Genomic DNA, 71316 nt, shown 5'->3' with positions numbered 1-71316 from the left:
GAAATAATTTCCATTCAACTATGTGCTTTGCTTTTTCCCCCCTTGGCATATTCTATAAGATTGCTCATGTTTTCAGTCTTATTTTAGAGAGACACAGTATTTCCCTTAGGTCATCAATATATACACTCATTATTAGAAGACCAGAATTGGAGTTGAGATTATTACCACTATCGACAAGAAAACATAAAAGAATAAAGAATGAAATTAGTGATGTGTAGATATAAAACAATGAGGTGAGCATTCGACTGGTAGCTCAGACACTTAGTGATTCACTGGAGTGCCTGGGTTGGAATCCCAGCTTCCTGCTGCTGATTGCAGCTTCCTGGCCGTGTGCATCCTAGGAGGCACAGTGTGTGCTCAAGGGTCTGGGTTCCAGCCTCCCAGCGGCCTGAATTCCCAGCGTTAGCCCTAGTGGGAACTGTTACAACTGAAAAGTCAACTGGGTGTGTGTGACACACCCACACACTCTGTCTCTGGCAGCCAGACAAGAAAGACTGTATTACAGGTCACAATTCTGTTGTCCCAAACAAGCCCTCCCCCAAGCTGACTGGTACCCTTTATGTAATTCAGTAAGAAATAACACTTTATACCCGTGATTATAAAAAGAAAATCCCTGGGAATCTGAAGAGGCAGGCGGACACTTGGTAGTCTGGCCACTAGTTTCAGAATCTTTAGTTTATCCCTATATTCTTCCCTAAATCCATCTGCTGATGGAGGAATGCTGTCAAGGTACCTTGCTAGTTCATTTCCCAACTCTTGACAACAGCTGTACGTCTCCCAGTTTGGGAAGAGAAAGGCTTACCTCTTAGTCTTACAGTGCTGGGATGCTCTACGATGGCAATTAAGTGTCCATTTGAAATACTGGCCTTCACTAAGGAAGTGTATTCTCCCAAGGACTGGTTAACAATTCCTGTAGCAAATGAGATGATTCACAAAAAAAACGCTTCAAGTAAAATGTGATACAGAGATCACCATGGGAATCTATTCACTGGAAGGCGTTCAAGGAATTGACGACGATGTAATGATAAAGCTTAGACATTTTTCCTGCCGTCTACCATGAGCTGTTAGGTAGCGGTGTGACTCCCAGTTCTTCAGGAACCAAGGGTCCACGAGAGGTTTGCAGGTGGAGCCGAGCAGCCCGCACTGAATGCATCCACAGCGGTGTGTGTGCGCTGGCTCGGGGATCCAGGCTGACAATGAGTGGCTTCAGGTTACTTACCTCCATGTAACATTGCCTCCTGAGGTTCCAAGGGTTGGACTATGGGAAGCGTTTCCACCTTCTCCTGTTAGCCCACTGTGTCTTCTGGAAGTGTTACAACCTACCGCACTACCAGTAAGGGAGTGCGACTTCACCAAAACCTGTCTCCACTCCTGTCAAGAAATGTCTCACTTCTTCTCAGCCTGCTGTGTGCAAAACATTATGCACACGTTTCTCAGATTTGCCTGGCCATGTGGCAGCATTTTAGCCCGTGGACTCTCCCACAGTTGGGAGAGGACTCCTTCACAGCATTCCTCCTGGGATTCTTGGAGTTGAGCTCCTGCCAGGCTGTGATGTCGAAACCCCAGTGGGTCTGACAGTGTCAACTTGTCTGATTTGGAGAAAGCCTGGGATGAGTTTTAAAATACTGCTGGTTTTTTAGTAATGAACTGGGCCGCAGTTCAATTTAGAAAAGTCTGAAAGGCTCCTGCTGTAATTAATGTAAACTTTACATAAAAATAGTTGAACAATGTTTATGCTCCTCGTGGTACTTAGAAATGGTTTTCATAGAACAAAAGTCCGTTTTTTTTTTTTAACACCAAAGATTTGTTTTTCCCATGTGAGGTATGTTAATGGTCACAAATTCATTCATTGAGTCAACAGTTATTCTATCCTGTTGTGTACTGTGTTAGATACTAAATGAATATGAGAGAACAACAAGATTTGGAGGAAACAGACGCCATAAACAGATGACAGCAGATATGTACATAAAAAACAGTGAGAGCCCAAAGGACAGAGCTGCTAACTCCACCTGGGCAACTCTGGGAAGGAGGTGATGACTGAACTGCATTGTAACAGGAATCCCCGCCAGAAGGCAGTGGGAGGAGGGGGCGCGATCCAGCAGCTGGGAGCTGCCTCTCCTGTGTTCCCCCATCCCCTCCAACAGGTCCCACAGCAGTACCCTTAGCTACCTGCTGGGTCTACAAAAATCTCCATGCTTGTCCCTCAAAGTATGTCTTTCTATGCCACTTGCAGCTCAACCAGAATTCAAATCCTCCAAGTGCAGCTGCTCATTGACAGCTGTTAGGAGGGAAGCAGTCTGACCACAGCTGCTTATAGCAAAAGAAAAAGAAATCCTACATGGGTTACTAGCATTTAACTTGTGGAGCCTGGCACAATAGCGTAGTGGTCAAAATCCTCGCCTTGAACGTACCAAGATCCCATATGGGCGCCAGTTCTACTCCAAGCAGCTCCACTTCCCATCCAGCTCTCTGCTTGTGGCATGGGAAAGCAGTAGAAGACAGTCCAAAGCCTTGGGACCCTGCACCCCCTAGGGAGACCTGGAAGAAGCCCTGGCTCCTGGACTTACATCAGCTCAGCTCTGGTAACTATGGCCTTTAGGGAATGAACCAGCAGGTGAAAGATCCTTCTGCAAATCTGCCCTTCGGATAAAAAATAAATAAATCTTTTGAAAAATGTAGAAATAGGGCCCGGCACGATAGCATAGCAGTTAAAATCCTCACCTTGAACGCGCCGGGATCCCATGTGGGCACTGGTTCTAATCACCACGACCCTGCTTCCCATCCAGCTCCCTGCCTGTGGCTTGGGTAAGCAGTTGAGGACGGCCCAAAGCCTTGGGACCCTGCACCTGCGTGGGAGACCCAGAAGAAGCTCCTGGCTCCTGCTTTGGATTGGCTCAGCTCCAGCCATTGTGGCCGCTTGGGGAGTAAACCAGCGGACAGAAGATCTTGCTCTCTGTCTCTCCTCCTCTCTGTATATATACCTTTCCAATAAAAATAATAAATAAATCTTTTTAAAAAGGAGGAAATAGGCAGGGTAGAATTCTTTTAGCAAGGAAATTTCTAGGTTTCCTTGTGTTTGAGGGTGTTTCATTAAGTTCTTGAAAACTGGAATTAAAAAATAAATTGATTTTGGTGCAAATAACAGTGTGGAATGCACGCGTAGGTTTCTTTCATAGCACGCACAGTCCTCTCATGCTTTGGTCTAATCCTCATCCACTTTCCTGAGAGATACAAAAGAAGGGGGCAGCGACTGATTCACCAAATCCTGATAAAGTTCTGGCACAGTCTCCTTCTGGGTCTGGTGCCCTCACTCCACTCAGCACAGTACCACAAGCAACAAGTCCCACATCGCCGAAAAACGACCCGAGTCTTCCCTTTCCTTTCTTTCCTGAGGTTGTCCAGACCCTGACTCTGTCTGGGAGTAATGGATGAAAAAGAGCCCAAACATTCTTAAGAATCAACTTTGACCCACTGGTACCTTCCACCTGTTCCAGCCCAGCCCAGTCCAGCACACCCAGAGTGTCCAGGTTTCTGGTACAGAAGCCCAAAGGGGGCTGTATTTGTTTGAGATAATGAAGTAACCAGTTATGTGGGAGCAGAGGATCTGTTCTGAGGACTGTTTCTTGTTTAAGAGTCTCCAGGTCGGGAGGACACCATCAGCAGCCTCTGGCGGTGACGGCCAAACCTCGGCTTCCTCTGCCCGTGACCCTCCAGTGTCTGTGCCAACAAGCAGGAAGAGTTCCCACCACCCCAGCAATTCCTAGGGCTCAGCAGCTGCCTGCCTGGCAGAAACTGTCCAGCCTTAGAGCCTCCTTGGAATCTCCCTAGGCCTTCAGGGATGAGCCTGCTGGGGGCAGAGCTTATCCGTTGCCTGGAAGCCGAAACTCCACCTGCCCTAACTGCACCAGAACAGGCTCCATGCTGTTGTGTCTAAGAATACGGTGCCTGGTGGTAGCCTAGTGGCTAAAATCCTCGCCTTGCATGTGCTGGGATCTCATATGGGCGCTGATTCTGATCCTGGCGGCCCCACTTCCCATCCAGCTCCCTGCTTGTGACCTCGGAAGGCAGTCAAGGGCAGCTCAAGGCCTTGAGACCCTGTGCCTGCATGGGAGACCCGGAAGAAGCTTCTGGCTCCTGGCTTCAGATCAGCTCAGCTCTGGCCATTGTGACCACTTGGGGAGTGAATCAATGGACGGAATATTTTCCTCTCTGTCTCTCCTTCTCACTGCATATCTGACTTTTCAATCAAAATAAATCTGTATATAAAAAAAAAAGAATACGGGCGCTGGGATCCCCAGCATATGGACCTCCTAGGGAATCCGGCAAGCGTGAGGATTCCGACCGACTTTCCTACATTCAGATTCTCATGCGATGCAGAAGGCTCGACATTTGTAACAAATCCCAGCGCTGATCCTTAGGTCCACCGAGCCGGAGACCTGGGCTTACAAGTCCTTGTCCCCCGACCTTCCAGCTGAGGGCCCCGTCTGGCTTCTTTCCCATGTAGTTAGGAGCTCCTCAGCCAGACCCGGGACAGATGACAACACAGCTCACGCCACCTCCCCATTGTGATGACCCTGGCTTAGTCATGAATTTATCAACTGGTCAATAGCCGAACAAGCCACTCCCTGAGTAAGAAACTCAAAGTTCACTGGCACTACCTACACTGATGCCAGATGGGGCCACGTTTTTGTCAGTTATAAACATGCGAGTCCCACCCAAAGTCACAGAGTGCACACATTATTAGAGGGAGGAGTCGAATCCCTTCTCACTCAGCAGCTGGTCTCAGAACAAGGCCCTCCTCTCCCCAGGTCTTCCCTTCCTGGGCCTAAGGCCAGGCCCCAAATGCCCCAGTGGTAACAGAGTGCTTTACCTCTTTCCGACTCACCCTCCCTCACCTCCTGGGGCGCTCTACTCGGAGGCTGTCCTGTCTCCAAGCAGTTGGGCTGAACCACTATAGATGCAAGCCAACCACCTCAAGCCCTAGAGCTGAGCTCCAGGAACCGCAAGCCAGCGCCTTCCCAGTGGAATCCACTGTGTCCCAGGCGTGAGTTCTGTAAGGTGATTCTGCCGCAGCGCGGACGGCATCCCGTTTCCTGGCCCTCCGCCTTCCTGAGTGCTCAGTGGCGGTTTCCGCTCCTCCAAGTCACGCTCAGGTCCCTGCTGGATGGCCCAGGGCGTCCCACTACTGACCGCTCTCAACAGGCCGGAGCCTCAGCAGGATCACGTTCCCCGACCGCAATGGCAGTGGCGTCTGGCTTCTTCTTGCCGTGGTTCCCAGCTGGGAAGAACCTTCCACGAGCCTCCTTCTGGCCATCGCACCTTCCTTCTTCCCAGAGCTGCCGCGCCCCCGTCACGTTGACACCCTGGCTGATCCTATGCTGGCCTTGTTCTGTCTCCCTTGGCAGGCAGGCCTCTCTGTGGTCACATGGGGCCGAGGAGTGCAGCACACTGCCCATTTCTGTCCGAGGGCCGTGACCCCTGGGCATCAGTGGGGCTGTTCCGTGCTGTCTGCAGGCAGCCCTGACCATGTGGGAGAGTGCTGGGCATGTACATCCTGTTAGGGTTCAGTATAAGCCACTTGCTCACCATGATTTAGGTCATTTTTCCCCTAATAAGTGGGGTTTTTTATAATTTGGACAGGCTTCAGTCCCTCAGTCTGAAGACCCTGAACACCTTCGCCCCTCACTTTTCTGAGTCCTGTGGAACGTGGTCCTGGCACTGGCAGATTTCTCTGTCCGCTCATTCATTCAGCTGTTGGTTCAGTCACACACCTGTTCGGCTGCACTTACTGATTGCTGACTGTGTGATGCCCAACGGTGAGCCTGTGAATGTGATGTCTGTGAGCAAGATAACAAACTACCTGGGGGGGGGGGCGTGGAGAGACAGAGAGAGGGCATGGGGCACCTCATCAGGGCTGGGTGAGGAGAGGAGAGGGCATTGGGGCGCCTCATCAGGGCTGCGGTGAGGTGGGGATGAGGACTTCAAGAGGCACTGAGGATCCAGCCAAAGTCTGGAGGCACAGCGGGTCTTTTCCAGATGAAGAGGAGCTGTGGAGAAAGTTCTGGAAAGCTCAGGACAGGAGGCCTGGCCGCTTAGCAGCAGAGACTTGCTCATGCCGGGAAGGAAGCAGCATGGATAGAGGAGGTAGCATTCTGATGGGGCCCCACCCTGGACACAGAGTCAGGGGAAGTGGACAGTACGACTGCCAAACTTCCCTCAGGTGCTTCCCAATCAGGTCAATGGGGCAGGCCAGGCTGGGCTCCCGCTAGACTACAGGGCACCAAGTAAATGCTGACTGAGTTTACTAGGAGCAAATGGGATTAGAGGCAGGGAAGTCGCAGATCCCAGGGTCAAAAGGCTCCAGGGTCCCAGGCATTTTATGGAGCTCAAGGTTTTTCCTGGATCTACGCAGTGAAACAACCTGCCCTCAACAACAGACACCCAGCACAGGCCCACTCTCAGATCCAAGTGGGTCTGTTCAGCGGGTTCTGGCAGGAGACTGCTGCCTGCCCCATCCTGAAGAGCCCTGCCTGACCCAGTTCTGCAGCATCCTGAGCTCGGGGGTGGTTGGCCAAGCCACCAAGCTGGGTGGCTGGCTAGGTTCCAGGGGTGTCAGTCCCCGTCCACTTTTCCTGGCGAAATACTAAGCTAAACCCTGAGTGAAAACATTAGATCTTACCATCTGTCTCTGCATTAGGCTTGTGCCCACACTCGAGCCTTTTCTGCCTTCTTCCTCACACTGCCTTCGAGCGTTGGCTCTCACTTGCCCAGCCCTGTGGGCACTGTGGGCCCTTTTCTATGGCCCTGCCCCAAGCAGGAACCTCTCCAGCACAGGGTAGCAGTGTCCTCTTGTCGCTCCACATGCCCTTGGGGGTCAGAGGATGAAGATGGAGTCAGGCTCCCAGCACAACAAGAAGGTGCAGGCACAGAGACTTCGGGGGATATTTTTCTGAGGACAGGGCAGAGGTCAGGCCTGGGAGACAATGCACAGTCCAGATGCTGCACTGCCACCCCATTGTCCCCAGCCCCACCAGCTGCACACTCCCACTGGGCCTCTGCGCTTGCTGCTCACGTTCTCCCAGCTCCGGAGCTTAGGCCAACAGCATGGCCGGACGGTCAGCACGAGCACAGCTTTAGAAGCAGTCCATCAGTGGCACCCACATGCTCTGCCCTCTCTGAGGGAACTCACAGTTCACTCTGGGACCCAGCTACACCAATGGGCAACTTCAGCTTGCTAGGTACACAGTGAGGAAGGTAGGTGCCCAGAGAGCTACAGAGGCAAACCACCACCTGTGCCCTTGGTCAGGACATCTCTCAGAGCCCCAGTCTCCCTCACTTTAAACCAGGGCCCAAAGAGCGACTCTGAGAACTAAAGCATTGAGTGCCCGTGAAACTCCTGATGGAGTCAGGGAGCTCCTGAGCAGGTGGGGCCCACTGGGTTAGCTCTGGAGGTCTGCCCTCTCCAAGCGGGCTCAGTCGGCCTGATCCTCTCCCAACAAACTGAATGCCCATGTGACCCTCTGCCCGTAGTGGCTGTAACAATGATCCATTGTGATCTCTGTCCCTGTCCGTAGGAAACAACAGACGGGACAGGATGACTGCATTTGCACAAGTCCACGACTGCTATCACCAAATGCCTCGGAGAACGCTCTGTGCTGACAGTGGCCAGGAGCACTGTCTCTCCACGCAAAGGACGAGATGTCCATGTCCTCGCTGGACGCCTTCTCCAGCCTCTCCCAACTCCTGCCCACTGCTCCTTTTCCTAATCTAATGCTAGGACTAGCTCTGGTCTCTGTTCCAAAAATAACATCCCCCAAGTTGGAAACAAGCAAAGTCACAGGCTGAACTTGAAGCCTTCAGTAGTCCCTCCCGGAGGCCCGGGGTCTTTCTCCTTCCCTCTCAGGGTCTTCATGACTCTGCCCCAGGTTCCTGGCCGGGATGGCCGTGCACGCAAATGCTCCTCAAGGTGCAGGATTCACATGCCACTGCCAAAATGCCCCAGCGTCTCACAGGGGAGCGCACCTGGTGCCTAGATGAGGTTTGGCGCATTTCTTAAAGAAACTGACTACACATGCAAATGAAATGTGGTTAACTTTTTTTTCTTCACTGATGGATTTTGACTGTTCCGGAGGAACTTCTGCTTAACTAAATGCTAATGGGCTTTGTTTAAAGCATTTGCTATGTTTTGTTGTTGTTGTTTTTTGACTTCCTCATAGTTCATTTTTGAGATCATTATCCATCAAGTCATCACTCCCAACGAATGGCCCTTAACACTGACAAGGATGGGATTACCTCTGGGGAATGACTGAGGGACTTACTCCTAACCCAGCATCTGCTGGCTAATAGCAGTTTGCTTAAAAATCAGGGGCCTGGGACTGGGGGCTGCCTGGGCTGCAGCATTCACCAGCATGAACTTGAACTGGGGGCAGACTGGGATCCGGGCCAGGCTATGGCACCTGCTGGAAAATGCCGAGGTGAGGCAGCCCATGGCAGACTTGGCCACAGCACCCACCAGCACATGTAGGACCCAGGGTGGGGGGTGCAAGCCCAAAAAGGGGGCAGTGAGGGGCTTGTCTGCTGGGCCACTGCTCCCATTGGTGAGCATGAAAGCTGGGAATAGGGGCAGACCAGGTCAAACAGGACCACAACACCTGCTGGCCTACATGTGAACTGGGTTGGGGGAGAGCCAGGCTGAGCTAACCAACTGTACCCACTGGTGCAGGCATGAGCCAGAGTAAGGGCAGGTGAGTTGGGCTTTCCTGCCACAGCAGTAGCTGTCAAGTGCTGGGACTGGGGGCAAATCCTGTCAAACTAGACTGCAGAACCACCTGGAGAGTACAAGATCCGGGACAGGGAGTGGGTCCAGTGGGGAGGTTGTGGGCACCTCTGATGGGCTGCAACTCCCACTGGTGAGCATGAGAACCAGGACTGGGGGTGGGCCTGGCCAGACAGGCAGTGGCACCCACTGGCATGAGTGTGGGCTGGATAGTGGGGTTGGTTGGGTTAAGCTAGGTTTTAACACCCGGTGATGTGCAGAAATGCTGAATGGGACATGAGACAGACTGGACCAGTCTGCTGCATATACTGTCAAGCACAGGAAAAAAGCCAGGGGCAGGCTTAGTCAGGGGTCATTGGGGATCACTCTGACGAGGCTACAGTTCCCATTGGTATATGTGAGGGCTGAGGATGTGATGGGCAGTTAGGCTGGGCCACAGCATCCATTAGTCTGCATAAGAGATTGGGCTGGAGACAGAACTGACCCAGCAATTGCAACTACCAGTGTGTGTATAGGCTGATGTGGGTGAGAGACAGAGCCAGACAAGAATCAGATCTGGGATCACTTCTTACAAGGTTTCTTTGGAGATCCCCCATAAACGGAACCGCTGGCCTGAGAACTCCAACCATGGGAGAACTGCAGGCTCTGTGGTCTGACCGTGGAGTGCATGTGTCAAGGCTGGGCCTCCTCTGTGGCTCAGACAGAGCAGTGGACAGCATACCCATATGCACATGGAGGATGTGGCCATTGGAGCCTGCAGAGGACATCTGATATCATAGCAGAGGAAGGAGGACAGAACAATTTGATTAAGTACCCCAGCCAAGTGTTGGGATATCTGGATGAATGGAGGGAGACTCTAAGGTGTTCTATGTTAGCCAATAGACATGGGCAGGATTTTCTCATCCTTTGAGTGGCAAGAGATAGCATTTCAGAACTATCGAAACCACCTGAGCAGTACTCGGAGTATGCTCCACACTGGGACCCTGGGATGACATTGGGAGGCCATTCCCCATCCCTAAATACTGAGGTGTTTGGGAGGCTGGGTGTGGCTTCTCCCCTTCCCCTACACAGGAAGAAGAAAAAGAAAATTTAGAAACCGTGGTCTCACCCACTTTCCCGTAATCCTCGAGCCTTCCTGCCATAATCAACTATGTAAACATCATCAAAATCAAATTTAGGTCCTGGCACAGTGGCCTAGCGGCCAAAGTGTTCACCTTGAATGAGCCAGGATCCCGTATGGGCACTGGTTCTAATCCTGGCAGGCCTGCTTCCCATCCAGATCCCTGCTTGTGGCCTGGGAAAGCAGGCGAGGAACTGCCCAAGGCCTTGGGACCCGGCACCCGTGTGGGAGACATGGACAAAGTTCCTGGTTCCTGGTTTCGGATTGGCGCAGCTCCGGCCGTTTATTTTATTTTTATTGCAAAGTCAGATATACAGAGAGGAAGAGAGACAGAGAGGAAGATCCTCCGTCGGATGATTCATTCCCCAAGCGGCATATATTCTGTATTATAGATTTTAGTAATAAAACAGAACTAAATAAAACATTTGGAGTAGGCATTTGTATGCACAAAAAGTAGCTTGGGTCCTAAAGACGCAGTGTGTAGAATAAAAGAAACATCTCAACAAAGGGCTGATTGTCAGGACCACTGACTGTTCCCCTAATTTCCCTATTGGCAGGAAAATCTTGATCATCTACTGCCCAGGCCAGCACAGGGGAGCACTTACCACGCCGAGAGCCTCTCTGAGCGCTGCGGTCAGGCCTGGAGCCTCCCTGGTCCTCCCTGGCTCGCTGGCCAAAGAGACGCTGGAGCGGTTCAGGCTCGGAACACCTGCTGCAGGCACATGTTAGAGTCGCTGGGTCCATGCCCACAGACCCTGTGTCAGTTCAGACACAGTACCAGGTCTAATTTCCATGGCTGTGCTCCGGGAACAGAGCATCCCACTGAATCAGCCACACAGCCACAGCAAGACAGAGACGGAGTGGTTCCGCAGGCCTCGTCGTCACGGCACACTTCTCTGTCTCTTTGCATAGTTAACAGCAACACACGTATTCTTGTTAAAGTGGCAGATGGATCATTTGATAGCTTTAGGCAAACTTATCAGAGGAAAGTAACCCAGATGGCCTGGAAGGGAAATAAATGGGACAGCCGGCAAGATCTGGGGCTGATGGCTTAGTCAGTGTCTTCATAGCTAGCCAGGAGTCCCGGGCAAGGTCAACGGGAAGTGGCTCCCAGGAACACCTTCTCTACCTGCATTAACTGTTTCACAGCTCTGAAGAGGTCGTCACTGCTGTTGTTTCCGTATCAGAAATGAGGCAATAGAGGCAGGGAAAGGCTAACTTGGATGTTCCGTGAGCCCAACAGAAACGGCAGAGCCTCAACGGGCTACAGAGGCTAAGAATTTCCCATCTAGGATCATCTCAACATGAAAAACAGTTCCTGCCAGATCTAGCCCAGCCTGAACCCCACACCACAGTGCAGGTGGATGGCCAGGCTTATTCTTCTAGTCAGTTATCCTGTGCTGAACCACCCGTAGGAAACACTATCATTCCTGAAATAGCCCCTAGTCCGGCTCCTTGCCCCTCCCCTCCTGCAAATACAAGCAGTGCTTCATTTAACCCATACAACACCTCATTTGAGCAAAGGTGACAGATAACACAAACCCAATCAGGGGTCTTAAGACACTGGCTAAGCAGCCATGCCACAGAGTGAGCTCCTTGTTCTGAGCAACACAGGTTGCCTCTTGTCAGCCTAGACACAGAGCGGAGACCTTGGGAAGGCATCGCGGCCATTTCCACTAGAGCTTGTGGGAAAGAAGGGCTGAACTGCAGAAAGCCTATGGAAAGGAAGGGAAACAAATGGGACACTTTAGAATTGGGACTTGTGTTCAGAAAGCTCAGAAAAGCATCAGGAACCAGCCCCAGTCATACTGTTAGTTCCCTGGAGACAGGGGTCTGGGAAAGGCCGTTGGGGGCAGCACCATGAAATAAGGATGTGGAGCTTCTACACAGAGGAGACTACACCCCAGGGAGGCGCCTCATGCAGTTCTGTGTAGCTTGCAAACTGCTGTGGTCCCTCTGTGCTCTGGGTTCTCCAAAGACTGTCCCACCACGGGCAAAGCACAGGGCCCCTGGGAAGCAGCACACCCGTTGGCTCTGTGGCCTGACCATTGGACGCTTGAGTGACCCCCTGACTCCTCAGCAAGCCTGAGCTCACAGGTATGGCACTGTCACTTCCTGGACCAACACTGGATGTGATGAAGCGGGCAGTGTTGGAACTGGATGGGAAGGGGAAACTTCAGAGGTCATGCAAGCGCCTGACACAGGGATTCTGAGACTTGCTATTGCCAGCATTAATAACTCTAAGTATCTATTGGCGATCTTCCTGAAATAACTGCAGTGAGCCTGACTATGTGTGTGTGCGCCAATTTTAGAATGATCAACTGGACTATTTCAAAGATACAGAAGAGCGTGGACAACAGCATACTATTGTCAATACACGCACCAGGGCTGCTCTGCAGGCTTTCAGGCAGTATGCAAACAGAACGAGGGCGTCAGCTTCATTCTGCCACTTTCTCATGACCACCCAGCATCGCTGCAGGATTTCCCTGTGTTCACACGCGTGGCTTTATTGGTGAGTTTAAGTGTATTAAGTATTTGCTGGTGAGAACCTGAAATCCACTTCTGTGTTCTAGTGACGAACCCTGGCCTCTGGGTTTCACTACAGTGAAGAACACCGCAGTAGAACCTCTACATCCTGTGGGCTTCTGTGGGGGAACTCACACAGGGCAACCCCCCAGAGACAGATGCCCCCCTCAACATACCCAGCTTGGCCAAGCTGCTGTTGCACTTTGCTGTTCTCCAAGTTCTTTCAGCTTCTTCTTTAAGACAGATTTTGAATAACCTAGAATTTGCTAGATAGATATCTCACTGGTTTCTAGTACGTTTGCAGGACCAGGCACATCTCCACAATCTAATTTGGGGACATGTTTATGCAGAACATAAACAGAACATAGAGCAGTCTACAAAGCTGGTGATGCCTCCTATGCAATATTCCCACAGAGGTCCTCCAGCAGCACCTGGAAAGCGTACAACTGTCCTCATCCAAGTCGAGTTCCACCAGGCAGTGCAAACACTAATCCATGACAGAAACTGCTCCACCGTGGGTTCCCTGTGATTTGCTCATCAATCTCTCCTGATTATTTGGCTCAGCATGCGGTAACGCGCATCCCTGCCCACTGGAAGATGGGAGGACTGCCATGCCAAACAAAGGGATGACTTCCTCCAGCACAACTCTCGCTCACTGAAGTGGGAGGGAGGCACGGAGAGGTGAGGTCCCGTGCACAGAGAGGCAATCGCCATTTCCTCCCCACCATTTAGCTCACTGAGCTTTCAAGCAAAATAATTCTCACGATCCGAGTGACTCAGTAATGGCACATCCGAGCACTGCTTACTCCAATTCAAACCTCATGTTAATTGAATATGATGACTGCCAACGAAGACTGAAAATTCAAACCACATGTACAGCATGCATTTTATAGACAGCACAGCTGCTGTTCTTATCCAGGCACTGAACGTCCAAACTCGAATGAGCATTTCTCTTCGGAATTGCATGAGAAGCACCGAATTCCTGAACACACATGTCCCCTCACTTGCTCCTCATCGCTGGCTTGAGGGTGGTGGTCACTGCCCAGGCATGGGCCCCTCCTCGCCCCGCAGACCCTCCGTGAGTCTGGAGAGCACAGCCACGTTGTGACAGCTCAGCACATGCCAGTCGCAGCCCATGCAGCATCACAGGAACCTATGGTTGTACAGGGCAGAGGCTCAACTCTGGGGCACAGCCGCACAGCCATAGCAAGACCGCTCAGGTCCTGGGGCTTTGCGCATGGTCAGAAGCAGCCTGACTGTGCGCGCCCTGGACCAGCACTGCAAGCTTTCCGCCTGCATGGAGATCACACTGCACCCTCAGCTCCTCCCACGAAGCCCTGGTGACCACCTCAACCATCTCTTTCTCACCTGGCACAAGGATGGTGTGGCTTGGCAAGCGCCCCTCTGTGAATCTGGTGCTTGCTACCTGGAAGGGGAGCCAGCCTGGGCCTGACATGGGCCGGCATCTGTCAGCTTGTTATCACCACCACAAAATACCCAAGACAACCAACTCATACAAAAGGTTTATTTAGTTCACAGTGGTTCAGAGTCCAAAGAGCAAGATGCAGGCTGGGGCTCTATGAGGGGCCCCTGGTGGAGGGCAGGGTATGGGCAGAGGAGGAGCACTCAGTGAGCTGGGAAGCAGAGGTAGACCAATGGTCCAGCCAAGCTCAACCAAAGAACAGCCTTTCCAGGGCATGCTGCCAGGGATCCCAGGAAGTTCCCTGAGGCCCAACAGTACCACTCTGGGGACTCAGGCTGGGGGGACATTGAGCACCCAAACTCCAGACCCTGGCGGGGCCAGTGAAGCTGAGGCTGGAGTCCACCTGGGCCCCACGGGCACCTCAGCATCTGCAAAGATGCAGGTTGAGGACCTGAGGTAGGGAAGAGCCCAGCACCCAGCCTGCTGAGTGGCAGGTGGAACAGGAAGGAGAAGAGCGGCGCAGCCTCACTGTGTGCACCGGGCCAGCCCAAGGCAGGCAGAACTCCCAAAGGGGCGAGACCCGACAGATAACACTCCAAGCTCTCAGGAGCCCTCAGCGTGTGCCCTGCTGCGGCCTGAGCTGGAATTCTGTTCTTTTTGATGGCTGAATAATATTCAATCATGCGTAAACACGTGGGCTTCTAACAACACTTCAGAATTCTCACACCTAGCCATGCTGCCACCTGTTAGGCTAGATAACCCCTTTCTCGTGTGGTATAAACCACGGGGCACTGGGTTTTCTGCTAAGAGAATCTGAAGTGTTGAACAAGGTACAACTCAGATTTCTATAAGAAGCGAGGGCACACCACAGGCAGGCAGTGGAGCCCACAGAACTCTCCAGTGCAGGCTCCCAGCAGGTAGCAGAAGCTCCTAGAATCTCTCACGCATCTGAGGACACCTGCCCTTGATCTGGCTGTTTCGATAATCCCTTGTTCTGTATGCTGACTTCAGTACAGACACTGGCGCTCAGTGCTGCACACGCCTCGGCCACAAGTGAGCACCCTGCCGCCTGAGGAGGCAGGACCCTGGGCCAGCACCAACCGCTCCGTGTCTGGCAGGTATGAAAGGAATGTGGGATACAACTCAAGACAGAGGACGCAGTATGGGGAAAATCAATATCGTTTACAGCCGAAGCGTGAGGGCAACGGGCGAGCCGCGGTGACTTCAGGTCACGGCGCCCTACAGTGAGGACGATCTCCGGTGACAGGCACTCGCAGAGCGGGCTGCCTCACGCACATGTTTCTGGGGAACACTGGGGTTCAAGGCCATGAAGAATGAACTGTCTTGCTGAGGGTCAGACAAGGGGGATGGAGAAAGAAAACTCAGGAAGAACATCTGGCTTCAAGGGGCCTTGTGCTTTAAAAAGTATTCAAAACAAAAGCACCTGGTGAAGTATGTATACAAATTTCTTCCCGTGACTATAAAAGTATTTTAGGCATCATTAAAAATCAATCCTTCTAGGCAGGTGTGTGGACTGGATAGTAGGGCTGGTTGGGTTGTGGGGCAGACTGGACCAGTCTGCTGCACATACTGGCAAGCATGGGAACCAGGGCAGGGGGCAGGCATGCTGGGGGTTATTGCAGGTTGCTCCAACTAGGCTGCAGCTCCCACTGGTTTGCGTGAGGGCCAAGCGTGTGGTGGCCAGGATCGGGCTGGGCTCCAACACCCACTGGTTTGTGTAGAAGATGGGGCTGGAGACAGAACTGACCCAGCAATTGCAACCACCAGCATATGCATAGGCTGATAGGGGTGACGGACTGTGTTGGACCCTGTGCTGGGAAGCACACACAAAAATCTGGTCTGAGATCACCTCAGATGAAGTTTCTTTGGGTATCTACCGAATAAACTGCTGGCCTGAGAACTCCAACCATGGGAGAACTGCAGGCTCTGTGGTCTGACCGTGGAGTGCATGTGTCAAGGCTGGGCCTCCTCAGTGGCTCAGACGGATTAGTGGACAGCATACCCATATGCACATGGAGGATGTGGCAGTCCACTGGCGCCTGCAGAGGACACCTGGGACCGCAACAGAGGATGGAGTAGATTGGTCAGCTACCCCCACCAAGTGCTGGCAGTGAAGATCTGGGCAAGTGGAGATGCTAAGGTGGACTATGCCAGCCAGTGGGTTCTGAAGAGATTTCATCGTGCTTGGAATGGCAGGATTGACAGCAATTCAGGACAGCTAAACTACCAAAACCACTTGAGCAGGCCCTCGGAGCGTGCCCCACATCCGGGACCCTGGGATGGGGGGGAGACTGGGTGGGGCTTTTCTCTTTGTCTCTCTCCTTCCTGCACATACACTTTCCTGTAGCCCTTGACCCTTTGAGCCCTAATCAACTATATAAAGATTATCAAAATAAAAAAAAATTTAAAAAGCAATCATGCTATATCAATACAAAAATGTCATTTGGTTGTCTGCACCTGTATGTCACATAACCCTTTATGTAATTCTTTTGAAATGTTTGTTATTGTCACCAACTTGAAAGGCAGAGAGGGACAGAGAGATCTTCCATCCATTCCCAAATGTGCTAACAGCCAAGAGTGGACGCTGAAACCGGAAGCCCAGAACTACAGTGGCACTCCTAGGTGGGTGACAGAAGTCTAATCGCTGAGCTGTCACCCATCTGTCCTGCCTGGGAGCTGGACAGAAGCAGAGCCGTTGGGCCTCCAACCAGCACTCTGGCACAGGCTTCGGTGTTCCTGGTGGGGGTATTTTGCTGTGCCTAACACCCACCGCACCTTGGAAAATTCTATCTTTGTGTCTGGTTCCTAGTCTCTTACAGCCTGGAACATGACCAAAGCCTTCAGAGCGCCATCAGTCAAAGCTCAAGGGGTGTACTTGCTGTCAGCCATCCTCATGGCCAGACACCAGACCAGAATGGGACCTAGGCCCTGCCCCTGTCCCAGTGGGTGATCTGCTCAGCCTGGGACCTAGGCCCTGCCCCTGTCCCAGCGGGTGATCTGCTCAGCCTGGGACCTAGGCCCTGCCCCTGTCCCAGCGGGTGATCTGCTCAGCCTGGGACCTAGGCCCTGCCCCTGTCCCAGCGGGTGATCTGCTCAGCCTGGGACCTAGGCCCTGCCCCTGTCCCAGCGGGTGATCTGCTCAGCCTGGGACCTAGGCCCTGCCCCTGTCCCAGCGGGTGATCTGCTCAGCCTGGGACCTAGGCCCTGCCCCTGTCCCAGCGGGTGATCTGCTCAGCCTGGGACCTAGGCCCTGCCCCTGTCCCAGCGGGTGATCTGCTCAGCCTGGGACCTAGGCCCTGCCCCTGTCCCAGTGGGTGCTCTGCCCAGCACAGCAGGAAATGTCCTGGTCTCTACAGGGTCCTGGACCTGGTGGCGCTCCCTGTCTCAGTTGGCCAGAGGGCTGTGTGGGGAGGGAACAGGCGGCCTAGGGGTCTCTGCGGCCCACTCGGAGCTTGGTGTGCCAGGAAGGAGCAAGCGATGAAACACTTCTACTTGGATGGCAAGCTTTTCGCAACAATCCCAGTACACATGTGCCCACATTTCCAGAAGCACCTCCTCGGCAGACGCCAGCAAAGGAGAGCCTGTGTTAGTATCCCAGTGGTCACACAGGCGCCAGGTTCACAACCCCCAGGCCCACCACTCTCAATGCTCTGGGCCCACCTTTAGGAATGGCACCCAGAGGCTGTGGCCTCCAAGACAGAACCCCAGAGGGAGAATGGTCAGCCTTCTTGGGCCATTTTCTTCCATGTGTCCTTCGAGAATAAGCTTTGGTGTATAAAACGTTTCTTGCTTTTCTATTTTTGAACTATCTGTCTGACAAGTTTCTGTCCAAAGTTCAGTGCTTGAAACACGAGTCGAGGATACCCTTGGTCACATTCAGGGATGAGAAGAAAACAGTGAGACAGACGTTCTTGGAGCGTGGACACTCTGGAAGCAATGGAAGCATCTAGAACTGCTCCTCTGGGGGTGTCCTACAGGAGGCACCACTCCTGGGCGCCCGTTGTTTCCATACAACATGGCTGTTTCTATGGACATGGCACCGGCCTGTCCCGGGAGCTGGCTGTGGCCAAGGCCATCTCAGGCCATCAGCTGTCTCCGTGCCGTGCTCCTCGTCTCTCTCCAGATCCTCTGCTGGGTCTGATACACGGACTCCTGGAAGATCCTCTCTACCTGCGTGGGGAAGCCGTGGCCCTCCTCCTCCAGGGCGTTGATGGTCTGCAGGGCCAGCGGTGTCCTTTCGCGGGGCAGGGGATTGTTCAGGGGCCGCAGGGGGATGACGGAGTTGTACTTGTGAAGCCTGTTCACCGAGTTCATGAGCGACACGTAGAACTGGAAGTTGCACCAGGTGTCCCTCAGGAAGTTCTCGGTGAGCAACAGGATGGTCCAGGCGGAGCCATTGACTGCGGCGTCCAGGTTCTGCAGGTGCTGCCGGCCGCACGGCATCTCTGCAAAGATCATTCCGGGTCTCACGCCAAAGCCATCCTGCAGCAGGCTCTGCACGCGCAGGGCTTCGGCTGTGTCCTCTTCTGCGTGCAAGATCACAAACTTGAGGAACACCTCCTCTTCCTCCACTTCCTCTGCGGGCGTCGCCCCCACACCCTCGGCCACCTCCTGCTCTCCCGCTGGCTCCCTGTTGGCTGAGCCATGCCCAACGGTGTTGTACCGGGCGACATCTTTGGGTCTCTTGGAACTGGCCCCACAGGGTCCTTGACTCGGATCCACACTGTGGCTTTTACCCCAAGAGAAAGACAGGTAGCAGGAATCTGATTTAGACTTCCCGACCCCCATGACAGCGTTCCAAGGCGGGGAGAAGAAAGCTTTACTGATTTCTCAGCATTTCTTCTTCCTGATCTAAAAGAAGACATGACAAAACAGAAGCACATTGTAAAATTAACCAAGAGATGAACATGGGAGATTGTCATTCCACCTGAAAAGCTGGACAAGATCAAGAGACACGGGTCTTCAGACATCAGTAACAAAGCCACTTTTTATTTTATATTTTTTACAGATTGATTTTATTTTCATTACAAAGTCAGACATACAGAGAGGAGGAGAGACAGAGAGGAAGATCTTCCATCTGATGATTCACTCCCCAAGTGACTGCAATGGCTGGTGCTGCGCCAATCCGATGCCAGGATCCAGGAACTTCTTCTAGGTCTCCCACCTGCGGGTGCAGTGTCCCAAGGCTTTGAGCCGTCCTCAACTGCTTTCCCAGACCACAAGCAGGGAGCTGGATGGGAAGTGGAGCAAGCAGGACACAAACCGGCGCCCATATGGGATCCCTGGTGAGGACTTTGGCTACTAGGCTACTGTGCTGGGCCCAAATAAATAAATCTTCGGGAAAAAAAAAGGGTCCGAAGCTGCACCAGCGAAAGCAATGCAGAGTGAAGAGAGAGTCTGAGAGAAAGACAGAGTTGTGCCACCTGGGGAGTGGCCCAGGGGATGGAAGACCTTTCTGTTTCTCTTAAAAAATAATAATAATAACAGTAATTAAATAACATTTTGGCCAAATGGGAACAGGGTCTCCAAAACAGCATTAAGTAAAATAAGCATCATGAATAATTTGGGGATAAAATAGATGCACATATGCAATGTAAATCAATGACTTTGCCGCAGAAGTTTGTATGTTTCAGCCCCTGCCTTTGAAACAACGTAAAGCCAACAGCATCTAGTCTTTGAACCCTTGATTCTGGAACAACTTTCCTCCTGCACCTGAACAGCACCACCTAGTGGAAACACTGCACAGTACAGTTGAAGATTTCCTGTTCCAGCTTAACAGGTGGGTTTTGTTGGCAACTAACTGGGCACCAAGACTAGTTTGGTGCTGGGATGTGAGGCAGGATTAGCAGACAACTGGGCCTTCTCTGGAAGGTCAGGTACCAGAAGAGGGCTTAGCAGGCCTCCAGGAGGGAGTCCAGTGGTTGGTTGGGGTGAGGGGAGGTGAGGAGGGAAGCAACACATTGGGTGGGGGTGGGAGGCGGGGAGGGAGTGGGGGCAGAGGAGGAGGGGGAGGTAGGGGAGTGGGGGGAGGGTGAGAGGGAGACTGGGGGAGGGAGACAGGCGTGAGGGAGCACAAAGGACCTGGCGGGAGGGGAGGTTGTCAGGGAAAGGAGTGGTGTCCTCAGAAGTGTTGAGAACAGGTGGAGAAACCTAGGCCGGCAGCCAGGCGGGGCAGGGCCAGGCAGGGCCAGATGGGGCAGGGGGCCAGGCGGGGCAGGGGGCCAGGCGGGGAGAGGGCCAGGCGGGCAGGGCCAGGTGGGGGGAGAGGGCCAGGCAGGGCCAGGAGGGGGAGAGCGCCAGGCGGGGCAGGAGCAGGGTGTCCTAGTAGGACAGCTGACTGCAGCCAGCAGCTCAGCACCCAGCGCTGCCACAAGCCAGCAGCCCCGGGCTCCCTGGGCGTGTGAGGGGGTGCGATGAGAGCTAACCAGACAGAATGCTGTGTGCTGATGAGGCCACAGGAAGCAATGACGCAGCAAGGAAAAGGCTGGCATCCCAGGGCACTGATGTGTGTCCTGGCTCCTCCACTTCCCACCCAGCTCTCTGCTTATGGTCTGAAGAAAGCAGCAGAGGATGGCCCAGGTTCTTGGGACCCATGGGAGACCCAGAGGAAGCTCCTGGCTCCTGGCTTCAGACCAGCTCAGCCCTGGCTGGTGTGGCCATTTGGGGAGTGAACCAGTGGATGGAAGAACTCCGTGTCTCGCCTTATTTCTCAGTAAAGCTGCCTTTCAGACAAAAAAAATCAATCATAAAATAATAAACCGAGGCTGGCACCATGGGACAGTAGGCTAAGCCTCTGCCTGCAGCACTGGGTGCCAGCTCATTTCCTGGATGCCCCACTTCCCATCCAGCTCCCTGCTAGGGGACTGGGAAAGCAGAGGCAGATGGTACACGCTTGGGCCCTGCACCCGTGGAGACCTGGAAGAGGCTCCTGGCTCCTGGCTTCCACCTGGTTGTTTAGGGGTAAACCAGTGGATGGAAGATTTCTCTCTCTCTCCCTTTCTCGGGTTTCATCTTTCAGAGAGGAGGTGAGTGCACTTTTGTTCAAAGGATGCTTGGGAGAAAGCTGACCCTCAGAGTTGCTCATCCCTGGAAGGTGGGGAAGAGGGTCTCCCTAAGAAGCCGTTGAACTTGACTGGACAATAAGAAGCTGGACTTTGTCTGGTATATGCTTGCAATGAGGGAATCTCAACTGAACTTGAACTGTGGTTATGCAACAAGGTGGAGGAATCCACCATGGAGGGAGGGTTTGGGGAGGGGTGGGAGGAATCCCAGTACCTATGAAACTGTGTCACGTAATACAATGTAACTAATGAATAAATTAAAAAAAAAAAAGAAAAAAAAGAAAACACGCCTGGGAGCCCATGCCTTCTCAAAGACGCAAGAAACCCAGACATTTCCACTAATGAAGAAATACGCTCGACCTGAAAATCCCTCCACGAAGCAACCGCAGACTCACAGGGTAATGGGGAAGTCCACCCAGTTTTTAAAGAAGAAATTACAAAGCCAGATGATTGGGAAAAAAATGGAAACACTGCCCGACTTGTTTATGAAGCCAGCATAAACCGTCACACCAGCACCTGGGGCAACAACCACGGAAAGCAAAGTCACAGTTACTTCTTTAAAACCCATAAGCAGAATATTACAGAAATGAGTCCTTTCCAGGAAAACCAACACATCACAACTAAGTTGGGCTCATTTTAGGGAACGCATGGCTGATTTAACAATGCCACCAACTTGGGATGCCTGCCCGCCTTGCACACTGCACTGCTGGTTTGAGTCCCACTGCTCTGATTTCAATCAGCTTCCAGCTAATGCATCCCAGGGGCCCGATGGATGAAGGCAGGAGGCTGGGGCTCCTGATCCTGATCCCAGGGTTTGCAGCTGCAAGCCCCGCCCCTGGCCACTGTCACCTGGCTCCTTCCTGCTTTTCTTCATCCCCAGCCCAGCAGGGACCTGTCTGCGCATGCTCCTCAGAGGCCTGTTACCGGGAGCTCCACGTGACCCACTGCCCACTGCTTCCTGACTGAACGAAAAGAACAGGAAAATCAGTAAGGTCAGCAGATAAAACAAGCCCAACAAATGGACAGAAGTCTAGTAAAACTTCTGCTCAGGAGACTACAAAACACTAGGATAGGTTTAAAATGAAAAATAATCACATATGAAATATTTACAGGTAACTATGACTATTGTGTTCATTTACTCAAAAATTTAGTATAGTACCAGTGCCAATTCTAATCTGATGTATAGATTAAATGCAATCCCAATAAAGATTTCAACAAAGGGGAGGTTCCATGGCATTAGGCCTCTGCCTGCAGTGCCAGTATCCCATATGGGTGTTGGTTCAAGTCCTGGCTGCTCCACTTCTGATCCAGGTCCTGCCAAAGTGCCCGGAAAGGTAGTGGAGAATGGTCCCAAGCCTTGGGTCCCTGCATCCACATGGGAGACTCCTGGCTTCAGCCTGCCTCAGCCACTGCGGGAGAGGCCCAGTGGGCAGATCTCCTTCTGTCTCTGCCTCTCTGTAACTATGCCTTTCAAATAAAAACAAAATCTAAAACAAACAAACCAACAAAACAAAAAACAAACCCTCAACAGAACATATTAGGCGGGTTTTACAAGTTCAGTTCCGAAACTTCTACGGATATCTGCAGGGTGAGCACAGTGACTTGCAAACAACAAGACTTTGCATCCGCACTTCCATAACGCTTCAGTAACAATGAGTGTGAGATACTGGCAAACCATTCAACAGCTAGAACAACTGAGTCAGGACATCCTCAGGGACCAACAACCTGGCAAAGTGGAAGAAGTGAAGGCCGAGGGTGGTCGTGGCTCTGGGACACGTCCAAAGGCGGGGGAGCCCACCCCCACCGGGATGTTGCACGTAGACTTAGCCCAGCCAGCACCCTGTGTTTCCTGGCTCCACAGCCGACTCTGACAGCAGCCAGTGGCAGCTGGGCCAGAAGAACAAAGGCACCGGGTGATCTGGGAGCTGTCTTTCCCTCTGCCGACCGGAGGTACCTGGTAAGCACAGCGCAGGCAGACTGGATGAAGGGATGCTGCATCCCTGATCGGCAGGTCAGTCCGTGAGTCCCCTTCAGGCTGCCATGATTCACACATTCCACATGTCAGGCAGTAATGTTGGCCAAGACAGAAACTCCAACATCATTCTCACTTTCCTTCTCATTTAACCCACATACCTCCATTCAACTAATGTTTAAATCCTGTCAGCAAATCTGCCTCCTAATTCTTTCTCAAAGCTTCCCATTTCCCTCCAACTCTCTGCCTAAGAAATAGCGCTATCACCCCTCCGTCAATCATGAGATTCCTACAGCATCCGGCTGAAGCAAGGCACAGCACATTAGGCTGTCCCGCCTGAGATGCCGGTGTCCCCTCCACTTCCAACCCAGCTTCCTGCTTAAGTGCCCAAACACGTGGGTTCCTGTCCCCTACAAGGGAGACACAGCGTGAACCCAGCTAGCTTCTCAGGTGGGCTAGCCGGGGGCAGGAGCAGCAGAGCTGGGACATGAACCAGCACTTAGCTGCAAGCCTCGTAAGCAGCAGCTTGGGTCCAGCGGGATGGTTCAGTGGCTAAAATCCTTGCCTTGCAAATACCAGGATCCCATGTGGGCACTGGATCGTGTCCTGGCTGCTCCATTTTCCATTCAGCTCCCTGCTTGTGGTCTGGGAAAGCAGTGGAGGATGGCCCAAAGCCTTGGGACCCTGCTCCCACGTGGGAGACCTCAAAGAAGCTTCTGGCTTTGGACCGGCTCAGCTGACCACTGCAGTCACTTGGAGAGTGAGCCAGTGGGTAGAAGATCTTGATCCTTTTCTCTCCTTCTCCCTATAAAACTCTGCATTTCCAATAAAAATAAATTAATCTTTAAAAAAATAACTGCTTGAGCACGATCCAGGCGGGGGCCCAAGCAGCTTGGCCCCGGGCCGCCATGCGGCCCGGGTGCGAGGGTCCCTGCCACGATTCCAGCCTAACAAAGCCAAGCTTTCCACCACCTGCGCAGCGGAAAACTGGACAAGGGGAAACCCTAAGACGGACTATGTCAATCAGTGGACTCTGCACCAGCCTCATCATACCTGGACTGTTGCTGATGATATGTTGGAGCTTCTAATTGATCGAGGTGACGCTCTGCTGGCTCTGCCTACAAACCTGAGAGGGCCTCCCTAAGAGGCCGTTGAACTTGAACTGGACAAGTGGGATGCTGGACTCTGCATGGTGTAAACTTTTAATTAGGGAATCTCAACGGAACTTGAGCTGTGGTTATGCATCAAGGTGAAGGAATTCATGATGGGGGAAGGGGTTGGGGTGAAGGGGGGGAATCCCAGTACCTATGAAATTGTGTCATGTAATGCAATGTAATTAATGAATAAATGAATATTAAAGAAAAAAAATAACTGCTTAAAGACGTTGCACCTTCAATCTGTTTTTTTAAAACACCGTATACAATTTTATATGTGTATTCAAACATCTGAAATCTCAATCCTGAAATGAGTTCTTTCTCTACTTTTAGAAGAGAAAGTAACACATATGTAATGGCAGTAAGTCATTCGTTTGCCATTAAAATGAAAAAATATACATTGTAAATTAAATGGCCTTTTAGTCCCTGACAGATTCTCTCAAGATGAAAAAACTTCCTACATCTTTTAAAAAGAACTGAGTTACCTACAAATCTTGATGGCACTAATATTGGTTAAACCAATGTAGAAGTAAAAAGCTTACCCCATAAACAAGCTCCTGCCCATTAAACTGCTTGCTCTGGCACCACTCACAGTATGTGGATCAGACTCTTACCTACTCTGGCAAGAAGCAACTGTGCAAAAAACACTTCCAAAATAAGGGAAACTTTTAAGAAATTATTCTATATCTGGGAGTGAGCACTGTGGTGCAGCATATACGACCTCCACCTATCTCACTGGCAGGGCATAAGGGTACAGGTTTGCGTCCTGGCTGCTTCACTTCCAATCCAGTTCCCCTGGATGGTATTTGGAAGTATCTGGGCCCCCGTCACCCACCCAGGAGACCCCAGTGGAGTTCTAGACTCTGTGGCCATCTGGGAAGTGAATCAGCGGATAGAAGATCTTTGTCTCTCTAGCTCTATCAAATCAATTAATCTTTTTTTTTTTTAAAATACAGAACTTAAAAGGCAAACTGTCTCATTAAAACGAGGCTCAACAGAAAGAGGACTGTGTGTTTTCCCTGTCAGTGAGCACGTGCAGCCAACAGCATTTGAAAAGAGCCCCGCATCTCACAGTGGGGCCAGTAGGGCTGCAGCTATGGGGTCCTGGTGTTTGTGAGGGACCAGGTACAAGGAAGGATCCGCCACACCTCCTGGGACTGGACTCACGCCTTCCTCCCGCCTGGCCACACTGCACATACTGCCAGCCTGCCGGGCACAGGCCAGCCTGGGTGCCAGAGTTCCCCCGGCATGTCACAGTGCTTGTGCCCAACTGTCCAGTGGCCGCAGAGCACATTAGTCCAGCTGGCAATTTCACCTGCAGTAAACGCTGTTACCTGTCTATCCTCTGCCTGTAACACAGGCATGTGTGTACCCACAGAGGGCAGGCGGACCCCCCGAGACAGGCCAAGACTGGGGATCCTGAGCAGCGGTCAGCCCACACCCTCACACCCACGGGAAAAGGACCCGGTTAGGACAGGGCAGTAACCAGCTGGTGCACAGGGCGGGGAGGCAGGCGCGGGCCACAACCCAGGCAGTCAGCCCCGCTGCGGCGGAGAGGAGAGCTAGCCCAAAGAGGGCTTGGCAACCCTAGCACAAGTTCACTTTTTACAGTTCCGGTAACTGCAAGGGAAGTGAAAGCTCTAATTATATCTGGGGGGAATTCACTGGGAGCAGACACTGCAGTCACCCCGCTCGGCGAAGGCAGGCCCGAAGGCGCGCGGGGTTCAAAGGAGGGACCGGAAAGCAGCAGCACCCCAAGCCAGGAACGGGACTGTGAGGAAGCAGAGGCAGAGGGGTCCGGGGAGGGCGACTACCACGGTGCGAACGCCCCCGGCGGCCCAAGGGAAGCCACACAAGATGGAGGCCGCTGACAGGGAGCCGGCCACACGCCCACACGCCGCCCCCGCCACGCACCGCGTGGCCCCACGTGCAGCCGCCGGCCCGCACCCAACTTGCCTGTGCGCGCCGGCCGGGGAGCCGCGCGGAGTCGGGAGAGGCTCCAGGCTCGAGGCGGGAGGAACGCGAAGGACGTGGAGCCGCGAGGCCCGGCCTTCCCTCAGCCTCGCGGACTGCGCAAGGGGCCCTTCCCGCGGCGACCAACCCTGACGCGCCCGGGCGGCCCGCCCCCGGCCAGGCCCTGCCTTCCAAGTCCCCGGGGAGGACGCTCCTTCCTCACTGAAGGCCCAAAGCGCAGCTAGGCTTTCGCTCCCCGCCAGCCAAAGGCTTTCCAGACCTCGTGCCTGAAAGACCCAGGACCGTGTGCCTCAAGTCCCCCACGTGCAGAACAGGACGGCTCCACCTTTTGCTTTCTCAATATTTTCTCTCCCTGTGCTGAGAACCTATTTAATTGGCTACAAATGTAATTCATACCACCCCTCCCCCAATGTCAAGAGAATGCACCAGTGACGCCAGTACTATTTGCAGCAAGGGAAATAGTGTAAGCTAGAATGCTCCTGGGTTTTACTTTCTGATCTGCAGACAAGGCAGTTGAGAATGAATGAGCATTATTGTCCGCGGGGAGGAGTGGTGAACGGAGCGGGCTTCTTGGACAGGTGTGGCCCCACATCCTAGACACCTGGCAGCACCGTTTCCCGGTCCTACAACGTCTTCAGCTTCCCGTGTGAATTCCCCCAGATGCCCCTGTCCGTTCAAGGATACGATTTCAACAGGGATCAAGGCACTCAAAATATTCAGGTTAGACAACATTTTTTTTTTTAACCACAGGACAAGTCTCAATAGAATTGTATAAGACTGAAAAAATATTGTTGACCCACCCAGTTACTATTTTAAATATGAAAGCCAAAAAGATAACTACAAAAAAAAAAAAAGTTACGGAAAAAGTAAAACAAAGAAAAAGATGAAAGGGACAAAAATAACACCACAAATTAAAGTAAAATGAGCCCAAAAGAACAAAGATGGTTTCACCCAAAGACTAGTACAATTGATACCGTTACCTGCGTAGCAGCGACCTGCACCCCACGGAACTTGTGGGGTAGAGCAGCTGAAGAACATGGGCTCGCCGTGGGCTGCTGCCGCCTGCGCCACGGAGGACAAACCCCAGGTTCTGTCCACGTGTCTCCTGCCAGCACCACGAGGTGGCACCCTGTTACACCAGTGTCAACAGGATGAAGCCACAACTCGGCCCTGCTGAAATGACAGATGTAAAACTCCAAAACTGTTTCAAGAAAGTTTTTTTTTTTAAAGATTTATTTCTTTTATTACAAAGTCAGATATACAGAGAGGAGGAGAGACAGAGAGGAAGATCTTCTGTCCTCTGATTCACTCCCCAAGTGAGCCGCAACGGCCGGTACTGCGCCAATCTGAAGCCGGGAACCAGGAACCTCTTCCGGGTCTCCCACGTGGGTGCAGTGTCCCAAGCTTTGGGCCGTCCTCGACTGCTTTCCCAGGCCACAAGTAGGGAGCTGGATGGGAAGTGAAGCTGCCGGGATTAGAACCGTCGCCCATATGAGATCCCGGGGCGTTCAAGGCGAGGGCTTTAGCCGCTAGGCCAAGCCGCCGGGCCCTCAATTTTCTAAGTTTTAAGGCAAACAACCAAAGACAATGAAGTTAAAGAGTACAAGACCAAGCTGGCGTTATGACATAGTGCATGAAGCTGCGGCCGACAATGCCAGTCTCCCATCCGGATGGGGTTCATGTCTGGCTGCGCTGCTTCTGATCTGGCTCCCTCCCAATGACCTGTGAAAAGCACCAGGTGGGCCCAGGGGGACCCCAAGGAAGCTCCGGGCTAGCCTTGACAATTGGGGCCACCCCCACAGAAGTGAACAGTGGATGGAAGATAACTCTCTCTACAACCCTTTCCCTAAAACAATTAAAATTAGTATAAAAAAGGTTAACCGGGGCCCGGCAGCGTGGCCTAGCGGCTAAAGTCCTCGCCTTGAAAGCCCCGGGATCCCATATGGGCACCGGTTCTAATCCCGGCAGCTCCAATTCCCATCCAGATCCCTGCTTGTGGCTTGGGAAAGCAGTTGAGGATGGCCCAATGCATTGGGACACTGCACCCGCGTGGGAGACCCGGAAGAGGTTCCTGGTTCCCGGCATTGGATCGGCGCGCATCGGCCCATTGTGGCTCACTTGGGGAGTGAATCATCAGATGGAAGATCTTCCTCTCTGTCTCTCCTCCTCTCTTTATATCTTTGTAATAAAAATAAATCTTTTTTTAAAAAAAAGGTTAACCAAGAGGCCTGGTGCCAATGGCTTAGTGGCTAAATCCTGACCTTGCAAAATGCAACAATCCCAGATGAGCACCAGTTTGTGTCCTAGCTGCTCCACTTCCCATCCAGCTCCCTACTTGTGGCCTGGGAAAGCAGTCAAGGACGGCCCAAAGCCTTGGGGCCCTGCACCCAAGTGGGAGACCCAGAAGAGCTCCTGGCTCCTGGTTCCGGATTGGTGCAGCACCTGCTGTTGCGGTCACTTGGGGAGTGAATCATCAGACAGAGGATATTTCTCTCTGTCTCTCCTCCTCTCTCCATATATATCGGACTTTGCAATAAGAACAAATAAATCTCTAATAAATAAATAAATCTAAAAAAAAAAGAAACAATAGAAGGACTTCAACATTGATTCACCATAGAATGCACTAATACAAAGAGGAGTTTCTTAACTGATCAAATATAAACCCAGTCTAAATCCCGATATATTTGCTTTATCTAAACTTGGTTTTCTAAAACTTGTGCAAAAACGCAAAGGACTAATGACAGCCAAATCTTGAAGAACACAGTATCGGAAAACTGAATTTTCTAAATAACAAGCCTTTTCAAAGCACTGATAATTAATTAAGCACATCAGACCAAGGAACAGACTAGGAGCCCAGGAGGTTGCTTACACAAGGAAGGGCACCTACTGGACGGCAGGTGGCATTGTTCAACATGTAGAGAAAAGCAACTTTTCAAGCCACTGCGGGTCATACCTGGCCCCTACTTCACACCACAAACAGAATTCAATAAAAAACAAAGCAAAACAAACAAAAAACCCTAAATCTACATACTTGAGAAAACAGAAGACATTCATAACTTAAGGAGACTGAAGTTTTTTTTTAAATTAAGACTCAAAAACACCAACATGGGGTTTCAGAAGAAGAAAAACAACTGTGCACAGTCATCTGAAATAGTTATAACCAATGTTGGCATTGTGGCACAGTACACTAAGTTGCCACCCATAACCCCAACATCCCACATGGTCACTGGTTCAAGTCCTGGCTGCTGCACTTCAGCTCCAGTTCCCTGTTAAGGCATCATGAAGCTATGGACTCTGGTCCAGCCCCTGTCATGCGGCTGTCAGGGGAGTGACCCAGTGGGAGAAAATCAGTCACACTGTCTCTATTCTCTCTGCAACTCTGCCTTCTGGGTAAATATATGTGTATGTATCTTAAGAGAGAGAAATAGTTATAACCTAAAAATTAATATCCTGGATATGTAATTTTCCCAATAAAATATCAAATAATCCTATTTTTTAAAATGAGTACAAAAATTACACAGGGACTTCAGGAAAGAGGAAATGCGGTGGTAAATAACCCATGGAGGGTGAGCAGGAACATGGTGGTGCTGGGGCGGGAGAAGGGGATGTGGAGAGGGAATCCCTATACGCACAGAACCATATAATAAAAAAAAATTAACCAATAAGAAGACACGTGTTGAAGATTCCCTATCAAGTTCAGATTCTGGAGTTTGGAGTTGTAGAATATTTGCATAACTGACTGAACATCCTAATCCAAAAATCCAACATGCTCCATAGTTCAGAACTTGGCGAGCACCGATGGATTCTGGAGTATTCCATACTTTCGGATTAGGACTGTGCAGCCTATACCACTTCTCACAAGCCCAGATTTTCAAACATCTTCAAGTCACAACACTGTAGAGCTTTTCAGTGCAGCCCTAAGACTCTGGACAAGTGAGCGATTACCCGGGAGGGCTGAAGACACATATAACCTGTTATCCACCAGCTCCATTCCTGTGTGGGTTTTCAAGAAAGCACGCACGTGTGCACAAGGATGCTCAGAGCAGCTCTGTCACGCTCCTGGGAGGGACGGCCACACAGACACAGCAAGGCGGTGGACTCCACGTGCAGCACAAGTCACACCACACAACACTCAACAGCATTTAAACCTTCCTGGAGCTGGCGTTGTGGCACATATGGCAAAGCCACCATCAGTGACACTCACGGCCCATCCAGCTCTTGGCTCATGTGCCTGGGAAAAGTGGAGGATGGAGCAAAGACAGCCAGGTGCTTGGGCCCAGTGCCCATGTGAGACCTGGAAGAAGCCCATGGCTTCGACCTGGCCCTATCCCAGCCACCACAGCCATCTGAGAAGTGAACTAATGGATTCAAAATTCTCTCTCTGAAGCTCTTCCAAATAAATAAATACATCAATAAATCTGAAACGAACTAACAAAACCAGAATGTGATGCTTTCTTACTCTTTTTAAGGAATGTATTCATCACTGCTCCTCACAGTGCGTCCACAAGCACAGTGATGAGTGAACTGCTCCGGCCGAGCAGCAGAGAGGCACACCAGCAGGTGTTTGAGAGGGATCTGGTCACACTTCTTCCCGCTCCAGCTCCCTGCTAACACGAGGAAGTGGCACAGCTCAAGTCAGCTGGTTTCCTGGCAACCGCATGGGCAATCCGGATTGAGTTCCTGGCTCCTGGTCATGGCCCAGTGCAGGTATGACCACTGTGGTCATTTGGGGAATGACAAATGGACGGCGACTTTGCTTCTCTCTCAGCTTCTCAAATAATTTTCTGAACATTTAATTACAAGAGGCCATTGTGTGACATCTCTTGTTCATATCCCCTCTCCACCAACCCTGGAGGTCAGCCTACTGTACTCATTTCAGAAACTTACAGCAGGCTATTATGCAGACAACAGACATTTAAACACGTTCACATTTGTGTCATGTACTGCCCAAGGGTCACCTGAATAGAAGTCACAGTAAGAACTTTGGGAACTAATGATAACCCAGAGACCACACTTACACCAACAATAAAAATACCATCTGTAAGAGCTGATGTATGTGGGGCACAGAGCCTACCAGGGAGTACTTTGTAAACACCTCACTTCCTTCTTGTTATAGTTCACGGTATGATCTTGGCAGCGACAAGAGGCTCACAGTACAGTCAACACAGCCACCTCTACAACATCACACACCATGTCTGGGACTCAGCCATGACTCTAAAGCCAAGCCATCAGGGAGCCACGCAGCATCTCCAGACGGCTCAGCCTCCTGAGACCTAACCTGAACTCATGTCTGTCACGTGGTATCGCATTGTGCTCAAGAAAGAATGTTCTAGAGTCAGCTGCTGTGGTTCCAATCTCTTGACTTCTTTATTTCATCTGAAAAGTGGCAGTATCACTGCATCACCACAAAGACAACATGTGTTCACAAGCAGGACTCCCAGCAGACATCTTGGTACACACCAACCCACAATGACCTTTGCTCATCTACCACTGTTCTAGAACCAGGTGCCCACTCTGACTGCACAACAAAACCCATGAAACGGCAGTACACAACCTAGTTAACTTAAAAATGAAGAGTATTTAGAGCAACTGATGGCTTATGCTTCACCCACCCAAACTGTTAATACAGGAAGCGAAGGGAAGACAAAACGAAGCCATGCGTTTCTTGCTGAGGCCAGTCCCTGGGACGTTCTGGCGACGTCCTAGTAAGCCACTCTTCCTGTTCAGGACGACGCTTCAAGCCGCACAAAGGTCTCAATCCAACACAACTGGAGGCAGGTTTTCTTAAAGACTTTTTATTCTACAAGAAACTGGGGCAGTTCTGCAGAACCATGTGTTGATTTACTTTTTTTCTTCTCAAAAGTAAATGAAGAATCTTTTAATTAATTTATATATTAAGTTAATTTTTGAAAACAATAGTCAAAGGGTTTCTCTGTCCTTTTAATTTAAAATGTTATACATTTACAAACTAAAAAAAAAAAAAAATTGATAGAACAGAGAAGTGTAACCTTCCAAAGAATAAAACTGTATTTCAGTCCGCCCTATATCTAAAACTGATTAACACTAAGCCTAGATAAAATTTTTGACCCACAAATCATTTTTTCTTTAATAGAAAAAAGAATGTCTAGATTATTAGCAAAGTAATATCTTAAACTATCTTTACACAGCTGAAATTTTCATATAAACTTGTATGTCAAGTCACCTGCTTTACTTATTCTAGTTTAAAAATATATACAACTATGATGTTCAAATATGCATTCTGGGCCATATGTCCAAATATTAATATTTGGAAAACTCAAACTGATGTAACAAGCTATGAAAGGATAAAAAGAAAACAAAGGTAAGTCATTAACTATACAGTAACAGGAAGAAATCAATGCTATCCACAGAACTTCAGACACACGCAGTAGAGTGTAGACAGCCATCAGAAACCGACAGGTCACAGAGACTAGCTAAGCCACATCACCTTCTAAAGCAGCTAACTGTGGTGATTTCAAAGATTTTAATTAATATTTAATTTCAATAATTTTATTATTAAAAACATTACTGGGGCAATAGTCTAATAACATCAAGTTTTGAGTGGCACAAATAAACCAGGGCACTAGCTAAGCCAATCTTGGTAGGACCTATCTGACTGTTTAATAGTGGTGTAATTACCGCCACACCACAGCACCACCACCACCAGGGGACGCCCGACAGACACCCAGACTTGCCAGCCACATAAACGTTACTGCAAATGTGCTGAAGACCAACCGTAAACGGGCACTAACAAAGCTGCAGGCCAGCTCTGGCCAAGGACCTTCAGAGCTGAGCCCAAAGGCTTCAACCCTGCTTCTTCATCCACTGATACTTGCAGCTTAGGAGTAGTCATTTGGTCTTCAAAAATCAGTCAAAAAGCTGCAGAGGGACTCACTCTTGGCTATAGTGTAGCATCTGGAATTAGCAGGCAGGACAATTTAAGCCTGCTTTGCTCTTCGTGCTAAGTATAACGCATATATACTATGCATTTTAAGATAGCTTATCAAAAAAGAACTGACTCTTAGCCACGGGCGAGTGACTAACACTGCTGTCCACCAAGAGCCTGGGTATCCGCTGTTGCAGTGTCCACACCACGACCACCCAGCTAGAGCATCCATCACCTTGGGGTGGGAAACGGAGGCACAAAAGCAACTGTAACTTTTTGTAAACAGCAGAAAAGCTTTAAATATCTACATGTTTTGCATCATCTTACATTCTATTCTGGAATACTTGGAACAAAAATCTTACTTCAGGGCCCGGCGGCATGGCCTAGCGGCTAAAGTCCTCACCTTGAAAGCCCCGGGATCCCATATGGGCACCGATTCTGTCTCTCCTCCTCTCTGTATATCCGGCTTTCCAATAATAATAAAATCTTAAAAAAAAAAAAAAAATCTTATTTCAGTCAGCACAATTTACATATGCTATAAGATACCAGTGGAGTCCAAAAACAGTGTACAGAAAACAAACCATTGATTTCTCACTCAGTGAAGATAATCAAGCAGGAAACACACAGAGTATCGTAAGTTTTCAAGTCGCCCCAGGGTTGTACCCAGATGTTACAGAAAGGAAATGGAATAAGCAGACAAAAGCAGGACGGACGGACATTGAGCACACCTCAGCCCGTGGACAAAGTGGACGGCCCCCGCGTGAAACTCCCCTAGCAGCCATCAGCCTCAACTGGGAAGGGCTGAGACACTGCTCACCAAAGGGCGTCAGCCGGGGACTGAAAACACGACACAGACCACCCTCCTACGGTGTCAGGGTTAGCCCTCCGGCTGCAGTCACTCCACCTGTGACAACAGTCTCAGCTTTCAGGCCCTTGTAAGCTGTTCTGCTATTGAAACATACCGTTTTATGTGTGGTAAGAATGCCTTTGCATAGAAAATAAAAACACCATATCATTCTAAAAACAAACACAAATCTGGCGTTTTTCCAAGCCAGTGAAAAATAACCACCACCATGATGGGATCATTTAAATGCTGTATCAACGGTAACTAACTTTTCTATGGTACATTTTTTGCTCCATAAAACTAAACGATGCAGGGCCCGGCAGCGTGGCCTAGCGGCTAAAGTCCTCGCCTTGAAAGCCCCGGGATCCCATATGGGCACCGGTTCTAATCCCGGCAGCTCCACTTCCCATCCAGCTCCCTGCTTGTGGCCTGGGAAAGCAGTTGAGGACGGCCCAATGCATTGGGACCCTGCACCCGCGTGGGAGACCCGGAAGAGGTTCCTGGTTCCCGGCATCGGATCGGCGCGCACCGGCCCGTTGTGGCTCACTTGGGGAGTGAAACATCGGATGGAAGATCTTCCTCTCTGTCTCTCCTCCTCTCTGTATATCCGGCTTTCCAATAATAACAAAAAATCTTAAAAAAAAAAAAAAAGAATTATACATGTTATAAGCAAGGAAGAATGATCAGGCTGTCAAAGCAGTGTCTAGAAGATACTACATTCAAAATCAGGTTATTGATCTTCAGGGCTATAACAAACCAAAAAAAAAAAAACTAAACGATGCAGAATACAGCTTGGGTTATACTTACACATCTGGTTTTCTTGGAAACAAAACTTTATTCACTACAAACACAAAAGGCAGATGTCTTCCTCCCTAACATGTGTAATGTTAAACCTAAGTTTTTAAAAACACCAACCACCTATAAGAAAAGGAATCAACATACCAAAATTGTGTGTGAACAGTAGATACAAACAACCAAAAAGAAAGCTCATCATTGGTGTTCAATATTTAAAACGAAAAGCCAAAAATAAGTTCTAAAGTTTTTCCACCTTCACAAATAAAAAAAGGTGTCCTTTCCACAGTGTGGGGATCCGCATTGGACATCCCTCCCAACAAGGGTATAAGTGAAGTTTTAAAACGTTGCCCCTGGCAAGTTCTCCAGTACCTTACTCAGAGACCCACACCACGGTGCCAGGCGGCCCCGGGGCTCCAGGCACAGTTAGGAGCCAACGCGTGTCGTGGTGGTTCTTTTATCCGAGAAAAAGCTTTTCAGCAGAAACACCTGCCCTATGCTAACCACCAGGAGGATGAGGGCCTCGCCCACCGACCAGTAGGCCACTCTGGTATTCAGGTCCTCCGCGCGGCTTCGGCCCTGGGCTTCTCTCAGACGGAAGTGAGTCTGGTAGTCGATGACCGACTTCAGGGCTTCGTGGATTGACACGCAGGCAGACTCCATCTAAAGAGAAACAGTTCTGTTAGGGTGCCCGCTGCTCTCTGCACATCCCTCCAGCATTCCCATCTTTTCTGCTAATGTGGTCTCAGCTCCTCGGCCAACCAGCATTCACTAACTGGGCACCACTCACTGCCTCACAGTGTCACGGGGCCCTTCCCTCACCCCCACACCAGACCCTGGTGAAGCTTAAGCCCCACCAAGGGACCGCCTGTCACAGCAATGCTGGCAGTGAAGGTGGGGGCTTTTGGCGTGCAAGTCCAGCTTCTTCCAACAAGAATGAGGAGAATGGCATGAAACCCACTAACAATGACTGCAAGTCCAAGTCCAAACAGGAACAGAAGTGAATTACACATGGCACAAAGCTGAATTAGTCAGCTATCTAACTCTTCTAGAAACAGTGCTTAGAGGTATTTATCAGAATGTGTAGCTAACCATTGAGTCAGAAAATGACAGATCCGAATAAAAACATCTCCTCCTTGTGCCAGGCAACGAAGGCAACATACGCGCCTGATGGGACCACGCAGGGAAGCCTGCAGCGCCTGCTGACAACACCTTGGCCTTGCACACTTATTATCCACCATCTGAGGAAGGCTGAGGTGTCTGCTCTTCGGTATACTGGGGTTTAATGTTTCCCTCACGCTGAAAATGTACTCACAGTGATGAATAATGCCTCAGGATTATTTTATATCATTAACCCATGGTTGCAGATTTGTTTTTAAACATGAGTTTGTGGTGTGGGGGGGGGGGGAATCTCAGCCTATACGAAATTGTACCACATAATTCAAAATTCAAAATGAAAATATATTAAAAAAACATGAGTTTGAATTTTCGTTAAAAGTATAAAGTAAAAATTAAGCATTTAGTGAAATTCTACCAAACTAAATATGAAAACACAGACGATAAGAACGTCCATTTACAGATGTTTTTTAAAACGTGGAAAATCAGATCAACAAACTCAATTTAGAAAATTCCAAAGTTTGCACTGTTCTCATCTTGTTGAGGTCCTTAGGCAGCAAGTGTTAGCACAGCTACGCCACAGTGACTGTTCCGTATGTGTGAGCAGAGGCTGCAGCGGGGTGCTCTCAACCCGGCATGGGGCCAGGGACTCTTCACCTGCTGAGAACACAGGACAGCAGGGAGATGCCACAGGCACAGAACGGTGCAGGCGTTACGAGTCAAGAACTGTTAGATCAGAGAGAACACCCAAGTCCAAGGGCTTATCTACACGAATTCATACTATTCCTAACATGAGCTTTCTAACTTCTAAAGTGTCCACAAAACAGTACAACGAGTTTCTATTAACACAAGGCTAACTTTATTTCATCTGCACTCACTGAACATACTTTCCCCCAATTATTTTAAAGCAAATTCAAGCTCTTTTATTGCTTTAGCTAAAATACTTTCATACTTTATTTCCTAAAGATAGCATTAACCCCAAAATAATTAAAAGAAAAACAAACTGTCACATAAAATCACTAACAATAGTTGCATAAAGTCAGCAAGTTTCCCTCATGCCTCCAGATTATTCTCACACCCGCACGCACACAAAGCTAGTCCAGTCAGCCAGCAGGTGTTTCCTGTAACTTTTGGGCTCCTGTCTCTCCCCGCCGGGAGGTGACTGAGTGTTCCGCCCGCAGCCCTTCCTGTCCCTCGGTGCTCTTGGCCGGCTGGCAGCGATGCAGGGAGCAGGTCTCCCACTGCCTGTCGTCACAAGGCACGCAGCGTCCGGAGACCGCTCCACTGGGGATCACCAGGCTGAGGCGACACCTGCCTGACCCATCCATTACAAAGCTCCCAATGGCCTGACAGCTAACGGCTTTACAGCGACCAACCGGAGGCCGCTCTACTCATCATTTTACTAATGGATAGAAATGGTGACAGTAAAAGGATCACGGATTTTGCACTCCCCAACTGGTAATTTTGTCATTGTTAAAGCGTGAATGACTGCTTCAGATGAGGTGGAAATGTGGCATGAGGAAAGGGGCTGTCCCGCGGCTGCTTGTTGCTGCCCATCTCCTGGACATAGACTGCCCAGCTGGGCTTCTGCAGCAAGCCAGCTTCTCACACACAAGCCACAGCTCATGCAGAACGGCCCCAAAGGACAACCACGTGCAAGCAGAGCGCCTCTCACGCGGGAGCCTAACTGCTTTCCTATCTTCAAACTGCCTCTTTCACTTCGACTCTGACCAAGAGCCTAAGCGGAACCAGGGAACACTGACAGGCTAGTTTGTAGTTTTAACGTGTTCTCTGAGTCTTGGCAGCAAACCCCCGTGCCCGAGCTGGAGTGGCAGAGCAGGCATCATTGCCCTTCCCGTCACAGCACCCCTGCTGGAGGGCAGCAGCAGAGCACACCCCTTCTTCAGCATGGATTACTCTTGGCAAGCCCACAGCTCTCAGAGCTCAGCCTCCTCTGACCACTATGGTGAGGCCTCACAGTCCCCGGCGTCCAGCAATGGGCTGGCTCCTGTGGCGGCTGCTCCCACAACAAGCTATCCTGCAGGGGGTCACTCACCTGGGTGAGGGCGCTGACTCGGTTCTCACTGGGAAACAGAGGTGGGTCTTCTCCAACTTGGAAGTCAAAATACACAGTTTTATGTGTGAAGGTAGAAAACTCATTGCTGAAACAGAATTTGTACGTCCCGTTTCGGGAGGCGATGAAGGTGAAGCTGTCGTACTGCTTCTTCATCTCCTTGTATAAGACCTTGCCGTCGGGGTCCTCCAGCCTGCAGTCCACGTCGTAGTGCCCGCCCGTGATCACCTGCAGGAGATGTTTCGGCTGAGAAGACCCGAGACCACCGAGAGAGGACAGGCTCCCTGCCAGCCACCAAAAGACTTCTGGAGCACAGACAAACTCATGCAGACTTTGACCAGAACATGAAACTTGGCACACAGGTTTTAGTCCACCGAAAGTTTCACAGACACCAAACAGATCCCCTCATGACAGAGGGCAGGAACTCTGAGGTGCTGGCAGGAGTTGGACTACTCTGTGTTACACCAGCTGACAGAGCGAGCGGGGAGGACTGGCCCAGGCCCAGGGCACAAGCTAGCCCTTCAGGTGCTCTGGGTCCAGACTGGCATCCTCTGCCAGGGAAACTCTGGACTTCAAAGAAGGATGTGACCTTTCGTTATTTAGAGAGATAATGACTAAATGAATTATGTTTCAAGATCATTTTGATAATGAAATAATTATACATCCAGGAAACTGGAAAAATGTAAACCTTACCCTGCAAATAAAATGTTTTGATTCATTTTTAATGTGTCATATCAAGTGGGTATTTACCTCTCCCTGAAAAGTCAATAACTATTTTCAGGAGAAAATAATCACTTCCTCTCAACACACCCACTCACTCAGCCTTGCCCAGTGTGCTCTGAATCTGCAAACGGAGCAAAGGTGAGCACCACCTCACCCTGGCAGGACGGCCGTGTGGCTCCCCCTCCACAGCGGGAGTCCCCTCAAGCTCTATGTGCTCACCTGGCCAGCAGCCAGGGAAATCTGACCTTGGCCCTCCCACATGCCCCCAGTCCCTTCATTCCTGACCCCCAGGCCAGAAGCCAGGCTTTCTGTTCCCGTGTGCAGCTGGAGGACTCTGCTGCCGGGCACTGAGCAGGCCGTGGTACCACGTCCAGCAGCCTTTCGGTCTGTGACAGCCCCTTCCCCAAGACATGCCAACATCTTCTGGCGGTCCTCATCCCTCACTGAGTGCTCTCTGAAAACCTTTTGCTAATTCAGGGGCCTGCAGCCCTGTCCAGGCCAGCCAACAACCCCACCCCGTGCCCGGTGCTCCAAGCAGCCTCACTACCTGCTCTGCTCACCATCTGCCTCATTCGCTGGCCCCAGAATCCTCAACTCCTGGCCAATCTCAACAAAGTGCTTGGGGTACAGCTGCCCTCACGTGGCAGCTCAGCATGGGGAGTGGTGGGTGCCAGGCTCCCAGGCCACTGCAGGGACAAGGCTCACAGGACCAGGAGGCTGCAGGAAGGACCTCCCGGCCAAAGGCCATCTCCACCCAGAGAGGCCAGGAGAGGGCAGTTGTGGGCTCCCCGCCCTCCCTGCGATGTGTGGCCATATCTGCTTGGCTCAGAGCAGGAATCAATAGCCCAAGCGTGCCAAGAATACCCCAAAATTTGGCTGAGTGTTTCAACTACTGGATGGCCACAGAGGCGTACTCCAGCGGTGGACCCGGCCTCATGGCAAGACCCATCTGGCCGGAGTGTTGCCGCTGTCTCTGCAGTTCCGACACAGTTGTTGCAGGAGGGCTGCTGTCTCTGAGCCACCCATAAGCCACAGCAGGGCCTCTGGCTGACTTCAAGCAAGACCCTCCCCCAACACAGCCACCCACCTGCCTGCATGCCTTCGCCTCCCTCCTCCCCACCCTGTACAGCAGCTCCAGCAGCCACTCCCCAGGGTAGCTCCATCTTCAGCTAGCACTGCCCCACGGGATGCACACCGCCGCCCTGCACATTCGTGACTTCAGGTTCCCAGGGGAGTTGCCTGAGGTCGCCATCGGGCTTGCTGATTTGGGGATCTGGACCACAGAGCACTTAATCTAATGTGCACATGGACTCGACTCCTTCCAAGCTTGGGGACCCAGGGTCTTAGCTCCAGCTTCACCAGCAAAAACCAAACGAGGGCAGTACCTGAACCGCGTGGCCAGCTGCCACTCCGTAGGCAGTGGTGGTGTCTCAGCATCCACCACAATGACTTCGTGTCTAGACCACCAACAATTTCCTAAGCAGCCTTCCACCCTGCAACATCTCACCACGCCATCTCTGCGTGCACATGGTGTTATCCACGCAGCCACGGGACTCGGGTCGGGAGCAAGTCTCCAGTGACAGGCCGCCCCTGCCTGGCTCCCCTCTCCCAGTCCTCGCCTGCCACCACAGGTGGGCCCCACCCTCCCTTATAAAAGCATTGGGTAGTCATACTTTTAACAACAAAACAAGACTTATTTATGTTCACTCTCCCAACGACCAGGGTTGGACCAGGCCAAAGCCAGGAGTCTGGGGCCCCACGCTGGTCTCCTACACGGGTGGCAGGGGCCCAAGGACCTGGGCCACCCTCTGGCTCTCTGCAGGCCCAGCAACAGGAAGCTGGATGGGAAGCAGGGCAGTCTGGCTACCCGCCCCCACCTGGCTGCTCTACGAATCATCCTCTGACACAGGGCTTAAAGTCGCTACGCTAAAGAAAGCGCAGGGCGTCCCCAGACTCCATGACGCCCCTCCAGGGACCGCTCTTACCCGACCAGCCCCACCTCTCCCGGTCCCCTGGGGCCACCAAGACCAGCCGAGCCGCCCAGAGACCTACAAAACTGAGTGCAGGGCCGACCTAACCAGCCACCTGCTGTCAAACACCATGGGGCAGGGAGGGGGTCGCGCGCGCAGCCTCAAGCCGGGGCTCCTCCAACGACCAGGACCCGCGGGGACCCCAGGGCCAGGCGTCGCCAGCGGAGCGTGGACGTTGGGCCCTACAGGGGACGGACGCCGCTTTCTGAAAGGCCTCCCCAGCCCGCCCCCGGCCTGCAGGCCCCGCGCACCTGGAACTCCAGGGTGCACTTGGTGCCCTGCGCGATGTCCTCGTAGAAGCACTGCTTGGCGTTGTCCGGCAGCTCGAAGGTGATCTCCGAGGCGCCGCCCGGCCCCGGGCCCAGCAGCAGCAGCAGCAGCAGCGGCGGCAGCAGGGCCGGTAGGGCCGGCAGGGCCAGCAGCCCGCAGCCCCCGCGCGGCGCGGACCCAGGCCGCGACATGCCGACTCGGCGACGGCCTCCGCCCGAGCGCGGCGCACGGCGAGGCTCGAGACGCGGGGCCGGGGAGCGGCGAGAGGACGGCCGCCGCCGGGGGTGGACGAGGAGGGCGAGCGGCCTGGCCCGAGAACCGGCACGACCGCGGACGCCGAGACGGGCCGGCAGGCGGAAGGCGGAAAGGGCCCAGGCTGGCCGGAAGGGGCGGGGCCCCAGGCACCTGCTGCGGCGACCCGGATGTGCTCCCCGCGGGAGGGAGCCGCAGGAGTTGCGTACGCGGAAGCTCGCGAGGCGCCGCCCTCTCGGCCTCCGCGGAGGCCCGGACGGGGGCGGGGTCAGCACGGTGAGCGGGGCGGGGCCCGAGGAGGGGCGGGTCAGTGGGTGGGGCGGGACCAGGGCAGCGTGACGGGCGTGGCGGGGCCCGGCGAGGGGGCGGGGCCAGCGTGGCGGGTGGGGCGAGGCCCGACGAGGGGCGAAACCAGGACCAGCGTGATGGGCGTGGCTACCCCAGGGAGGGGCGGAGTCAGCGCGGTGGGCGGGGCTAGATCCGAGGAGGGGCGGGACCAGGGCCAGCGTGGCGGGCGTGGCGGGTCCAGCGGATTGGGCGTGGCTACCTCGGGGAGGGGCGGGCCAGAGGTATGGAAGTGGCCAGTTGGCTGGTGGGCGTGGTCTCCGCGGCCTGGGCGGAGCAGGTCAGGATGGGTTTGGGGTGTCGGCGCGATTAGGGCCGTCCTAGCCTGCATCAGAAAGCCTGGCTGCAGGGTTCTGTTATCTGGGGGAAGTGGAGAGTCTGTAGCAAGCATCAGATACGCTTCTGTGAACTAAACGGACACGTGTGTGTGTGGGATGGTGGTGGGGCAGGGTCACGCGGTCCTTCAGCCCGCCCTGCACGGTGGGGGCATCTGTCTGGGATGCGCTGTGATCCCGCCGCTGCTTTCTGTTGGCGTGCTTAAAACACGCAACCAGGTGCGCGTGTAAAGGTTGGGTATCAGTCCTGGTTATGGAAGGGACCGCGCGAGGCTTCGGGCAGCAGTTACACACGGGTGGGAACGGGGTGGAGGCGGGGTGGGGGCAGGCAGGACCAGGAGGGTGGGCAGGGGCTGTCCCTCTTTCCTCCGCCGTGCTGGGGCGGTGGACAGCACCCTCCATCCTCAGCTACAGGGAGGCGCGTGTGCCCACTGGAGAACCAGGCCAGAAATACCCTCTGCTTGCTGGAGCTGCTGGGAGGGTTCTGCTGATGGTTACTGGGGCCTTGGCTTTTGTAACCAGTGACCCAGAAGCCCACCAGGTAACCAGATCCCCATGGCTTTGGAGTTTCAATGTCTGGGTCTAACTGGCAGCCAAATCTCACTAATACCATAGCACCCTTCTGTAGAGACAGCCATGGGTAGGTCCCACACAGGAACAGGAAGGCTAAAGCCACGGCTGTGTCACAGGCTACCTGAAAATCCCAGCCGTAAAGTAACAGAGCCCTACGTGGGGTGTGGCGCAGTGCTGGAGCCAAGACCTGGGACACAGGACTGTGTGGGACTCTGACAGATGCGCAATGAAAGCCAGGCACAAAGGCACAAAGAAACAAAGGCGGACAGCAACCTGTTTCCCCTGACATGAGGTGAAATGACACTGAAATGTGAACACGCTGACCTCACAGGACAGCGGGGAGGATGGGGAGTCTGCGAGTGGACACAGCCTGAGGGTGCTGACCTCACAGGACAGCGGGGAGGACGAGGCATCTTTGAGAAGCACCACAGGGCAAGGGAAGGGAGACTGTGGGGTGCCTGTGGTTCTAATCCGACCTGGGTTGCGGTCTTTCTAACTGGTTGTGACCTGTACAGCATGTGCAGTTTCCCGTAGGTAGACTGTGTCATTCGGCCAAAGAAGGAAGCGAACACACTGTGTACGTCAGTGGTGACGGTGGGTGATGGCACCCCAAAACACAGCCTTCCGCTGCCCCCACAGGGATAACTGGTCCCCATGCATACTGCACAGTAGGTCACCGGGTGGACCTGTCTCTGCTGGTCCACCCATCCTCCCCAGTCAGCTGGGGCTTGGGCAGGCAGCTGTGCTGACCATACTGGGCAGACCAGCTGGCCGTGAGCTTCTGTAGGACAGCCTCGGCTCGCACCACCGATCCCCTCCACATCCCCACAGAGGCCAGCTCAGTGTGCGGGAGAAACGGCGTGCTGGCTTCTGGAGTCCTCGGCTCAGAACAAGGCCCTCTCTCTCCTGCCTCAACCCTGTAAGAGTCTCGAGGCGAACGGAGACTCAAGGCATGAAGCAGAGCTGCAAAGACCCCGTGAGCCAGAAATGCAGCAGGAAAGCAGGTTCCCTCCAAGGCGGCGTGGACAAGCACCCGTGAGTGCATGCGTGTGTCAGATACTCTGTGGCTGCAGTGTGGAAGGCTGTTGCTGTGCTAAATCAATAAGCCACACAGCAGCTCTCCACACACACATGCGTCTTGTATGCCTGATTAGACAGCCCCTGCTTCTAGGGCCTGAGCTGTGGCAGGTCAGTCCTCTACCTGTGGCCTGGTGTTTGACTCCTGGCTATTCTGTTTCCTATCTGGCTCCCTGCAAACATCCTGCAAAGCAACAGAACATGGCTCCAGTCAGTGGGACCCTGCCCCCACTCCTGGCTCCTGCTCTGGGTTGGTCCAGCGCTGGCTGCCGCGGTCATCTGGCCAGGAAGCCAGCAGAAAGAGGATCAATCTTGGCCTCTCTTCCTCCCCTCTCTGTAGCTCTGCTTTCAAAGAAAATACATAAATAAATCTTTTTTTTTTTTTTTTTTTTACACAAACAGTCTGTGCTTCTGTGGAATAGAAGCCTAATGCTCTGGGATATGTGTATGTGGGCAGCATATATGATGACCAGTCCTTGGAGGCAGTTCTTCCGGCTCTGGCTGCGGAGCAGGGCCTGTGCCCCCAGCGGTGCCCCCGGCCCCCTGCGCCGGCCAGCCCCGGGGCCTGAGAGGCGGGTAGCCTTCAGGTATGGAAAGCACGGCTGTTGCCGCTGCTGCAACAGTTTGTCCTTCTGACATTTCTCACAATGACTGACCTCAACAATGTGGAGATTGAGTTCCAGGAAACAGGTTCTGGCTCAGCTACTTCAAAACCATAGCAGCAAACCACAGACTTGGCCAAGCAGGTGTGGGAGAGGAAGGGACTCGCCTGCCCTCCTTACCCTGGGTCCACTGCCTGTGCAGGCTTGAGAGGAAGCAGTGCTCTTACCTTGGAGGTTTGTCACCCAGGAGAGACTGACAGACCTCGCTTCCAGAATTCTTACTTTGTCTCTTTGCAATGTGATTATGAAGATCGGCAGGAGTGTACATGTCAAAAAGCCTTGTAATGTACAAAAATATAGTATCTTTATGTCAGGTACATACTTTCACTAGGAATCACAAAGTATTATGAAAGAAAAAGTCAACAATGAAAATGACAAAGGAAATTTAGACCCACGTACAACCTTTGAGCCCAAGCTGTCTCTGCTAGCGGGGAGATGGGGCAATTGCCAAACCTTCTGACACCTGGTTTTGGCTGACTCACAAGGAGCCGCGCATACAGTGGCGGGCAGTGCTTGCGATGTACCCGCACGTTCACGCGCCTGGAGCCAGCAGGTCTCGGGCTGAATGTGAGCTATGCCTCAAAGTATGTTGGATAGCGAAGGCAGGGATGTTTAGCTGGCAGGCTATTTGTTCTTTCAATAGAAGAAAAATCAGATATTTCACATCAATGTAAAATAACATCAGCCATTTGTCCTACACATCGCTGACAACACTCTGTGGCTTCTGAACAGCCCACCGAGTGCTCCTCTGTCCTGCGGGTACCAGAGCGCAGTGGCCTGCCTGGACACAACGCTTACGAACAGTGTCAGGGCTGAGCTGTGCTTCCCGTCTGCACTGTGAAGTGCTACAGCTAAGTGAAGGAGGACGCTACGTTAAAGACGTTTCAGACATGCTGATAGAAGAGGGCAGTGGGGCTGCCCTCAGCGCTGGTGTGGCAATGGGTGGATTGATGAATGAAGTTGCAGGGCAAATAGGCCACCTGGGGAGTCAACCAGTGAATGCAGGACCTCTTTCCTCCGTGGGTGATCCTCATGTCGTGACAACCTTGACATCTCCAGGAGCCCATCGTAATGGAGGATATCCCCAGTGTAGCTCAGCCCTCTAGCTTGCTGCAGCCAGGGCTGCACGGCCGCACAGCTGCCAGTGCCTGGTGTCATGAAGCAGGGCTGTGCTGCCCCACGAACAGCAAGCCTGAACAAAGGGCACACCTCGACACCCCAGGTGCAGTTTCTCCTGGCACTGTCAAGGGACAGTCAGCACACTAGGTAACCCTGGTTGTATCTGTGTTTGCCCCTGTGGGTGGATCACGCCCCGGAACACTGCTTTCCAGCAGTCGGCTCAGGGTCTTTGTTACAGGGATATGGCAAGGACAGTGTTCTTCAACAAGGAGACGCCCATCTGAGAGAGGCTGAGTTAGGTCTGCCCTCTCTCCTCCATCTGCCTGAGCTCACGCTCTGCTTGATACCTGGTGGCTGGCTGTACTAGAGAGCGAATGTGCAGAAAAGCCATTCGCATTGTTCAGATGAGAGAGCTGAACTGCACCTGCTTTTCTGCCCCACCCTCCTAGATCCCTGGGCAGTGTGGACTTGGCCTAATATTTAAGGGCCACCCAAATGGGCACATTCAATCCCTCCTGTCTCCAGAGACAGACGCAAAGATACATGCAGGGAGAGCTCATACCCCATGACTCCTGCATCTGTGCACGCAATTGTTCCATGCCAGACAGTAGGTTTGGACTTATAAGCCCAGTAGACTGGCTGTGACCTGGCCTAGGGTGTCTGCCCTTCATGGGGTGAGCCACGGTCCCGCCACGCAGCTCACCTCCCTGCAGCAACCCTTGCATGTGGCCTAGGTGAGTGCAGTCAGGCATCCCAGAGGATGGGGAGCAGCTTCCTCGCCTGAGTGGGTAGGTGGGCCCCAAATTTACCTGGCCTGCACCTTGCTCTCCCTTCTATTTTTGTCACAGTGGCCGCCAGGCGGCGCTGCTCCCCTTTCCCTCTTCCCGGGTCCCCAGAAAGAAGCACCGGGGAGCAAGCTCTGTCGCCGGAGCCCGGGTCACTGGCAAACGGGTCTTGACTGCGTTTGCCAGCGCGTCTGCAGTCCTGAGCTGGTTCCCGGACGGTCCCGCGGGCGCCTGGGTTAGAGACGCGAGGCCTGTGGAAGGACCGTCGGGGCAGCCCAGAGACCATGCTGGACAGAAGGCAGCGTGGCTGGTGGCTGGCACCTGCTGGGATAGGCACCTGTCCCGAAGGGGTGAGAAGGTGCGAGCGGGCAGGATGCGCGAGCCAAGGCGGGGTGGGGGGAGGATGGCGCAAAGGTTTTCCCGTCGCAAGTATTCAAGGGTACCGGATACTCTCACAGTCAGTTTGTACGGCGTGTGCTGATTAAACCAGGGTAATGTATGTTCAGGACTGAGGCTTGCAGCCATGGTCGGATTCTGCGTTTTTAACCCTTGGTCTCAGCTTTTACTGAGTCCTGCTGGGACTCTTACTATTTCAGAAGTCAGCCTTCTGTGCACTTGGAGATGCTGCAACGGTATTGCTCAAAAACAGCAATTATTTCAACAATCGTGCACCAGGAATAACTCTTTAAATAAAAAAAAATACAAATGTCACAAGAAAGCCTAAGTGGCAGACTATACAGACCAGGAGAGAAACCAGGGTTGTTGTTATTTTAATATATTTCATGAAGACAGTCTAGTGTCTGCTCTGCTTTTTAGCGGTTATCTAAGAAGGAATGCATAAAATAACCTTAGGAGAGAAACTGCTTTCATAATCCCATGCATATGCCATGCCATAGACAGACTTTTCTGACCAAGGCTTCCGAGTTTGAAACAAAACAAGCTTGGATGCAATTAGACGCTTCAATAAATATGCAAAAAACAAAATCCCTCAGCAATTCTGAACATAAAAAAGCGTAGAAAGCTTTTCAAAAAGCAACACATCTTGTGATTTGATTGTTGTGTTTTGAGGACAGCTTTAAGGAGATTTATTTTAGGAGATTCAGAAGCGAAACACTTCATCCAGGTCTCCCACATGCGGACAAGGAACCAAATGCTGCCCCACCCTCCACTGTCCTCCCAGGCACATCACAGGGAGCTGCATGGCAGCGGGGCGGCCGGGACAAGAATTGGCGCACTATGGGATGGTGGCATCACAGGCAGAGATTGTACCTGCTACGCCACAACACCACCCCATGGAGGCTTCATTTCTGTGGCGGCACTTGCATAGATGGAGGCAGCAGATAGGAGCTTAGGGTTGGCTTCACCACCCAACAGCCAGTCTAAACGGTCAAAGCAAGGTCATGTACTGACATACCTGTGAATTGAGGCAAGGAGGCAGGATGGAGTTTCAGTGGGGTCTCCCCTGAGCTGTGCAGCTCGGAAATGACTCAAGGTTAAAGACTTCGCACAGGGTGGCGCGACCACCCGCGGGGGGCGGTGAAATGGCAGAGGCGAGCGAGGGCAAGAAGCCGGAACCGCCTCAGGCAGGCGCTCAGGAGGAAGCGGCTCGAAGGGGTCCTGGCCGAGGCCCCAGGTCTCGCGCCCCAGCTCTGCCCACCTACTTCCGGGAGTTGGCACAGGGAGAGCCATTGGCGGTTGGGGCTCCTCAGGCCGTTAGGCGCCGAGGGTGCTCCCTGCTCTGTGCCTGCTCCCTTGGGTGAGTCAGGGCTCCGCGAGCGAGCAGGGCAGCGCAGGGGTGGGCGAAGAGGGCAGCGCAGGGGCGGGTGAGGAGGGCAGCGCAGGGGCGGGCGAGGCGGGCAGCGCAGGGGCGGACGAGGTGGGCCTGCAGCCCCTCTCCGTGATGAGTCTGTCCAAGCCCTCACCCTCCATGCCCACGTCTCAGCTCTGTGCCTCACCCGCCCCACCGCTGCTGGCCTGGTCAGCTGCTCCCACTCGTGACCGGCTCTCTGTCCTATCCCATCACCATACCAGGGGTCTTGACCCTATGTTAGCCTCCTGGCAACCTGAAAGCTTCATGCAGGATGTGCCCAAGACCTACCGTTTCTGCTGTCCCTGTCTCTGGCTTGGCCTTGTTATGTTACCCCATTCTCCCACAGTTTTGGTCCCAAATTCCCTACCTGTCCCCGACTCCTTCATTTGTGACCCATTACAAAGGCCACCGCTTTCTTAGTAACTGGTGTCAGCCTTACCCCAATCTTCCTCCCAGCCCTGTACATACACTCCTGGGCCCGAAGTGTTTGCTTAGCTGCCCCTAACTCTTGCAGCCTGAGTTCCTGCTATGCTCACCCAATCTTATTAAAAGTGAGGCCTTCAGTGCCAGCCAAGCACCCCGGGTCCACGGTAATCCCCCACATGCATTTGCCTTCAGTGAGAAAAGGCTCTGGGGGAGGAAGTTACTATTCACAACTTTTCCAAGCATATTGACAGAAATCTGAATTGGAAGTGGAGCAGCTGGGACATGAACTTGTGTTCCAAAAAGAATACTGGCTTCACAAGCAGCGGCTTAATGCACTGTGCCACACACTGACCCCAAAGGTATGAAGTCTCTTGGGGTAAACTTTATATAACCCCTGCATCTAACATCTAGTTAGTGCCCTGAGCTAAATGAAGGACTGTACTTTTTATGTAATATACTAGTAACTTGGGTATGTAAAATAATTTTTAATGTTTGTTCATTGAAAAGCATAGCAACAGAGACAGATCTTGCATCTGCTGGTTCATTCCTCAATTGCCCTCAACAGCAGGGCTGGTACGAACTGCAGCCAGGAGCCTAGAGCTCCTTCCAGATCTCACACATGGGTTGAGGGACCCAGGGACTTGAGCCAGGGATTGCAGGAAGTTGGATCAGAGGTGGAGGTACCAGACCATGAACTGGCACTCAGATAGGACTGTGGGTGTTCTGGGTGGCAACTGAATGTGCTGTGCCATTTGCTTAATTCTAAAATGACATTTAAAACTGGACCCGGTCAAGATGAGAAAATTTGTGCTTCAAAGATGCTATCAAGAAAGTGGAAAGATAATTCACGGAATGAATGATTTGCTATCATGAATGTGTTGAGTATCTAGTGTCCAGAATTTATGAAGAGCCCAGGGCGGCGTTGTGGCACCGCACGTTCAACTGCTGCTTGAGCCTGCTTCCTAGCCAACTTCCTGCTGAAGCTCCTGGAAAGCAGCAAATACCGTCTTGAATACTAAGTCCCTGCCCTCCACAGAGGAGACTTAGATGGAGTGGCTGCCTCCTGGCTTTGGCATGCAACTCACACTCCAGTCGCTGCTGTGCGGGTTGACCCTACTAAAGTCCTGAAGACTGCAGCTCCACTTCACACTCAATACCCTGAAGTTACAGGTCCAGAGCTTACCATAACTCAGTATGCTATAGGTGATACCTCCAAAATGCTTTAACTGTACAACAAGAAAACAGCAATGAAGTACTAACGCCCGTGAGCTCTGTCCCTGCAGAGGGGAGATGTTGTCATGTACCAGTCCAGCCCAGGGCAGAAGCTCCACCAAGTGCCTGTGCCAGCACGCAGTACGTACAATGACATCTTCATTATCATGTAAGAACTGCCCTTCCTCAAAGTTCCTGTATTTTGTCTGTCACGGTAGCTTTTCCTCAGGATCTTGCTGGGCCTTCCTCTTATCCTCAACCTACATTTCATGACTTCCTATTTTGACTTTTTCCTTGTTAATTTTTCTGCTCTCTCTCTCTCTCTCTCTTTTTTTTTTAAGGCAGAATTACTGAAAGAGGCAAGATATAGAGAAAGAGATCTTCCATCCACTAGTTCACTCTCCAGATGGCCTCAATGGCTCGCACAGGAGCCAGGGTGGGGAACTTGGGGAACTCCCCTGTTAAGAGGCAGTCCCCGCTGCTGAGCGTGAGAACTGTGGTTGGGAGCAGTCCAGGCCAGGCCAGAGTAGGCTACAGTAGGCTACAGTGCCTGCCAGTGGACAAGAGGGTCAGGGCTTGGGGTTGGCCACTAGGGAACCAATGGACTAATCCTAAACAGTGACTGCTTTTTCCCACTCTGGACTCCTCTGAGGGCACTAAAGATCAGTTTTTTCTTCTTTTCTGCTGCCCCCATTTCATAGGCTCAACCGTGGATTAATTTTTCTTCCTATGTGGTACCCGTATATTGGTGACTCCTAACTCAACTGCTGGTAATATATGATTGTACAGGGATTGTCAGTTTGCTGTTAATGAAAGCATTCTCTTCCTTTTGGACTTTCGAAGAAGCATCTGTTGGGAATCCCAAAGGGGCATTCCTGAGATACTGCAGGCCCGGAAGAGGAACACCAGCACAGAATTGATTATTGAACCAGAGATGGACATTTCAGAGAAATGCAACCTCGATGTTCCAGACTCTACAAATGAGCAGCTGGACTTGAATGAGAAAAGCAATGTTCTCAGTACACTGCTGTACGTACTGCCTCATTTCTCAGGCAGCCATCTAGAAGACGGAGAATCGGTGTTAGTACCATTATTAACTGCTCTTTTCAAGCTCACAAGAAGATAGATCCTTGGATTACTTGAAAACAATGCAAGAGACTTCTCTGTAAAACCTATCAAAAGTAAATTGAGAAAGATCCACTTTCTGGAAAATTTGGTAAACGCAGAAATAGATGATGTGAAAAATACAAAAAAAGCTGCCATGCGGATGCAGCCTCTGTTAGATCCCAAATCGAAATGCCAAATCTTCCTAAAGAAGCTAGACAGTGCCCGGTCACAGCAGAACAGCCTGGCGCCCACCCCAAGCACAGGGCAAAGGCTACAGAGTGAAAAAGTCATCCAGGGGCCAAAGGGCCTGCGGAAAAGGCAGCAGCTGGAGGCAATCAGGAGGAGACAGGGCGCCCCCCCCCCCGTGGAGGGCACCAGGCAAGGCAGGCTGGTGAGGCAGGAGCCAGGGAGCAGGAGCTCAGTGTGGCCCAGAGGCCCTGGCAGCTGGTGGCCCACTCCTTCCACCAGCCCCCACTCACAGAGGGACACAAAGTCAAGGACGCCTCTTCCTTGAAGAAGTACGTCATGGGCAGGCTATCTGCTGCACCCCTTGCAAAGTCGCTCCCTGAGCTCAAAAACAAAGAGTTAATTGACACCGTGCTTATTTTAGAAGATGCAAAGGCTAGAGTCAAAAAGAGGCAGCAGAACCAAGCTCATATTCCAGAGTGAATTACGGCTTACACAAAATTGATTGTCATCCTGTCTTCAGAACATCCAAGACCGAAGTGAAAATAACAGTGGCAGCAGAACCAAACACAGATTCCAGAGTGAATTACCACTTACACAGTATAGATCCCCATCCAGTCTTTAAAACCCCCAAAACCAAATGGACACTAAAGTTGAGAAAGAAATATTCCCTCAGCGCACAGAACTCTGTAAAGAGGTTTCTGTTGCTTGGATTGCAGAATCTCATCGACTCCCCTCCCCGGGAGCCTTTTCCCTCTTCTGACGTCCCAAGTTCTCAGGTAATCCTTCTCTGGAAGCCTTGGCTCTCCCGACACCTCCTGCAGAAGACTTTCCTGAAGACAGCCATGCTACAGGAAATGACTTGGGAAGCATGGCTCTGCTAGAAGAATCGTCCCTTACCTGGACAATCCAAGGGCATTCTTCCTGCAGGTTCCCCTAAGATTGCTCCCATCTCGACAGTGGTCACTGAAAATATGCAATGGGGGAACCCCGACATGGGCCAAGACACCCCCTCCATGCCCACAGGCATTACTTACCGCTTACCATCACCCCCAGGGAACCAGCTGGAAAGTCAACTGAACCGGCAGCTACGGTCCCTCATCCACAACAATGCCGTGGAAAAGCTCATTTCCCACGTTATCAGGACTCTGCAAACGGACTGTGCCGACACCCAGGTGCAGCTGTCCTGTGCCAAGCTCATTTCCAGAACAGGCCTCACGAAGCTCCTCAAATAAAGGCTGCCAAGGCAGAATGGGACACAGATCAGTGGGAAGCAGAGAATTTCATCAGCGAGAAACCAGGAGGCCAGAGTGATGCAGGAATGACTGAGTCAAGTGAGGTGAGGAAAAGCACCAACACTTGAGACCTGCCCTTTCCTGTCACTTAGAAAGTGCCATGACGCACCAAGGAGGAACAGGGGCTCCCAGACCATATCTTGTCCTGGGTGCGTAAAGTTGGCCAAGGTGGCAATTTCCCACTTTACTCCTTTAGAGAATGAAGTAGACCTGACAAGCTACATGAACTGTAGAAGAAACTGTATGATGACAAGATTATGTAACATTGGATCTCTATGGTCTTTAAGATCCTATAAGCCACTCACCTGGAAGAATAGGGTTGGAATAGTTAAGCGTTCATGCTTTCTGTCTCTTTAATTTGATCTTTTTCTTTTAGCTCAACAAAGTTGTTCCAGGATACACCCTTAACAAAAAACTCATCGTGCCAATATCTGTTACTGTATTTTCATAACATAAAATTACACATCTTTTGTTAAGCTTATTCCAGGAAAAGCTTTAATCCTTTTTGTTGGTTACAACTGGGACCCTTCTTGGGTTTTCCCATTAGTTGTTGGCAGTACACAGGAAAGCTACCATAGCATGTGTGTTGATCTCTTGACTTGGTGTCTGGCCAACTTTCTGGACTTGCATATTACTTTCCACAAAAAATGGCAGTTGACTCTCTTGGGTTTTCCAAGTTGTCCATCATTTCACATCCAAATGACATCTGTTTTATCTTGCTTTGCAATATAGTACTGCTGGGGTCCGTGTAGTAGGTGTGGACGACACAAAGATGTGAAGAGAACAGTTCCCGTGTTTGGCAGGGCCTGGGGGAGCTTCCAGCTGTTTGCCAGGGCCTAGGGGAGCTTCCAGCTGTTTGGCAGGGCCCAGCGGATTTCTCTCTGACCACCTTGATGCAGTCTCACCCCCTGGCTGCACCCCACTAAGAATCCTATACTCTATTGGGGCATTGTTGTTTGACTCTGTGAGATGGCTTTTGCAAGCAACGTGAGCTTGAGAGTTAATGCTATTGATTATGTCTTGGTGGGTGGGCCTTTAACTACACACAGGAGTACAATTAAGCCCATGCTGTTTCTGGACACCTTACTATATGCCTACTCATTGTCCCAGAATATGGCCCAGACATAAAGTATGCCTTCTGGGAAATGGCTTGATAAGAATTTTGCAAACTAACAGAAGTGATGGGAGTATGAGCAGAAACTGCTATGGCAAAAAATATAGTTACTGTGACCTTAAAGGCTAGCCTGTCCTTGCAACTCTTTAGAGCATAGAAAATGTAGTTGTTACAGCTGCTTTCATAATTTTTTTGGCTAGAGGAAATGTAGGGAGATTTTATTAATATCATAGAGCTATGCTTTTGATTATTGTTTGACTGTTTATAAGTATGTAGAGTCTGCAGTTGTAGAGGGATTTAATGTTTGAAACTTTTGTCTTGGATCTTTATGTTTTTTTCTCTTTTGATGTATTTCTCCCATTAAATGATGGGTAAGTTGTTAAGTAGAAATGTGGTAGGAGTGTTTTACTAATTAGTATGCAACCATCTGTGTTTTGGTCTTGGAGTCTTGGCTGTCACCTTATGGCTACTAATGAAGAATGAATAATGGCTTACCTTGAAGAAACTGATTATAGTAACTTACAGAATTATCTTTAAGAACATTGGTTGACCATGAAGTAAAAATCCATTAATTTAGCATCTGTGCATGCCAGTTTAGTTCTGAAGTTAAAAATAGCAAAATCAAACGTTTGTGCAGAGGTTTGTGATGTGTCTGAGTAAATAAAAAGGACAGCTTCTTGAGCCGTTACGAGAGGGCACCAAGTGACAGTGTCCATGCCTTTTCTTATCACCGACTCCACACACCCTCCTAGAGCTCTGAACTCAGCTGGGGCTGGACTCAGGCACAACAGTGTATTTGTCTTTTTGAAAAATTGATACTCTTAAGATTTATCTATTCTTATTGGAGAGACAGAACTGTTCTATCCATTGGTTCACTGTAAATGTCTGCAACAGCCAGAGCTGGTCTGAAGTCAGGAGCCTGGAGTTCCTGTGGGTCTCCCACACAGGTGCAGGAGTGCAGGGACGTGGGCCATCTCTGCTGCTGCTTTACCAAGACTGTTGGCCTTGGGTGCACAGATGCTTGCATACACACAATCCTGCACACACAGCACACAGCACTTGTGCATACACACACATGCTCACTGCCTCCCCAGCTGAAGCAGCCCTTTCCTGCCGACCTTCATTATCTGTCTTCTTTACCTACCTTCTCGGCTCCCCTCCCACCTGCTTTCTGCCCTGCCCCCACTATTCCACCACTTTCCCCTGAATTCCACATCCACTTCTCTCCTTTTCCATACATAAGGGCCCTGGATGCTGGGGAGACAGCAGGTGAGTCCCCCGATCCCCAGCTCAGGCCTCCTGCCCACCAGCCACAGCTTGACCACACTGGGCACTGGGGAGTACACCTGCACTTCCCCTTAGCCCACATGCCTGCATCCCAACTACTTCACCTGTGGGTAGAAATGCTGGAGCCACCTCCCTCTCATCTTCCCTCAAAACCTCCAGGACACACCTTGACCTTTGCCCTCTGTTGTTATTGGGACTGTGAGGGGTGACTCACAGAAGATGGCGCAGGAGACAAGTGGGGGCCATTTGGGGGTTTCTGGAATCAGCCTTGTTGGAAAGATGCTTGGTGAGTGAGACTTGCTCCTAGGGACTGCCCACTTGGGGCATCAGAGTCACGACCGCATCAGGTGGGGGAGGCCTACGACTTGTTCATGCTCTGTGGAAAGAGTGGGTTTACCTACAGACTTCATTAGAATGCCAACAAGGTTAGTAGGAATCCCTACTGCAAAATATGAACAAATTCATCCACACCTATGTGTAATAAGTAAATGCTGTGTAACACTCCTGACACTAAAGGGTGTTTTTTGTTTTGTCTTTATTGCTGAAAAATAGCATTAAAAATATCCCAGGGGCTGGCATTTTCCCTGGCAATTAATGCCAAGTTAAGCTGTGCACATGGCATGTAAGAGAACTTCAGGCTCCGACTCCAGCTTCCCGGATGCCCACCATGGGCAGTAGCATTGGATTTCTACGTGAGAGGCAGGGGTTGAATCCCCAGCTTCCAGCTTGGGTCTGGCCCAGCCTGGCTGTTGCAGGCTTGGAGCATGAACCAGTGGACTGGAGCTGTGTCTGTCACTCAGAGAGATGCTTGTGGCTGAGCAAGCAGCCTCCTTCCTGCTCTAACCCGAGTGTTCCTTCCTGGAGACATTGTCCACATCCGGCTGCTTTGTTTCTGATTCTCAGGCTGTGATAGCTGCACCGTGGGATGTCACCTCTTCAGTGTCTCACTGTTGATCACTAAGCTAACTCTGGCCACAAGTGCTGCAAGCTCAGATTTCCAACAGCATCATTCTCACAGAACCATCCATTGCTTTCAGTGTCTACCAAGGTGTGTGGCCATGAGCCTGCCTGGAAGACAAGCAGGCGAGTGCCGGAAATGAGGGACAAAACACAGTGCAGTAAGGCAACCTGAGTTACTCTGTGCCCCCTTACAGTGTCAAATGTTTCAGCTCTCCCTGCCTGTCCACTTCCCCAGCACATGGAGACTGGCCACCCCACCAGCCCACAGTACTTCCTTCCACATTTCTGCACTGCATACAAATGTGACGTTTTGGCCTCAAATCCATGCTCTCGGGGAAATGAGCAGCTGGATGCATGCGAGGATGCGGGGAGGAGGAGTGGGATGGGGGCACGCGGCTCCCCCTGTGACAACGGATTCCGGGCTTCCACTTCCTTCTGGTCACTGTGTCCTGTCTGTTGTGTTCCCTTTGCAGCCCCAGTCATTCACATGTCCTGTGGTCTCCAGTCCAGGAGCTTGAGCTCTAAGCCTGAGAACTGGCCTTCCTAACAGGCTGCTGGGAATGCTTCTGGTCTGGAGGCTGCACCTTGAGGAGTCCTGGAGAAAGTCTCCGGTCAGCCGGAGGGTTCAGCAGCCCACGGGCAAGAGCTGGGGCATTCTGCAGATTGACGGCTAATCCAGCAGGCTGAAGAAATAGAAGTTTGCTGCAGAACATTCCTCTTTCGGTCTTTTGAGTTAGAATCCAGATGCTCCAGGTTAGCTGTCCCAGTTCAGGCACCTGTCTGCAGGTGATGTCTGTGTGATCTCAGCTGAACCCCCATTCACTCACCTGTAGAAAGTGAGAGGGATGGTTTTTGGGGATGAGACACGTTGCTGCTCATCACACAGTAGGGAGCATGAGAATAAGCGTGTGTGCAGTTCTTCTCGCCACCAGGTTCCTCGGGAAAGGCACAACAGGTGTCACGCAACACAGTGAGGACACGGCCTGGGATTTCCACTGCTTTTACAGCAGGCACTGCATAAGCTTTGACCTGGACCAAGATGGGGTCCTGTCGCTCACACGAGCACATAAGACAGCCCTGGTCGGAGCTGCCAGGCCCCTGCAGCCTTAGCAAGGCAGGGAGAAAAGTGTTCAAGGGGCAGAGGAGGACTGTGTCTTCCAGTACCATGCTGGATCCATGTCCATTCACTTTATTTTTTATTTTTTATTTTATTACAGCCAGATATATAGAGAGGAGGAGAGACAGAGAGGAAGATCTTCCATCCGATGATTCACTCCCCAAGTGAGCCGCAACTGCTGGTGCGTGCCGATCCGAAGCCAGGAACCTGGAACCTCTTCCGGGTCTCCCACGCGGGTGCAGGGTCCCAATGCATTCAGGCCACAAGCAGGGAGCTGGATGGGAAGTGGAGCCACTGGGACCAGAACCGGTGCCCATATGGGTTCCCAGGGCGTTCAAGGCGAGGACTTTAGCTGCTAGGCTACGGCGCCGGGCCCCATGTCCATTCACTTTTTACAGCATGATGCCTGCGGTCAAATCCCTGAGGGACACATGCACTGCCACTCCTGAACACGGAAGGTTGAAGGTGTGCCATGGCCACTTCACCCCGCCAGCTCAGAGCCCTTCCCTGGGCCAGGCATTTCCCTGATAACAGGGGCAGACATGGGGGACTACGACAGAGCAAGAGGAAGATTCTTTAAATCTTTTCTCATTTATGTGGCTTTTGTAGCTAGTGAGACTAAATAAGAAAGCAGCGCACAAGTACAGAGCATCTGAAAGCGTACGGTGTCTGTACGGGGCTAGCCCGATGCCCCGAGAAGACTATAGGCCGGCCGTGAGTGGTTTGGCTTCCTCCTTCGGCCATTGCAAACTCTGCAGCCTTAGGCAAGTTGCTTAATTCCGTCATCAGAGGGCCAAGTCAAGTCAGGCCCAGCTTGTGGGGCTGGGAACCTGTGTATCATTTGCATATTTGTGTAGCCCAACTCGAGTCTCCTTCTCCACAGAAACTTTCAGGATCCTTCTCCTCTTTCAGGATCCTGAAAGTGATGGGGATGTGCAACAGAGCGACCGAGGAAAAGAACAGAAGTGGGTGAGTCACACTTCCAAAATCCAACGCTTACTCTTGGGACACACAATAATCCACATGGTGTGTATTACTGTGTGGCTAAACACACACTGGTTTCACAGAACACATCTGAGAGACCAGACATAAACCCTCACACACAGCCTCATGTGCCAAGACAACAGCAACCCAAGACAGCTGAATGGGGAAAGACAACAGCAACCCAAGACAGCTGAATGGGGAAAGAGTGACCCTTGAGAAAGGGTGCTGACACACCAGATAGCCACATGAACGCAGTGACACTGGGCTCCTTCCTCTAGTCTGGACATAAATAAAATGAAAGTGGACCACAGACCTAAGTGTAAGGAAGAGCTGAAACCATAAAGCTTTCACAGGAAATGCAGCCACGCATCTCCACGGCCTTCACTAGCAGGGACTGCTTTGATATGTCACCAAAAGCACAAACAACCAAAAGGGGCTGATGTGGTAACGTAGTGGGTTGGGCTGTCCCCTGAAATCCAGCATCCCATATGGGCACTGGTGCCTCCACTTCCACCCAGCTTCCTGCTGATGCACTTAGGGAAGCAGTTAAAAATGGCCCAAGTGCTTGGCCTCCTGCACCCACAAGGAGAACCAGATGGAGTGCCTGGTTGCTGCCCTTGGCCTCCTGCAGCTCTGGCCATTGCAGCCATTTTGGGAGTAAATCAAAAACCTCTCTTCATCACTGTCTCTTTCTAACTCTGCCTTTCAAAGAAATAAAAATAAATCTTTTTTAAAACAACTGGCATCCAAAAATGTGATTATAGGAGGTAAGACACAATGTCCCAAATCCCATTACAGAGTGCTGGTTCCAGTCCCAGCTACTCTTTCATGCCAGCTTCCTGCTAATGTGCCTGAGAAAACAGCAGGCGACGGCCCAGGGGCTTGGGTGTCTGCCCTCTGCATGCACACCAGCCTGCCCATCTTAGCCATCGTGATCACTGGGGAATGAATGTGCAGACAGAAGATCTATCTTCCTGTCCTTTAAAATAGGAAAGCCTCCATGCTTCGAAGGACAACATCCTAAATGTGGATCACAGTTCAAAGAGTGTGCGAAAACATTTGCAAATCCTACACGTGATGGTGGACTTGCACATGGAATACAGAAAGAACCATTGCAACTCAATAATAAACTAGCAACTGTTAAGTAAAGTATATTGCCTTCTCTGAGAGATACAACTTCATAAAGACAAAAAGATTGTGTAAAGTGTGATTTTATATGATTGTAAGTTGGAAAAATACTTATTGTGCAATAAAATGTAATAAGCACTTATTGTTTAATAGCAGGCATATAGTTCAGAAAACATGTTTCATAAAATTTATTTTTTCTTGGACCTGCATGGCGACATAACAAGCGAATCCTCTGCCTGTGGCAACGGAATCATCTATGGATTCTGCCTCACTCCTCATCCAGCTCCCTGCTTATGGCCTGGGAAAGCAGTGTGGAATGCAGCCACACGGAGACCCAGAACTGCCTGGTTCCCAATTTCAGCCCAGCCCGGCTGTGGCCTTTACAGCCTTTTGGAGAGTAAATCAGTGCATGGAGAATTTCTCTATCTCTTCCTCCCTCTTTCTCTCTGTAACTCTGCCTTTCAGGTTAAATGGATCAATGTTAAAACAAATTAGTTTTTCATTTAATCTTGGCAAAATCATTTAATTCTGTTGAATTGACACATAATTTGTCTTCTGTTCAAACTAGTGATTTTGAACAATTAAGCATTAAAATACAATTATACCCAAAGTGTGCATAATATGAATGCATTTAATAAAAAGCATAAATTAAAATGCATAAAAATAAAAACATTAAAATTACCAATAAGCTTGAGCCTGGTGCAGTGGCCCAGTGGCTAAATCATTGCCTTGCATGTGCTGGGATCCCGTATGGGTGCCTGTTCATGTCCTGACTGATCCACTTCCCATCCAGCTCCTGTTTGTGTCCCGGGGAAGCAGCAGAGGGATCCTATACCTGCATGGGAGACCCGGAAGAAGCTTCTGTGGCTCCTGGCTTTGGATCAGCCCAGCTCCAGCCGTTGCAGCCATTTGGGGAGTGAACCAGCTGATCGAAGATCTTTCTCTCTGTATCTTCTTGATTCTGTAAATCCGCCTTTCCAATACAAATAAATCTTTAAAAAATATTCTAAAAAGCTTTAACATGTCTTCTTGTAAAATATTCAAACATTATGTTTTAGAATTTCAAACAAAACAAGATACAGTTAATATCAAATACACAAGTCACTTTTTCCCTGGCTAGGTGGATGGGGATTGACTGCCAACACAGATGTCTCAGTCATTACCCAATCAGGAACTTCATGACGAAGTGGCTACTTCAGAGGAAATAAATGGTCACCCATGGCCTCTATGCCAGGAAGGCAACAGCACCCAAGACAGAAATTCAGGAAAACCTAGCCAAAATGAGACAGACCACTCCCAGGGTCATTTTGGTATGTGGATTTCGATCATACCCAGACAACGGGCATTGGCATGACTTATGAGTCCTTGGATTATGAAAAAAACAAACACATGAACCCAAACATAGACCTGCAAGACATGGCCGATATGAGACGAAACAGATGAGGAAAACAGTGAGAGGCGCGCAGAAACGGGGCACTCCCACGGGTGGCACAAGTCCCAGGAAGGGAAGATTCTGCAATGCCTTTCTCTATGGTGATGGTCTGAATTTCTGATGGAGCTTACTGAAATGTACAAACTTTTAAAAATCCAAACCAAATCAAGGTGCAGCCATGGTGGCATGACAGGCTAACCCTCCACCAGTGGTGCTGGCATCCCGTGTCTGGCTGCTCTACTTCCAATCCAGCCCCCTGCCTACGGCCTGGGAAAGCAGCAAGGGACGGCTCCTGTCCCTGGGTCCCTGTGCCCACATGGGAGACCTGTAGGAAGCTCCTGATTTCAGCTCAGCTGTGGCCATTGTGGCCATCTGGGGAGTGACCGGGTGATAGGAGACCTCTCTCTCCTCTGTAAAATCTGCCTTTCAAATATAAAAAGATGAATAAATCTTAAAAAAAAATAAAATCAAAGTCACGTAAAAAGTCATATTTTTAGATTGGTTTTTAAAAATTTAAATGTTATAGCTTTCTGACAGAACTATTTTGAATTGTACCATTTGATATCCACATTGTACATGTTACAGTGTGGGCTAGGCACTGGCATTTCCAGTCTGAGGATATAAATCACACACCATGGCCAGCCACACCTCGGTTAATCCGCACAACTGCTGTAGGTGTCCTAATTCCTGGGACCTCTGGAATCAAGATTCAAAAGATAATAATGATGAGATAAGCATCCTATGACATAAGAACAATTATTCCATGTTAAGTTTTTTTTAAATAAAATAAACTTTAATAAGTAGCAGCAGAAGAAAGATAATGAGAACATGTAATATTTGACATTGCTGAGACAGATTTACATATTAAATAATCTATGTGATTAAAGCTGCTGAAGAAAGCACTAAAAGAAAATGAATCACTTTTCTAAAAAGATTTTATTTATTTTTATTGGAAAGTCAGATTTACAGAGAGCAAGAGAGACAGAAAGAGAAATATGTTCCTTCCGCTGGCTCCCTCTCAAAACGGCCACAACAACCAGAGCTGAGCCGAGCCAAGCCAATCCAAAGCCAGGAGCCAGGAGTCTTCCCATGTAAGTGCAGGGTCCCAAAGAACTGACCGTCCTCCACTGCTTTCTCAGGCCACAAGCAGGGAGCTCGAGGGGAAGTGGGGCTGCCGGGATTGGAACCAGAGCCCATGTGGGAAACCGGCGCATGCAAGACAACATTAGCTGCTAGGCTACCGCGCTGGGCCCCTACTTTTGTTTTTTAAATGAATTGTTTTACTGCTGAAATCCTCCTCGACCCTGAAGCTACATATTCCTGTGATGTCAGCAACAGCAAAACCCACAAGTGTTCGGCCGCTTCAAAGCCATAGCATAAAGGAGTGGAGATTTTCCCTGGGCCAGGCCTGTGCTTCACATGGACTGCCATGGCGGTCACTGCTGATTCCCCACGAGGTGTGTTTCCCCATTCAATGCTGCCCTAATGCGCTTGCTCTGGGGCTCTCAGAGCACCTGCTTACAGCCAGGTTGATTCAGAGATGGGCACCTGTCCAGCCAGTCCAATCATGACATTTCACGGCTGAAACCTCTGGGGTGACTGATTTAAGCCTCAAGTGGCTCACAGCTGTCTTTGCAACACAGGAGGAAGGATCCCACCCTACCCTGATCCCAAGAACAAAACTGTTTTTTGGCTTCAAATACTATGTTCTACATTTCCGCATTGCAATAACTGCAGCTGCCTAGTAGAAGAAACCCATCTCAATTAAATTTTTTTTTAAAATTTCATCGCTCCTTTAGTAACCCAAAGAATTTTTACCTGGGTTTCCCTTACTGTTAGATTACTGCTTTTCTTTCCAAATAAATACTAGTGAGATGGTGGTAATTATATATCAACATATGCACAAATTTGCTAACTGCGTGAGTTTGTACTGGAGCTTTTGGGAGATGTGAGAATCCAGTGGTTACCAACAGAGCTCTCCCTGAATACAACCCCTCCTGCCTTCTGCTGAGCCCCAGCCATAAGCTGTTCAGACGGGATTTACTGATAGCATGCGCACAGCAAATGCTCAGCCAATCAAGACTAGAAACCGTGCTGAGCTTTTCTGGTTGTTCAAGTCCTTGGAGTTCAATTCTTCTGAATGTTACCTTTGAGGTCCCACACGGAATCCATCAATAAAGGGACTCAGGGTGAGCAGAGCCAGCCCCAGGTCAGCACGCTCCCCTCGCTGCACGACAGTCCTCCCGAGAGAGGCATGCCGTCAGCACAGCGACTGCATGCACACTCCGCCTTAAGCAAGCCGTGGCCTCTTGGGTTGGCTTCCAATTCCAGTTTTAACTGGGTAAATTTTGACAGGCAGTCTTTCCTCTTCATTAGCACTGACCAGTAGCTACCCAGACATAAATGTAGTTGCTGTGGACGGCTGAATTGATCTTCCCTCTAAATTAAAGCCTTACATAACGGGGCGAGCAGCTTCCCCGTGGGAGGCTAGTCAAAGAACAGTGCTGCAGGCTACACACCCACAGTTCTCTCCTGCTGCCTCTCTGGCTGCCAGCCCAGCCCTCCAACTGCGCTAAGCAGGCTGCGTCCCTTGCTCAAGAGGCGGAAAGCCGCTCATCTGCCAGCAACCAACCCGCGGGAACCCTTCCTCGGGCTGCCAGCCTTGCTCACTTCATTTCTGAATTCCAAATCAGACTTGCAAATATGTAATGACTGGAATCAATTCAGACGAAATTACCTCTTCCAAGGCTTTCCAAGGGACTGAAAAAACAAGAAACATATCTGCCTCCCACCAGGACTGTGATATTACTTGCGAGTAACTTTTTGCCAAAAGCATAGTTTTTCTTTTCACTAACACTCATCACTGTGCACAAGCCTCTGGCATATAACATACATTTGTTGAGAAAGTGAATGAATGGATGGCTGAATTCTCGTCCACCAGGGCAGTTTTGTTAGTCACACTTGAGCATGAGAGAAATTTATTACTTGTACATCCTAACAACTTTTGTGTTAAATAATTTGCAGTTTGAATTGTGCTGCTTGAGGTCATGAACAAAAAACCTGGGGTATATTCTGATCTCAAGGTGCTGCTCACTAAGGAGTCCCTCCCCCCCACTTCCAGTCTTGTATAGAAACCTTAAGAAGGGTGGCTGCGAAGGGGAAGATGTTTATTTTCTTTGTTGGGCCTTGCCAGCGATAGTATGACCCGGGAAAGGCAGTCAGTCTGAAGACGGATGGAGTTCGGAAACGGTGCTTGGCGGGACACTGGCCTGCAGAGTCACATGTCAGATGAAACACATCGAGTGAGAGGCAGATCCCCCTTCCCCAGGACGGTCACACGTTCTGCAGAAACACAGCCAGTCTCTGGAGCCTGCACAGTGCTCTCCACACCACATGGAACAATGCGCTCATCCACAGCGCACCGCGTGAGTCCACGGTGAATTATTAACTGTTCCTCCGTGATGAGCCCGCCTGCCGCCTGCATGACAACTGCTTTGCAGAGTGAAGCTAACCTTTACAGTGTGCTGTGGCTGGGGAGGGGGCGCTGGCATACACAATTTCAGCAGCAGCTTTCTTGTTTCAGTAACTCCTAACATCGCTCACTGCAGTTCCTGTAGGCTCATTAGCAGGTGCCTGCCCTTAGTAAAACAACAAGGCCTGGAGCCACGCCCCCATTCTGGTTGGAGCCTTCCACATGTCAGAAGTGAGCACTGCTGGCCAGCTCTCCTCTGCTGCTCTGCCAATAGCCCCCATTTCATCTCACCTGTCCTCACTGGGGGATTAATTCTGACTCCTGTGCAAAAGGAGCAGGGCAGGGGAGGTTTATATAAATGATGCCTTCATTTCCAGAATTAAAACTACTGTATGAAATGTTAAAGCATTCTCATTTCTCCCAACACTTTGGTTGCCATATACCAGCCTCCTAGCCCTGTGGCTGAGTCCTCTGCACCCAGAGCTGCCACTGTCCCATGGCACCTAACCATCCCAGTGGGTCACCAGCCAAGTATCTTATTTTCACAGTCCCTCCACTCCTCAATGTACTGGTTTCTATGTGCAGTCCACAGACAGTGCAGACAGCCATTTCTAACAGAGATGGCACTTCTAAGAGATGCCATAAACGCTAGTCATGTGCCCCAACCTTTGCTTCTTCTGGGTCACTCTTACTTCCCATCTATCTAATCTCACCCACAGGCCTGTTGGGAGCACTCCCTCACGGCACTCATAGGCCTGCCTTGGGAACACTCCCTCATTGCCAGCAAAGGGCTGTGTTGGGAGCACTCCTTTTTCTCCTCACTGCCCTTAAATGACACCATGGAGCCACGGTCATATTTGCTTCCTGTCTTCAGGTTCTGATTCACTGGATAGCAGCATCCACACCATCACACTTTGCAAATGGCCTGACCCAAAGAGGGGAGGGAACAGTGGAAGAGATTGCACAACACTATGGATTACAAACATTGCTAGTCAATGCTCCCTGATTGCAGTGCCAGGTCCTCTTTGAACCCTGACCTCAGTCAGCAAATGACCTTGTTCTTTACCTCACCTAGAAGATCCAGTTGTTGCACAAGCAGACCCTTAAGGGGCCCAGCCCAGGCGCCTACAAGTGCATCCCAGGTGCAGACTTGATGTCTGCTCTATGCCATCTTGTGCCAGACTGCCCTGCCCTCTGAAAGGGCCATCACTCCTCTGGGTCTGAGAATCAAGAGGGGACACAAGATGGTGACCATTGCAAAGTTGAGGAGGAGAAGGACAAACAGAGCAGTGGGAAACACCAGAAGAGTGGTCAAAGAGTTTGATTTCCAAAAATGCTTACATGACTGCGGTGTAGCCTATCCTCTTCTGCCCACCCACAAATCCCCACAGAACATTTCCCTGGGGGGAGGGCGTTGCTTTTGCTGGTGGTGCTGAGATCTAAAGATGATGTCACGCCAGATGTCTGCCTAGCTGAGCACGCACGGCACAGAGACCTCTCATGGGAAGAGAGAAGCGGGAGGAGCAGGGCTGGAGCTCCGACAGTGCCGCCCCGCCTTGCACCCCCAAAGTTCGTGGAAACTGGGGGAAGAACTTTGGACTTCCAGAAGCAAGCGCCTGTGTTCAGGTCAACTTGACCATTTCCTCCGATGGTACAGAGTTCTGTGCCCAAGGAGTTAAGCTGTAATGCCCAGGCAGTCCTAAAGCAGAGAATCTCAAAGATTTGCCAGCCACACATGGGATTTGCAGCTCCAAGTGTTTGCTTTATTCTTATGGGTGTCTGAGGCACACTGTTACGGGTTCATTTTCTCTCTAAGCAGATACTGAAGGTTCCTCATCTAAAGTGAGGCAGCGGCCAAAATTTACTGAAGACTCAGACACGAGCCCCCGGCTGCCATGCACTGCTGTGCTGCGCGTGGAAAGCTGAGAATTTCCTTACTTCTCAGACTGCTGCATCCTGAGGGCTGGCGTGAAGGGAGTGTGGTTTCCTGTGCAGCCGTTCCTAAAGCCATGAACAGCAGTTAATGGCCAGTTTTACTTTTGTGGATCCTTGTGTGTCTCTTTAACTGCAGTTTTTGTTACCCTTGTTTTCACTGTGTGTCCCTGTAAGGGTTTGTCATCACCACGCCCTCGTCTCAGTGGGAGATGGGAACAGTTTGGGCAGGCAGGCAGCAGGGCCTCTGTCCTGAGCATGTTGGCACAAGTTCAAGCAACTTGAAGACTGTTAAGTTTAGGAGCTCTCGGGGGCCCGGCGGCGTGGCCTAGCAGCTAAAGTCCTCGCCTTGAATGCCCTGGGATCCCATATGGGCACCGGTTCTAATCCCGGCAGCTCCACTTCCCATCCAGCTCCCTGCTTGTGGCCTGAGAAAGCAGTCGAGGACGGCCCAAAGCTTTGGGACCCTGCACCCACGTGGGAGACCCGGAAGAGGTTCCTGGCTCCTGGCTTCGGATCGGCACAGAACCGGCCGTCACACTCAGTTGGGGAGCGAATCATCGGACGGAAGATCTTCCTCTCTGTCTCTCCTTCTCTCTGTATATCCGGCTTTCCAATAATAATAAATAAATCTTAAAAAAAAAAAAAACAAAGTCAGATATACAGAGAGGAGGAAAGACAGAGAGGAAGATCTTCCACCCTATGTTTCACTCCCCAAGTGAGTGCAATGGCTGGTTGCTGTGCGGATCCGATGCCAGGAGCCAGGAACTTCTTCCAAGTCTCCCACACGGGTGCAGGGTCACAAGTCTTTGGGCCGTCCTCGACTGCTTTCCCAGGCCACAGGCAGGGAGCTGGATGGGAAGTGGAGCTGCCAGGATTAGAACCGGTGTCCATAAGGGATCCTGGCGCGTTCAAGGCGAGGACTTTAGCTGCTAGGCCACGGCGCCGGGCCCACCCCCACTTTTTTTAACTGATTTTTTTTTTTTTTTGTAGTTGTTACTGATCTCTCATTTCATTGTGACTTTTTTGTATTCTTTCAAGCTCCTGAAATCTGTCAGAGCTTCTTCCCTGGCTGAGCACGTGATTTCATGGGCACTTGCAAAAAATGTGCATCCTGCTGTGGCTTGGCATAGCCCCTCACCTGTCTTGACCTTTGCCTTTGGATGCCGTAACCTGGCCTGACCCGGATGGCCCTCAGTCCAGTCCCCACTCGCTGGCAGGTGCTGCAACCTGGTCCTGCTCAGTTTTGCTCCCATCCCTGACTCATACAAACCAGTAGGTGTGACAGCCTAGCCTGACATGATCTGTGCTCCAGCCTGGTTTCTGCACTTGCTAGTGAGCTAAGATTCATTCGTCCCTACCTGGTCTGCCCCCTTCCAAAACCAACCTACACATTTGCCAATGGTTGGAGCTACCTTGCTCAGCCTACTTGATCCCCAGGCCTGGACCATGTGCTCACCAGTGGGAGCTATGACTCACTAGGGGAGTTTTTCAAGTTCCCCCATTGGGCCCACTCCCAGACCCAGATCTCATGCATGCCAGAGGGTGTCAGGCCCTTGCCCGGCAGAGTGTGCCCCTCCATCTTGGCCTTGTATGGGCTGGTGAATGTTGTGGACTGGCCTGCCCTACGCCCTATTTTAGGATGCACATGCGGGTGCTGCGGCCTGGACCTGCCCAGACTATTCTTGGTCCTTGTACCCGTGAATGTGGCGGTTCCATGGTCACATCTAGTTCAGCCCATCACCACCCCAACTCTTGAGCTAACCAGCAGGACTTGTATTTCCACAGGATTGGGCCCAAATATCCTCCACAGAATCTACTCCAAGACTTGGTTCTCTCGTGTGCTGGTGGGTGACATGGCTCTGCCTAATGCAACCTGTCCTCTGTTCTGACATTCAGTCTGGTACTAGGATCTAGTCCTGCTAGACAGGCCCCCCAGCGCTAAGCCCTGCTATATAGGCCCCACAGCTCTAGCTTTCCTGTAGACTGGCATGCGGTGGTCAACAATGTTCTATGCTAACACTCCCTACTCAGAATTTCCCTGTGAGCTGGTGTATCAGTCTGACCCATACAGATCTTCCGGTTTCTCCCCTTCAAACCATCAGGTATCAGTCTTCTCGCTTACCAGTAAGTACAGTGGCCCTATTGTTGGGTGTTTTTCAGGATTCATTCCTCAGCTATGCATTCAATGGCCTTATCCATGGTTGTCCTCAGGCAGTAATTCCATACCCCCAAGGCCCCAGAGCTTATTGCTAGGCAGCCAGCAGGCGAAACCTGGTGCCATTGGCACTGTGGTCTCCTGCAAGCTCAGGATGTGCCCACCTCTTGGTAGTGGTGGATGGGGAGCTAGGATCTGCAGCAGGAAGCCTGGACTAGTTCCGATTCCCTCAGCCGCAGCCACGTGGCTGGGAGATTCAGACATTGGTGCCTCTAAACAGACTTACCTGGACTCCAAAAATGTCTCGTTTTGTCATGTCTGGGAATTCAGGACACATCTCAGAGGCCTCTTCGCTTTGTACATTTATGTCACAATTTCCTTTTCTTGATCATTAGTCTTCTAGTTCCATCCTGGAGCAGTTTAGCAAGTGTAGCTGCTCTGTGGCTCCCTGAAATGACACAGTAAAATCTGTTACAGCTGGGAAACAGGTCAGTAATCCTTGTTTTCAGAGAAAACTCATGAACCACAAATTGCTTAAAAATTGTTCACAGACAAAAGACAGGAAGAAATGACTTCAGAATGTTAATGTGGTCTGCAAGTTCAGATTTCAGGTTCTATGTGAAGATCTGGGCACGTCTGACAGCACAAGGAAGACAGCAGCCGCTGCAGCCTCAGCCTCAGCTTCATCTCATTCTGGAGCTGCTCTGTGGGAGCAACAGTCCTTGACCTCCCTTGCAGTTAAAAGCCGAGGAGGAGTCAGGAGGCAGCGAGGGAGAGTCTGAGTGGTGGCACAGCCCAGTTCCTGGGGCAGGTAAGCAGTCAGGCACCAACAGGGGAGCTGCTGGGAACTGGCCACCACCGGGAGCTGGCCACCACTGGGAGCTGGCCACCACCGGGAGCTGGCCACCACTGGGAGCTGGCCGTGGGGACCTTCTCAAGAGGTTGACTTCTTGGACACATCTCTGTGCAAGAGAACAGAAAGTTGCAAAGAAAGGAGAGAGAACCAGGAGGCCCAAGGCTACACCTAGGAGATGGGAAAATAAAGCCATCTCTGCATGTCCACAAACCACAACTAGTGTACTTGGCATTTTGCAAATACAGCAAATCGGGGTCAGGTAGTACACGGGCTGTAGGAAATCGTCCGCGGCATCTCAGCAGCAGCCAACGGGATCTGTGATGACAACGTGGAGGACGGGACTCCCTCCACTCAGAGGGAAGGAGATGACCCTGCTGATCCCCCAGCGAGCCGGCAGGGTGTGGGGCTGGCCAGTCACGGAGGGCAAAGCCAAGGGCCAGCAGGCAGTTCTCCCTTTGCTTGGCTCTCAGCAGAGTCTAGGGGATTTGCCTGGGCTGTCTGAGAAATTCCTGTGGGAGTTGTGATAGAATCAAGCAGAGTTTCTTTCTACAGCTCCACTGGCCTTCCACTCACAAGCGTGCTGCTCCTCTCCCCTCTTCCCTGGGAGTGTGTGAGGGGGTGAGCGAGCTTTACAGCAGAATGTGGCAGGGAGCAGAGGACACCCCAGCTTGGCCCACTCTGCAGATGCATGCTCCACTCACCTCCATGACATCACCTGGGACTCGGAGACAGCGCAGGCAGAGTCGGGGCTCTAAGCAGAGCAAAGCTCTGTTGCTCTGCCAATCCCACTGCTTTCCCACTCTCTGCAGCCCTAATAACTTCTGCCAATCACCCATCTAGAGAGAAAGCCTCATTTGTTCTCCTTCCTAAATCCAGGAAGGGATCACCTTGATTGATTTTCATATGTGCATAGTCCTTATTATTTCAGGAATAAGCCTTTCCCTGGACATATCTGATATAATCTTAGTACATTGCTGAATTAATTTTCTAGAATTTCGTTGAAGCATTTCAAATCTGCACACAGTGGACAGTGGACAGTGGAAGTGCGGATTACCTGCGGTGTCCACGTCTGGCTTTGGCATCGGGATAAGTCTCGTCTTCCCTCCTGTCCAGCATTTCATGAAAACTTAAGATTCTTAATTTTTTTATTGATTCTTTTTTAAATATTTGGTAAAATTTAACCCTGAAATCACAGGATTGAGATTTTGCTAGTTCTTTTTTAATTACAGTAGTTTTAAGTTAATTCAGATTTTATATTTCTTCATTATTTAGTCTTGGTAATTTGTGTGTTTCTAAGAATTTGTACATCTCATTTTCATAGCATTCTCTAAAGTCCTTTTTATTTCTAATCAGTAACAGTGTCCCCAGTTTGACTCCTGGTGTTAGTAACTTAAAATCATCTTTTTCCCTTAGTTCCTCCAGCCAAAGATTTGTCAGTTTGGGGGATCTTTCCTTAGAATCAATTTTTCTTTTCACCAAATTTCTCTAGTTTTTTTTTAATGCTCTGTTTCATTTATGTCTCATGCAATCTTTATTATTCCCTCCCTTCTGCTAGGTTTGGGTTTAGTTTGCTCATTTTACAGATTCTTAAGTTGTAAAGCTGGGCTTTTTCTTTTTAACTTGAAATCTATGTTTTTAAATGTAAATATTTATAACTCGAAATTTCATCCTTTTTTAAAAAAAGATTTATTTATTTTTATTGCAAAGTCAGATATACAGAGAGGAGGAGAGACAGAGAAAGATCATCCATCCAGTGAGTCACTCTCCAAGTGACCACATGGCCGGTGCTGTGCCAATCCGATGCCGGGTACCAGGAACCTCTTTCCAGGTCTCCCACGCGGGTGCAGTGTCCCAATGCATTGGGCCGTCCTCAACTGCTTTCCCAGGCCACAAGCAGGGAGCTGGATGGGAAGTGGAGCTGCCGGGATTAGAACTGGCGCCCATATGGGATCCCAGGGCATTCAAGGTGAGGACTTTAGCTGCTAGACCACGCCGCCGGGCCCTCAAAATTTCATCCTTAACTTCACTTTCACTGCTTCCCACACATTTTGGTTGTGTTCTCATTTTCATTCATTATAGTGAGTTTCTAATTTCTTTTTTTAATTATTAAAGATTTATTGATTCCCACTGGAAAGACAGATTCACAAAGGGAAGGAGAGACAGAGAGAAAGATCTTCTGTCTGCTGGTTCATTCCCCAAGTGGTTGCGACGGCTGAAGCTGAGCTCATCCAAAGCCAGGAGCTTCTTCTAGATTTTCCAAACAGGAACAGGGTCCCAAGGCTTTGGACCATCTTCTATGGCTTTCCCAGGCTACAAGAAGGGAGCTGGATGGGAAGTGGGGCTGCTGGGACACGAACCATGAACACCTGGACAGAGTTGTGACATTGTCTTAGATCACATACAAAATAGAAGAGATTTGTTTAAAATGAGCATGTGGAATCTTAGGCTGCCACAAACATCTGATGAGCAGCCAAGAGGAGTGGCAAGCTGGGAACAGGAGGAAGCACATGGTGACTTCTTCCTCTCTTGACTTGAGTGAAAGAAAGGAGGGAGCTGCTGGGGCTGTCTGTATCTGTATCTGTGTGGGTTCCCCAGAGAGACAGAGTCAGGAGGACACACACAGACACACACACACACACACACACATACACCCAGGACACCCCCATACACCCCATGTGATGAACCATCACAGGAACCAGCTCCCAGGGTGGCAAAGGCCCCCAAACCCATGACACCTGAGAGACAGCCAGTGTGACCCCAACTGTGCCCCTAGGCTTGACCAAAAGAGGAACTGGTGGAAGCAGGAGGACTGGGAGCAGCAGCATCTGCACTGGGCAGGAGGAAGAACGCAGACCCTAAGTGCTGTGGGATGCTCACCTGAGCCCAGAGGGCGGTCTTCCTCCACCCACCAA

At 51.0% G+C, this 71316-nt stretch overlaps 1 protein-coding gene across 1 annotated transcript; it reads right to left on the bottom strand.

Annotated features, from left to right (window-relative positions):
- Window positions 1-17915: 17915 nt before the first annotated feature.
- Window positions 17916-41290, bottom strand: LOC101534622 (TIR domain-containing adapter molecule 2). The gene is made up of 4 exons (XM_058677494.1): window positions 40762-41290; window positions 37740-37985; window positions 35103-35230; window positions 17916-18595 (listed from the first exon to the last, which is right to left on the bottom strand). Exons 1-4 carry the CDS (start codon window positions 40969-40971, stop codon window positions 17944-17946), a joined length of 1236 nt encoding a protein of 411 aa, XP_058533477.1. The 5' UTR covers window positions 40972-41290; the 3' UTR covers window positions 17916-17943.
- Window positions 41291-71316: the final 30026 nt, after the last annotated feature.

The sequence above is a fragment of the Ochotona princeps genome, chromosome 19 (assembly GCF_030435755.1).
Source record: "Ochotona princeps isolate mOchPri1 chromosome 19, mOchPri1.hap1, whole genome shotgun sequence".
Lineage (NCBI taxonomy): Eukaryota > Metazoa > Chordata > Mammalia > Lagomorpha > Ochotonidae > Ochotona > Ochotona princeps.
This window is presented reverse-complemented; position numbering and strand designations above follow the sequence as displayed.

Bases quoted from the DNA above. Each gene is read 5' to 3' on its own strand.
- LOC101534622 (XM_058677494.1), bottom strand. From the start codon at position 40,971: ATGTCGCGGCCTGGGTCCGCGCCGCGCGGGGGCTGCGGGCTGCTGGCC. The intron at 37,986-40,761 runs GTGCGCGGGGCC...CATCTCCTGCAG, and splicing joins AGTGCACCCTGGAGTTCCAG to GTGATCACGGGCGGGCACTA. The intron at 35,231-37,739 runs GTGAGTGACCCC...GTTTCTCTTTAG, and splicing joins GAGTCAGCGCCCTCACCCAG to ATGGAGTCTGCCTGCGTGTC.